The 72089-nt window shown below is 41.3% G+C and overlaps 2 protein-coding genes across 2 annotated transcripts; one reads left to right on the forward strand and one right to left on the reverse strand.

Annotated features, from left to right (window-relative positions):
* The first annotated feature begins 18117 nt into the window (after positions 1–18117).
* On the forward strand, positions 18118–21326 carry LOC121765865 (TGACG-sequence-specific DNA-binding protein TGA-1A-like). Its single transcript, XM_042162139.1, has 9 exons — positions 18118–18441; positions 19202–19354; positions 19452–19526; positions 19740–19799; positions 19914–19991; positions 20083–20146; positions 20298–20572; positions 20711–20935; positions 21015–21326. The coding sequence occupies exons 2-9, from the start codon at positions 19211–19213 to the stop codon at positions 21165–21167; spliced, it is 1074 nt and encodes a 357-aa protein (XP_042018073.1). The 5' UTR covers positions 18118–18441; positions 19202–19210; the 3' UTR covers positions 21168–21326.
* Positions 21327–23488: 2162 nt separating this feature from the next.
* Positions 23489–29899, reverse strand: LOC121765342 (protein ACTIVITY OF BC1 COMPLEX KINASE 8, chloroplastic-like). The gene is made up of 21 exons (XM_042161456.1): positions 29212–29899; positions 28793–28928; positions 27985–28151; positions 26971–27091; positions 26770–26870; positions 26518–26616; positions 26230–26340; positions 26066–26145; positions 25904–25973; positions 25754–25827; positions 25584–25653; positions 25383–25471; positions 25171–25295; positions 24959–25039; positions 24814–24874; positions 24660–24714; positions 24470–24568; positions 24303–24392; positions 24159–24218; positions 23883–24006; positions 23489–23757 (listed from the first exon to the last, which is right to left on the reverse strand). The coding sequence occupies exons 1-20, from the start codon at positions 29683–29685 to the stop codon at positions 23890–23892; spliced, it is 2280 nt and encodes a 759-aa protein (XP_042017390.1). The 5' UTR covers positions 29686–29899; the 3' UTR covers positions 23489–23757; positions 23883–23889.
* Positions 29900–72089: the final 42190 nt, after the last annotated feature.

The following is a 72089-nucleotide window of genomic DNA, read 5'->3' on the forward strand; positions in this document are numbered from 1 at the left end:
GAGTGACTAGCTCACCTATAAAAGTATGGATAACACTCTCACCTATAAAAGTACGGATAACACCCTCACCTATAAAAGTATGGATAACCCTAGTGACTAGCTCACCTATAAAAGTATGGATAGCACCATCACCTATAAAAGTATGGATAACCCTTCCCTTACAAGGTAAAGTATGGATAACCCTCCCCTTACTAGGCCTTTTAAGGGGTGAGTGGCTAGCTCACCTATAAAAGTATGGATAACTCTCTCCTTACAAGGCCTTTTGAGGGGTGAGTGACTCATTTCTAATAAGCCGTACGCCATTGAATTGATGGCCCATTTCTAATAAGATGTGCGCCATTGAATTGATTCACCAGTTTCATGCTTGAAAAATTCTCTCTTGTTCCATTTTATTTATTCTAAATCATCTTGTGCAATTCAATTCGATTACTCCACCTCCGTAAATCGAAGTTTTCTGACCAAATGTATCGGTGTTTTTTTTGGAATCTGCGGCCATACAGCTTTATTGGTGTTGCTGTTTTTGTCAATGCTGACGTCGAATGACAACCCATTAGCGGTGGCGGCGGGGGAGTGAGAGTAGTGCACCAACTCGGTGGCGGACTCAACCGGAGACTGAGTGATACGAGAATATCTCTACGAATATCCCCAAATCTCTCTTATTTAGTTTAATATTGATTTAGCATATATTTCCCATATATTATTAGGATCTTTATTTTCTTGTTCTCTAAGTCAGGATAGTCTTATAAATAGGAGGCATTGTATTCTTCCCATTCATTCAAGAAATATCAATTATCTTTCTATTTTATTTTCTCTTACTCTCTTTCCTTTCAAACGTGCAAAACGCACAAAATCATAATTTTGACGCCGGATTGATCGACGGGCAAAAGCTCCCGCGACTTTCGACGCAAAATCTACGAGTTAAGGAACTTCATCCTTAACAATTGGTGCTTTCATCGTGATCTCTTCCTCCGAATCACTGTCTACATGTCGTACAGCTACACCGGATATCAACTCCGGCAGGCGGATTACCACCCATGGCAGCCCGTCGTATCTCAACCTCTGCTCCATCCGTGCAGAGCGTTAGATCAACAACCACCATATCCATATCCACAGGATGGGAGACTCCACCCACAACACCATCCCTACCATGCCCGTCAACCCACTTCCTGGGACCCGCCATGGCTGCGCCAGGAAACTGCGTATCGGCAACCATCGTCCTACGAGCCAAATTCGTACTCGCCACCACCGCCCTCTTGTTGGGACCCGCCAAGGTTGTGCACGCAGCAGGGATACTCTCAGCCTTATCAACCGCCTCAGCAGCCACACCACACCACGCTCAGACAGCCCACTTGCTGGGACACGCCATGGGTGCGCACGCAGCAGAGTTCTTCGACCTATGATCAACTGTCGTTGTTATATCCGCAACCTCCCGATCAACCGGATTGGCAATGTCTCCCAACGACTAATGATGTCGGCCATATGGAGCCTCTCGACATGCCACGTGATCCAGTGACGGCGGAGTCTGAACCGAGCCTAACAGTGGCTGACTTGGCTTCACAGCTCGAGCATTTGACTGCTATTGTCAGGGAATTGGGGTCTCAGATGGATTCACGTGAACGTTTCCTGGGTGATCCACACGCCGCGATACGACCTCCACTAGACCTTACACCCAGCGTCATGGACACGGAGCCAGTATCGTGTCCCCTACCACAGATGACGACCGCCGCCCCAGCCGATCTCCATCACGTTCCATCTAGAAGCTCGCTGCCTGTTGTCGTTGCTAGCCCGCCTCCACCAGCCTCAATATCTCTATCGTGCGACTCCAATTTCGGGTATGCCTCAATGGAATTAATTGCCGTTAATAATGATGAAGCAGTAGAATCTTGTCCAAATACTACAATTGATCGACTACCTAAATGTGATCAAGTTGGAGTGGAAGGGGTTTTGTTAGACCATGAGGAAACGAATGGATTTCTAAAAGCTTCATCACAGGGTATGACTATACAGGAGTTTTGTTTCCAAGCTCAACGTGAAGCACTAGAGTGCATTTCGGTGGGATTGGATTTCTGTGAGACGTTCTGTAGTTATGGCGTTAAGGCAATGGTGATGTATTGTCCACGACGACCGAGAATGCGTGTGATCGTAGGTATTCACGGAGTTGATGAAGGTGCTATCAATGCTTTAGCGGTGCATCATCATATTTGGATTGATATTGGGTTTGTTGAATGCCGAAAGGTGGGCGAGACTTCCCTAGGAATTATTGCTTCGCTTTCTCCTAGTCGAGTAAGTGCAAAGCAACGGTCGTGTACGTTTGATCCAGGAGGGAGTATTTCGCGACACTTTGCTCGTGATTGTAAAAAGATTGAAGCATTTGATGGCTGGGAAACAACAACAATTCAGATGTGTTATCATCCACAAAAGTATGTTCTTAAGCTCGGGACTTCTGTGGGTGTCCTTGCACTTCATCAACTTTGTGCAATTCTTGAGGATTTGCATACATTTGATCCGGGTGGGGATACCTCGCCAAAGCTTCTAGTCGCGACACTCTTCGTTTTGTCGTGGTTTCCACCTTGAGGACAAGGTGGATTTTAACAGAGGGGGAGTTGATACGAGAATATCTCTACGAATATCCCCAAATCTCTCTTATTTAGTTTAATATTGATTTAGCATATATTTCCCATATATTATTAGGATCTTTATTTTCTTGTTCTCTAAGTCAGGATAGTCTTATAAATAGGAGGCATTGTATTCTTCCCATTCATTCAAGAAATATCAATTATCTTTCTATTTTATTTTCTCGTACTCTCTTTCCTTTCAAACGTGCAAAACGCACAAAATCATAATTTTGACGCCGGATTGATCGACGGGCAAAAGCTCCCGCGACGTTCGACGCAAAATCTACGAGTTAAGGAACTTCATCCTTAACACTGAGTCTTCGCGGCAAAGGGCGAGTCGTCGATATTGGAGGTCGAGTTGGCGGAGAAGGCCTGGAACCCATAATGCTCTTCAGATCTTGCTGCTCGACTCCGTCGAAGTAGGCGGCGCCGTGGTGGTGGTCGCAGATGTGGGTTAGGGAGGAATCTTGAGTTTCCATCGAGTCGTCGACGGCGACGAAGAAATCCTATGTAAATTCAATTCAATAGTCGAGTCACTAGGTGTCAGTCGTCACTTGTGCAATTCAATTCAATTCAATGTCGGGACGAAACGTGGGGATAATCCCAAATCGCGTTTTAATTCATTTCATATACGATCGAGGGAACATCTTTTTTAGTATATCAACTATCCTAAATGAGCAAATTTGGTCCATAATATTTCATAATATCTTTCGAGGTCCATTAAACTGTAAGTTAATATCAATTCAACTACTTTTTTGCTATTTCCAATACTATCATGACCAAAATACCCATCAATCTATTTATTCATCCACTTTTTTATTGCTTCTAATTTATTTGGGATTAAGTTTAATAGATCTTATACTGCTATTATTAATATATATCATACCTTATTTGAATATTATGATATTACTTTCTAGTGCTAGTTAATACTTTTATATGGTTACTGTAACACCCTGACTTTTCCTACCAATTTGTCGGCTTTGTTTTGTTTATCGAAGGAAAAAAAAATATCATTTTGGGCCTATGACAAATATTCTTTTCCTCTTCCAATTTATTTATTCCCAAGCCCAATTCTTTTTGGAACTATTTCAGCCCAAACAAGTTAATTAAGGTTGTGGGAGATGTTTTTTAGCCCAATTTCTTCATGCAAGCCCAAGAACCCTTCTTTCTTCCCACGCCAACTCTTGATCTCCCAAGCTTCCAATGTGATTTTCCACCTTCCATCTTCCATCTTCAATGCTACAACCAAAGGTCACCCATTACTTCTTCATGTAACCTCTTCCCTAACTCCTCACAATACACACTTCAGCATTTTCAAGCAAAAGTCACACAGAGGGAGAGGGAGAGAAAGAGAAATCGAGAGATAGAGTGATGGCAACCTTCCCACCAATTCATGAACTCCAATGGTGAAACTCAATCCCCCCCCCCCCAAATCGGATATCACTGGGAGACGGAGAATGGAGAGACGGAAGGCGAAAGCAGCGCGGCGCTGACTCCGTGTTAGCGGCGGCGCTGGATGATCAGCGACGTCGGTGGATGGCTGGACGGCGACGACTCCTGGCCAACAGCAGCAGCGGTGCCGGCGTCGGGTGCGAACAGCAGCGCTGCGTTCTGACTGAGGGAGCAGCGGCGCTGTCATTCGGGGGGACGAGCAGCAGCGGCTGTTCGGTGGCGAACGACGACGAGCCGGTGGGGAGAGCAGCAACAGCAGCGGCTGCTCGGCAGCGACTGAGCGGACAGCAGCTGCGTGGACGTCGGAGCAGCGGCGCGACAGTAGCATCCTCTTCCGGCGGACACCCGGCGGCGGAGAATTGAAGTCGAAGATGGTGGAGATGGAGAGGCAGCGGATGCCGGGATCGATGGGAGTGAGTTCCTTCGATTTGGCCGAAGAGAGAGAGATGAATTGGGGAAGAAGATAATGAAGTGGCTCGTTGTTTATCACTATACAAAATGAGTTCACTCATGTTGCTTTTGGGCTGCTGTACCATTTCTTTGATTGGGCTACTGTATTAATTTTTATTTGGGCCTGGAGTAATTATATTTGTGGGCTGCAACTTAATTATTTGGTGTTGAGGGAATTCAATGGGAATGAAAAGAAAGGGGTCGAGACTCGAGAGGATGTCAAAGAAAGCGCGAATGGCCGACCGACGTCGCCGCGACGCCTTGGGCGGCCTCGGAAATAAATGAAAAAGAAGAGAAGCATGGACTCAAAGAAGGGATTTTTTTTTTCGCGAACAAATTTGAAGTCGAAGTAAGGAATTCAAATTCAGAAAAAAATAAACGAACGAGGTGGGCTTTCGAACTAAATTATTTTCAAGAGCTTGCGATATTTTATATCCGGTTGAGCATCTTTTTAATTGATGAATTGCTTTCTAAGTGTGATTGCCAAGTATTATTTCATTCCATGACGATGTGATATATGTGGTTAAAGTATGAAAGTGATTGTCATATGTTGTGAATGGGTTGTGAAAGTGATAGCTTTTGAGTGGTTGTGAATTGCTCGACTTTGTGGATGTGATATGATGATACTCGATCTTGACAGAAAAATGATTTATGCTTTAAATATGTTTTTGAGGAAAAAAATAAAGTTTACAAAGGGTATATCATGCCATGTTTTTTTTATTTATTTGAGAAATGCCTATCTGTTTGTTTAGCAAGGGAGTTGTCCCTACTAGACCTATTGAAATCGAATTCGGGTCTGACTAGGGAGTGAGTCCCTAATCAGGCTAGTGTACACCAATGGGGACCGTGAGCCGTCTTTTGGGTCGGCCGGTCTAGTGATCGAGTGTGCGGCCACATTCTCGTTCACAGGATGTTGATGTTGATGAGATTGATGATTATGAGGTTGATGTTGATGATTGCTTAGTAGGGAGTGAGTCCCTACTATGAGTTTAAGCGAATTCGGGTCCTAGCAAGGGCGCGTCCCTACTCGGACTAGTGTACACGATGAGGACTGTGAGTCATCGAACGGGTTGGCCGGTTTTCGTGCTCGTGGAAAGTGGCCCCCTTACACTGCACCCTAAAGAACAGATATGGCAGTTTCTTAAATAAATCAAGGAGAAATGGTTGTGTTTTGAAATGATGAGGAAAAATGATTGGAGGATGAGTTGAAAGGTTGTGATTGAGATATTTTTAGTGTCTCGGGCCTTTTCAAGTTAAAACCCCGAGGTCACACAATGGTGGCATGATATAACTGTTTTGGCATTTGTCCACTGAGTGCATCAAGTACTCAGCCCTGCATATGTTTTCCCTATGTGCAGGTTGAGCGTGGACGGGGGACGGAGGATGTTGAGCATTGGACAGAGACAGTATTCAATAAATGATCCGGTTGCTATTGTGTCTTCATACATAATAGTAGCTAACTCTCAAAATGCTTCCGCTACGTCAAGTTTTAAGAATTTCTTTTATTTCCTTTGAATTGTCAAACTATGTCATTCACGTTATGTACCTTCGGGATTTGAAACCTTGTTGATAAACGAAATTTCGTATTTTGATCGATAAGTCGTACTCCTCTTGATCGTTTCCCCTTCTTCCCCGCTTCTTAATTCCCCCACTAGTCACGATTTCCCGTGCTTCCTATCCTTAGGAAGGGCGGTCGTGACAGTTACATTCTCAATTATTTAGATAAAACTAAGATAAATATTTTATTTTAATGACCCTCGTAATTTTATTAAACTGAAAATTTAAGTTAATCATAATATATAATATATACTACATTGAAACAAAAATTTAATAAAGTAGAAAAAATATGATTCACGAATATATATGAGAACTATGAATGGTTTTCATGATGTTGTAAATGGCATAATGATAATATTAAGACGCGACATTGTAATATTAAACAATTGATAGCAACTATTGATTTTTTATTTAATTAAACAATCATAGATTTAAATTAATCATATATTCAACTAAGAAGGTCATTGTCTTTTTTATTAAATTGATTACTGATAATTTCAACTAATTATTTTAGACTATAATTACTACATAAGAGTAGATAAAATAAAACTTAGCTCTTTGAATCATTTAAGATTCTATGTATGTTAATAAATTTTAATTTATTTTTAATCATCAATTTTGTATTGCACTTAAAAATAACATATTGTATGTATAGCTTTAAGATTGAAAAATTAATATTCCATCTAATAAATTAAACTACTATTATATACAAATATTGTGCAAGTATAATGTGTACATATATTTATATCTAAGTTATTTCACTATTAATATTAAATATTGTACAATGATTTAATATCATTAAGATATTTTTATTTTGAAATTAAAATTAGAGGGAAGATATTTTTTGGTAATCAACTATCCCAAATTACATACTTTAATGAAAATGGGAGGGTAAATAGATTGAATTGCCCTCATTCGCCTTAAGGGTACTTTGGTCATGAAAATATTGGAAATAGTCAAAAAGTAGTTGAATCGATATTAATTTATAGTTGATGGACCTTAAAAGATATTATGAAATGTTACGGACCAAATTTGCTCATTTGAAATAGTTGATGTACTAAAAAAGATGTTCCATCTTTAGAATATAAGATTTCAATTTCAAAATAATAATATATCATAATTAACAGCTTAATTTGGTCAAAATCGAGAATAAACCCGTTGACCGTTAAAAACTAACAGAAAAGATAGTGTAAGACCAATTGTGATCCAAGTTGAAATGTTCGGAATGCAAAAATTCAAAAGATAAAGTATAGGATCAAAATCGCAAAATGAGCATATGTTCAAGACCAATTTTGGCATTTACTCTATTTCCTTCATTCTTTGTATATTTTAATTTAACTAGAATAAAAATTATCAGATTATAATAATTATAAAAAAATGCTTAGTTTAATTAAAAATATATTATAACCAAATCTTCGTTGTATTATAGAAAGGGGGAAATTATACAACGAAAATTTTATAAAAACACTAAAAAAACACCGACACCGCCTACTCGGTGGCTTTATCAGAATCCGCCGCTTCATCACCAGCTTCGTCGCCGTCTCCGCCGCCGCTGCCGCGTTGAAACCCAACTTCGACCTCAGCCTCCGTATGAGCTCGTACAACACCCCCCCTTGGTGACCGGGTCGGTCGTGGCCGCGTACAAGACACTGTTCTCCTGAAGTTGCTTCATCATCTGCACCTCCAGGTTACTGCTCAATGCGAAGGCAGGTGATGGTAATGGGCCCGATGCAGACGCGCCCGCAGCAAAGAGTTGGGAGGTGGCTCTAGTGTCTCGGATTGCGGGTTGCTGGCCCTGTGGACGTGGGCGTTTGGAGAGTATCGAAGGGGGCTCCTCCGAAACCTCGTCGTTGAGGTCGAAGGTACGTGAGCCGCTACTACTGCTGTAGTTCCCGGCGACGCCGAGTCTTGTCCGCTTCGCACCAGGAGCACGAGCACGCTCTTCCCTTCCCAGAATATCGGGCAATCCCGCAAAATGAGGAATTCCTCCTAGTAGCCGAACTTGGGGAACCCTTCTGTATTGTACAAGTGAAGCGACAATGCTTTTATGTCGGCTTCGCTGCTACCACTCTCAGCAGTGTGGAGTTAGTTCTCGTATATGCCCGTGAACCTCTTAACGGCTCTAGTGATCCTGTAGAACTTTTTCCGGATCTGGTCGTGTGTACACGGGACGTAGCCTTGCGGCTTGAATTCGCTGTATACCGCCAAGATGCGCTTCCAGAAGCATATGTCGGTCTGATCCGTACGAACTACGGGATCGTTGGTGACCCATCCCAAGCCCTGGAAATAGCAACGAACTCTGCCGTTTTGTAGTACGACGCAAACCGTCGACCGCAGCCACCGCCACTGCCTTACTGCTCGCCGCCGGCGCCTCGCCCCCAGCCGCTGCTTCGCCGCAGCCGCCTCCTCTCCCCGTCTCCACACGTCCGGACATCGGGGTCTCTGGTGTGTCCATCAACTGCTCCCATGTGAATCTATCAGTTTCAGACAGAGGAGATTAGAGCATCCACAACCGGGCTCTTGCCAGCGAGCACGGTTGTGGGCCTGACGCTACTATTCCTGCCTGCTCTCTGGCAAGAGCACAACACCCACAGTTGTGCTCTTCCGCAAGGACGAGCACAATTCAATTTAAAATTCAATTAAACAAAAACATTTTCATAATATTAAAATTCATTAAAAAACCACAATAAATATTACAAATTACAAATAAAATAAAAAAGACATAATTAAAATCCTAAAAATTAAAAATTACATAATTAAACTCCTAAAAATAAAAAATTATATAATTAAAAGCTAAAAATACTCCCGTGGACGACTACTCATCCGGCGGCACTATCCCCAATTGTCTTTGGAGGCCCAATATCATGGCCTCGTGCTATCGAAGTTGCGAGGGGGTCATAGTGGACCTATCGGCCATATTGAGTTGGGCCAAAAGCTGCCACAACGAGTTGGTGGGGGGTGGAGGTGGCTCATATGGAACGGGAGCGGGAACTGGAGCATCGGCGGTTGCAGCCGTGGCTCGACGGCGGTTGGCCGCCGCCTTCTTCCTTCCTTGCGATCGGCGTTGGGAACCGCTCAGGCCGGCATCGGGGCTACTCAAGTTAGCTCCGGCGAGTTGGCTAGCCACTTCTTCGGAGCCGGCTTCAGATAGGGATACCGACCTCGACCGTTTGGAGGAGCCGCTATAGGAGGATGTTACGCCTCCCATATACTTCGGGTGCGTCCTTGTCTCCTGCCAAACGTTGGGGTACTTGAACGACTTGTAGTTCATGGATTGGTAGGTGCTCATCGCGGCGGTGATGATGTCGACCTCACTCCGGCCGCTCCCGCATTTCGCTCTTCCTGGAGGAAATAGCCATTGAACTTGCCAATTTCATCGTTAGCTCGGAAGATGGCGTTGCGCACCATACTCTCGTTGCGCTCGACTGTTCCCGGTGGTCGGTTTTCATTGTACCGGTGAGCGATGCGCCACCAATAGTGATCGCCGGATTGGTTCGTGCCAACCACCGGATCTTCGGAGATTTCCATGTACGCCTTGAATAATTTATCCATCTCAGCCGGAGTGTACGGTGTGCGGACACCGCAAGTAGGAGGAGTCGGAGTTTGGGAGGGGGCGGTCGGCCTAGGCTCCGGTGTCCACCCGTATCGCCCTTCGGGGGCACCTTGGTCGTCAATTGGGTATGGCCGGTAGCCACCCGGAATGCCCGAACCTTGGGTTTGAGGAGGGGCCGAGTATTCCGTTTCCGGACTAGGAAACGGTGGTGAACCGAACCATTCGGGGTTCCAACCGGAGCCCGGGGGTTATCTCCGTGGCCGGACATTGTTATGGAGTAGGAGTGGAAGAAAGATTGAGAATGGATATGGGAGAATGAAGATGGGAGAATGAAGATGAGAATTGTGTAGTTTGGTGTGAATTTTTTGGTGTGAAAGTGGATGTATTTATAGATGAAAATGTGTATTTTTGGAGGAAAAAAATAAAAAAAAATTTAAAAGTGGTAAAAAGCGGTAATAAACATATATATTTTTTTTGGGAAGTGAAATTTTTATTTTCTTTTTTTTATCAGTTTTTTTAATTAAAAACTAATTTTTAATAAAAAAAAATTCAAAGGCAACGGCATAGCGTGCCGCCACGTCGCCTGCTCACTGGCACGGACGTGCACGACGTCCGTCCACCGCTACGCATGCTCTTAGGTGGATTGGAAGTGCTGAGAAGGGGTGTCAGGACGCAGATAGTTGATCGCGTCCATGTTGGGCCGGTAGTCACCGAACCCCTATTGGGGACGACCCACATTCCTCTGCTAATGAGAGGAAGACTGACCACGATATTGGGGTGTTTGTTGCCACTGCGGCGGCGATTAGGGTGTAAAATGTGTGATGTGAAATTGTTTAGAATGAGGTATTTATAGAAAATTATTTAAATATTAAAGGAATTTTTTTTTAAACTTCGGCATGCGCCGCGGCTCTCGGTCGCTGCAATAGGGCGCCGCGCCCTCACCCAAGAGCCTCGGCCAGGCCGACTCCGCGGCGCTCCCATGGGCTCCCTCGCGGCCCTCCTTGTCCCTAGTTATAGGGAGCCGCAGCCCAGCCACACCCTGCCCGGGAGCTGCGGCTCCTATTGTGGTTACTCTAATGACTTTTTACCTTCCTAGAAAAAGTATTTGTTCCATGATATACAGTAACATGTCCTAGTAATTTAGTATTCCCTCTATGTAAATTAAAAAAATGCGTGTAATGTATTAAATAAAAATATACTCTCTCCGTCCGACATTAGGAGTCCCGGTTGAGTTGGGTGCGGGTTTTAAGAAAAGTTTGAGTGTGTAATAATTGGAGTGTGTGATAATGAAATGTGGGACCCATTTGCATTATTATTTGCTTTATTATTTGTTTTATTCTTTGGATGTGTTTTTACTTGTGTTTTTTAGTGTTTTATTTTATAATATTTTTATATCACTTTTTATAGAAATGTCTAACCGGGACTCCTAACGCCGGACGGATGAAAATGGTCAACTGGGACTCCTAATGACGGACGGAGGGAGTAATAGAGTAGGAGAGAGGAAGTAAGAGAGAGAAAAAGTTAAAGTGAGAAAATGTGAAATATTTTTTACTAAAAAAGAAATGACTCTATTACCATGGAACGTTCAAAATAATAAAAAAAAACTCTACTACTATCGACCGGAGGGAGTAGTTAGAAAAATCTTACTGTAATTGTCCGAGGTTTATCTAAAGTCTAACTAATGATTCATATGAAAGAGATCGAGTTCACGATTTTTTCAGTATTCCATCTATTTTCTCATAGCTGAGTCGCTTCTTTTTGCACTCGTTTTGAAAAAATCATAATAAATCGTTTAAGTGGAGAAAAAGTAAAAGTAAGAAGAGAATAATGTAGAGAAAATTTCTAATGCCCAAACCGCTCTAATTATTTGGTATTCATGGATTACTAAAACCTAACCACAATTTACTAATGGTTTTTTGTCAATATTATATCTCGGGATTAAATATGTAGTGTGTGTGTTTGGTTTATAGGATTGAATTTTTCAATTTAATTTTAGATGGATAATTATATGATAATTAGTCATAACCTCCTCCAACTAAAATAATCTCACAACTCAATCTTATACTACATCTCATGATTATTTTGTCTAACAAAATGAACAACCGCTAAATAGATGGTAAATACCATCTCTTGATTATAATCGGCAACTTAATTCGTACTCAAATAATTACCATTTAATAAGTAATTATTTTAACAACACATAATTATTGTATTAAAATGGTGTACTAAATTTATAAAATTAATCTCAACTAACTAAAACTATAGATGGGCGCACCGCACGTGCGCAAATTAAATTTATCATGTCAAAATTAATAAGAAGGCATTAGGGTGATATTATGTTTAGAGCATCCACAATGGTTTTCGCCCAGCCATAGTCCAGCCATAGCCTAGCCACAAACTCCTCCTGCCACATCATCAGCACTAAAAATCCTCCTGCCACATCATCAAAACAAGCAAATAGCACAGCCATAGCCCAGCCACATCACTCAAAATTATATAAAACAAATAATGAACAATCACACAAAATACGAAATTAAATTTACGCCACAGATACGGGAAAATGCAATAATTTTATTTAAGTTTTAAATAAATTCCATTTTAAAAAATTACATAAATTTAAATAAAAACTAACGTCTTGCAATCCTCCGCGCCCACAACTCTTCAATTAAATCATTTTGGAGTCGAATATGAGCATCCGTCTGACGCATGTCGGCATGTGCTTGGAGGAGGGCTTCTTCATCGTGAGGTACTCCACCTCGTACGTTGGCGGCGGCGACGCCGTGGCTTGGACCGGCTTCATTATCGTCGTTGGCCCAATCAGTTAGTTGTACACCTTCATCTTCGACAATCATGTTGTGCATGATAATACAAGCGTACATTATATCAGCAATGCAGTCGACATGCCACAAACGCGTTGGACCCCTAACCGCCGCCCATCGAGACTGGAGCACACCAAATGCGCGCTCCACGTCCTTGCGCGCCGACTCTTGCCGTGCCGCAAAGTAGGCCTTCCTCTCATCTGATGCGCATCGGATCGTCTTCACAAATACGGGCCACCTAGGGTATAACCCATCGGCCAAGTAGTAGCCCATATCATGCCGGTTGCCGTTGGCGACAAAACTGATGGCCGGCCCGACGCCCTGGCACTTATCGCTGAAAAGGGGCGACGAGTTGAGGACGTTGAGGTCGTTGTTCGACCCGGCTATCCCAAAATACGCATGCTAAATTCACAGCCGGTAATCAGCTACGGCCTCGAGGATCATCGTGGGATTCTTTCCCTTATAGCCGGTCGTGTAGAACCCCTTCCAGGAAGTGGGACAGTTCTTCCACTCCCAATGCATACAATCTATGCTGCCTAACATTCCCGGGAACCCATGCTTCTCCCCGTGCATCTGCATCAGATCCTGACAGTCTTGGGGGGTAGGGCTTCGAAGGTACTGATCACTAAATATCTCAATCACGCCCTCACAGAAATACTTCATACATTCCAGGGAAGTCGTCTCACCGATGTGGAGGTACTCGTCCCACATGTCTGCCGCGCCTCCGTAGGCCAACTGCCAGATTGCCGCAGTGCACTTTTGAATAGGTGTGTGGCCGGGTCTGCCAGCCGCATCGTGCCTGAAGCGGAAATACATATATCGCTGCTCCAAGGCGTTAACAATACGCATAATCAGGGCTCTGCTCATCCTAAAACGTCGCCTGAAAAGGTTGGCGTTGAACCGCGGCTCCTCTGCGAAGTAGTCTTCGTATAGGCGCTGATGTGCAGCTACGTGATCACGATCAATCGCTTGTCGGCGATGGACAACTGGCCGAGGTCGAGGTACCGCCGGCTGCAAGGCGCTTTGCATCCATTGGTCTATCCCGCGGTTGGTATATGCCTCAAGCGCTTCGGCCATTCGACGTTCATACTCCTCAGCGTCCCCCCACTACCTCCACTACTACCACCCGCGTTACTCATTTTTCGGTGTTGATCTTGTACAGAAATTAAGATAGAGAGAGTACTAATGGTTTACTAAAACCTAACCACAATTTACTAATGGTTTTTTGTCAATATTATATCTCAGGATTAAATATGTAGTGTGTTTGGTTTATAGGATTGAATTTTTCAATTTAATTTTAGATGGATAATTATATGATAATTAGTCATAACCTCCTCCAACTAAAATAATCTCACAACTCAATCTTATACTACATCTCATGATTATTTTGTCTAACAAAATGAACAACCGCTAAATAGATGGTAAATACCATCTCTTGATTATAATCGGCAACTTAATTCGTACTCAAATAATTACCATTTAATAAGTAATTATTTTAACAACACATAATTATTGTATTAAAATGGTGTACTAAATTTATAAAATTAATCTCAACTAACTAAAACTATAGATGGGCGCACCGCACGAGCGCAAATTAAATTTATCATGTCAAAATTAATAAGAAGGCATTAGGGTGATATCATGTTTAGAGTGACACCATACGATTGAATTGATTAAATAGAGTTCGGATTGCAGTCTTATGTGTTGGATATTGCATGAGCGGGTATTTTAGTCAATTCCCAAAAATTAAAATCAGAAACAAATTTGGTAAAATGTAAACTGAAAATACTACTTGGTAATACTGAAATATTCATTGAGTAACATTGCAATCTGGTAACATAAAAAACTATTATGAATGATGCAGGCATGTAACACTGCAATATTCATAGAGTAGTAGCACTGCAATCTGGTAACATATACTGAAATAGAAATTACCTATTTTGCCCTTCAACGTTTTTTTATGTTCCAATTTAATTAACATAGGCTGCCACATGGAAGCTTGAGAATCACATAATATTCATATTTAAAGGCCTAAAATGGTGGTATGGTGTTATAATAAAGAGGGTTGTCATATTAATACATCCCACGATTAATATGTACATATTGCAACTTGCAAGGGTGAATTGAAAAAATTGATATATTTATTGTTCTATAATTATTTTGTAATTGATAAGAATTTGTATGATAGAACTATGATACTACTTCTTACGTCTCACTTTAGGAGTCTCAATTGAATTTGACACGAGTTTTAAGAAATAAAAAGAAAAGTTGGTGAAAAAAAGTGGAATGTGAATCCAATTGTATCGTACTATTAGCGGTCCTCGGTAGGACTGGAAACTTTCGATACGACACGGACACGGACATGCACAAAGTTATCGGTTTGGGTCGAAACCTTATTGAGTTTGGATCCTTATCATTTCGACCTAATAAGAACCTAATGATATCGGTTTGAATTTGAAATTTTGAATTAAGCCTTTTTGGATTTGATCGTTATCACTTTTGCACGATTTGTTAGCCACGTCGCTTAATTTAGATTGTCTAGTCAATTTTGATTACCATGATTGAGTGGAGAGATGCATTTTTGAGAGCCTCTCTTGTGAGCTCTCTAGGTCTTGCAAGCCAACAAAAATAAATTAATTAATCACCCTAATTAAAACTAAATTACCTTAATTAAAATTTAATCAGCATGATTAATTTAAAAATTCATGTAACTAATGGCAGCTACAAAGTTTTTGCACCGAGTTATCCAGATAATTCTTCTTCTATTCCACTTTATTATTGCGCTTCTATAAATGAGACGTTTTTTAAGCTTCTTAGAAAGTAAGAGACGCATGACCCTCATGCATGCATCTTTCAATTTAATAAAAAGCACGAGTTTCATGTGTCTTTCATGGAAACACATGAGATTTATGCATCGTTCAATTGAATACAAGCTTGAGTTCTGAAAAATCGCATGAAGCTCGTGCATTTTATTAATTTGAAAAATGCAAGGGCTCATGTGTCTCTTAGAGAAGTGTAAATAAAAAAAAACGCTTAGTTTATGGAAGCGCAATGAGTGGAGTGGAATAGATGTAGAATTATCCACTAATTATTTGCTTTTAAATTATATGGCGGGGCTTTCAAAGGTCATTGCATGCAAGTTGAGTGAATTATTTTTTAGTCGACTAGTCGAGATGTAATTATTAAAAGAGCGAACGTCATTTTTGTCCACCAACTTTGCCAAAATATCATTTTAAGTCCGTGAACTTTGAAAATATCATTTTAGGTCCGTGAACTTTGAGTTAGTATCATTTGATGTACTTTTTACTATTTCTAAGTTTTTTTGGATGCAAATACCCTCAATACCTTAAAGGGTATATATTTTTAATAAATTTATCATATATTCATATTTTTTTTATAAATATCTTTACAATATATTTTTGACAAATTTTCTAAATATAATTTGACCTTAAATATTATCACTTAATTTTGTGACATGCAAGTAAAATTGCTTCTTCAATTTTTTATATTAATTTTTTTAAAAAATTGAATAAAGAACTTTCTTTAATAATAAAAAATTGAATAAAGATCTTTTTATAAATATCTTTACAATATATTTTTGACAAATTTTCTAAATATAATTTGACCTTCAATATTATCATTTAATTTTGTGACATACAAGAAAAGATCTTTATTCAATTTTTATTATTAAAGAAAAGTTCTTTATTCAATTTTAAAAAAATTAATATAAAAAATTAAAGAAGCAATTTTACTTGCATGTCACAAAATTAAGTGATAATATTTAAGGTCAAATTATATTTAGAAAATTTGTCAAAAATATATTGTAAAGATATTTACAAAAAATTATGAGTATATGATAAATTTATTAAAAATATATACACTTTAAGGTATTGTGGGTATTTTCGTCTAAAAAAACTTGGAAATAGTAAAAAGTACCTCAAATGATATTTTCAAAGTTCACGGACCTAAAATGATACCTTGGCAAAGTTCATGGACCAAAAATGATGTTCTATCTTATTAAAAAGAGTGTTGTAAATAGAGAAGCAATTAAATTAGTATTAAGTGAAGATGTAAATTAGTATTAAGCGAAGATGTAAATTAGGATTTTGTAGGATGGAATGGTAAGCAATTAAATTAGTATTAAGTGAAGATGTAAATTAGGATTTTGTAGGATGGAATGGTAAGCTTTGTATTGTCTGATATACTCTCATGTATTCCGTTCCCTCGTAGTTGAGTTATTTTTTCATTACAAAAAGTTCTCATATAGTTTAGTTATTTTCATATATTAGTTAACATTTTTTCTTCTTCTATTTTATTCACTTTTTACTCTATTCTTTATTTTTTTTCCTATCTTATTTTTTTATCTATCAATTTAACACCTAAACTGCTAAACATCTATTTCTCAAGTTCTGTGCCGAAAAACTCTGCCTCAATTGTGAGGGACCGGAGGGAGGAATTAGGTTTTGGTGTAGGAAGAAGCGGTCCGGACTCCGGACCAATTTGATGGCATCACTTCACTACAAGCTAAATGGATTCCAATCATTTGATATTCAAGAATTAGTATACGCACTTCTGTAGCCGGTGCTACCCACTCTCCTTCACTTATTTCCAATTCCATAGTTTTTATAAGCTTGTTTTTCTACATTAATTTAAACGCATGAAGTTTATCTTTCATTTAGATAATAACACAATCATTTTGTAGAAATGCTTTTCTTGGTTTTTTATTTTTATTTATGGTATTTGAATTGATGGTATGTTATCTATAGTCCTTAATATCACTTGTTTAGTTTATTATTTAAAGTCACACTATAGTAGAAAATTCCAAAACTATCTTCTTACTTTTTCTACTTCCAAGGCTGAGGGTTATGTTAGTAAATTTCATGTAATTTAAGATTGATAGAGTGTTGCACATATTATTATCACTCAATTTTCCATGATAATAAAACACAATTTTTTCAGCCTTAATTCAACAGGCACTTGCCCATTAAACGGGCCACATAGAAAATTTAACCGACATATTAAACGCTAGATTGGACCATTAAATGCATTTTAAATGTGCCTATCTACCAAATGAAACACACCTAAAGTAAAAACCATATTATTATCTTACCAAGATTTTTGATATAGCCAATTTCAACCGTATGACTTTTGCGATACGTATTGAAGAAATTCTGTGTATCAGAATTTTACGGCACACCCAATTTCGATCATTCATTAGAAACCGCACATCCATGGGAAAATAAAAGGGAGAAATTCAAGTGAAATATTCTCTTTAATTTATAAAGCAAACCAAATCCCTTTTTTCTAAAATCGAATTTTCATAGTGACACAACGCTTCAGGATACCCGATACCATATCCGAGTTAAAAATAATAGGGGTTTAAGACCTTCAAAACCTAATTTTATCATATAAAGAAAAAGACAACATGGACCTCAAATAAATCCAAATTTCTACAAAATTATTCACCTAAATTAAAACAGAAGCAATTAAAATAGGAGTATTAATTTGTTGTTGGAGGATGATGAGAGTAAGAATTGTAAGTGAGAGTTACCTGGTGCGCATATTCAAAGTGTAAGGCATAAAACTACAAATATACTCACTGTTGCTTAGTTGCTTGCTTGTTTCTTTCTTAGTGGAAATCTCACCAATAAATATTTCACACACACACACACACACACTTGCTTCAAATTACTAATATTCACAATCACATTTATACCTTATAATGGTAGTGATAATATACTCTATTTGCCACTATTGTCTCAAGTCTTTTTTCTTCAAATAGCATAGTTTATTTCCATTTAAATATAATTATAATTTGAAAAATTAAAAGGTATTGCGTTCACAATCATATTCATATTCGCCTCTCTTCTTCAGCATTAAAAAAAATGGAGTCTTGAATAGTGTAATTTAGTCCCACTTTGAAGAGAGCTGCTGCTGCTTGATGTTGAGCAGAAGCTTATTCTAATAGTGGCCTCTTTCTCCTCTCCAATAAAAGGTCAATCTTTTCTCAATTATTTGTTTTTTCTTTCATTTTCAAGAATATAAAATTTGATAAATGGGCTGTGAGGAATATAGGCAGGAACATGTTTAATAGTTTATCCTATTGCTTGAAGCTTTCAATACCAGATAATTCTTGAAGCTTATTCTCTATTTATTTGATTCCCTTTTCTCATGATAGAGAGGATTTTAAGCTAAGGTTTTAATCAAGATCAAGAATTTCTCCTATTGTTGACAGAAATTTCTCCTATTTGCTGTTTGTTACTTGCTCTATATATGTATATTGAGCTTTGTAATTATACAAGTTTCCATTGCCTTTTCTTGCCTTGATTTTGATCTATAATTACCAATATTAGAGTGGCTTTTGCTTGGTTGGAAATTAAGATACTGAATTTAACTATATGAATGAGGATCAGATGCTGTTTCTGATTTTGTGAATGAGGTTATTGAGATCATTAATGGCTTAGAATAGATTTGATATGTGAAACCTATAATTTCTACCTTGTGAATTTTGATGAAGTAGTTGCTGGTTCTCTTCCATTGTATATTAACCTCTTTAGCAAGTTCATGTGAAACTATTGAACTGATTGCATGTTTTGTGCTGATGAAAAAGTTCAACTGTTTTATGCTGTTCAATTGATCATTTAATCTCGAGATTTTGTTTGAAAAGTCGTCTTTTTATTTGATAACAGTCATAATAGTTGGACTAATGGCATCTATTGTTCGACTCTTGTGGTTGATTCCGTTCTGTTAAACAGCCTACAGTGATGAATTCTACATCCACGCATTTTGTTCCCTCGAGACGGATGGGTATATATGAGCCGATCCATCAAATGGGTATGTGGGGAGATTTCAAAGCTAACGATTGTCTGGATGCATCTCCTCTGATGATCCTAGAGGTTGAAAATCAGGTACAATTAACCGTTTTGTGCATTCACGTCTCTGAGCTCGTTTTCAGGAGTTATCTATGTCCAACTTGTTGGCTGACTTGGTTTCGTATGTGTCTAGTCAGAGGATACTTCACATGGAACGGTAGGATCTTCAAATAAATACGACCAAGAAGCGAGTAAACTGCCTGATAAGGTATATATCCACTGGCCTCATAACTCGAATTGGGCATTTATGTATCGATCATCAAAAGAAGTTAGATGTGTTGTCACTAAGTATGTTGTAGATTGCAAATGAACGAAATAGTGGAAGACGATGGCCTAATGCCTTCGATAAATAGCACGTTTCTTGTGCATCTTCAGTTCCAAAATCTCAATATCCCTGTTAAATGTGGTGACAAAACCTTAGGTATTAAGGCGTCTAGCACAAAACCGTGAGGCTGCTCGTAAAAGTCGTCTCAGGAAAAAGGTACAACGAGTCTATGCCAAATCGTACACAGTATCTATCACATCTACTAAACTGTTAATTATCCAAATGTCGTGTCTGTACATCGTTAGGAGCTAACCACAGTTTCGGTTCCAGGCGTATGTTCAGCAATTAGAAAGCAGTAAACTAAGACTTATTCAGTTAGAGCAAGAGCTTGGCCGTTCCCGGCAACAGGTAAAATTCAGTACCTAATCTTTACTAAGTTGGACTGCACTTTTCAACTTCCATTGCCTCTTTGTTTGAAGACGCGTACTTATCGTTGCAGGGGCTGTACGAGGGAAGTGCTTTAGATGCTAGTCCACTGGATTATGCTGCGAGTACGAACCCAGGTTCGTATACTCAAGATCCGATTCATCCAACTTTTAATCATCTACTCATTATACAAAATTTAAAGAGGGCATGTTATAACTTCATCACTTGTGTGATTGTTTTCTCTTTTTTTTGTGATATTCGTCTTAATAACAACATTGCACTTTTCAGGTATTGCTACGTTCGAACTGGAATACGGACAGTGGGTGGAAGAACAAGATAGAGACCTATCCGATCTGAGGGATGCTTTGCATTCATCAGAAACTAGAGACTCAGAGCTGCAAATATTCGTTGACGGAGGACTTGGGCGTTATTTTGATCTTTTCAGAATGAAAGCTATAGCAGCGAAGACCGATGTTTTTTATCTCATGTCTGGCATGTGGAAAACTTCGGCTGAGCGCTTTTTCTTCTGGATTGGTGGATTCCGGCCTTCTGAACTTCTAAAGGTACGTAATCCACCGCTGATGGTTCAGTAGCCAACCTTCTCGGCTAATGCATTCGTTTATTGAGACACAATACATGTCGCGTTGAGACTTTAACACGTCTCTTGTTGTTCTGAGGCTTTAATGTTTATCTGGAAACAGGTTCTCTTACCACATCTTGAGCCATTGTCCGAACAACAACGTTTGGAACTTGGAAATCTGGCGCAGTCGTGTCAGCAAGCAGAAGACGCGTTATCACAGGGAATGGAGCAACTCCACCGAATAGTGGGGGAAGCGATAGCCAAAGAGCTCGGGGAAGGGAACTCTCTCCCAATGGTTGGTGCTGCCATTGAGAAGTTGGATGATCTGGTGAGGTTCGTGGGCCAGGTAAGGTGTAGGACTCGTTTTTTCGATTTGAGAAATTGATGATGAAAGATTGGTATTGAATTCTTGATGATGGAAACAGGCAGACCATCTGAGGCTGGAAATTCTGCAGCAGATTTTGCGGATACTCACCACCCGGCAGGCAGCTCGAGGCCTGCTTGCTTTGGGTGAGTACTTTCAGCATCTCCGGGCATTGAGCTCGCTTTGGTCATCGCGGCCTCGTGAATCGTCATAGTTCGTGGAGCCTCTCTCATCACCTATGTGTTGGTGTGTATAGTTAGTTAGCCAGCTACCAAATCTCAGTTGTGTCTGTTTGCACATTTTTTATCTGCTTCCTGTCATTCAACAGTTGTAAATATAATTTACATGGTCTATGATTAATTGCATTGCTTTTTGCGGCCGCCCTCTCCCGGCTGTCCGTAGAGCCCAAACGTCCCCTAGAGTCGAGTCGAAAATAGCATGATCACTCCCTATACATGTAGAAATATATTTGTTTTGAATACATATTAATTAACATTAGAGCATCCACAACCGTGCTCTTGCCAGCGGCACGGTTGTGGGCCCGACCCCACTTTTTCTGCCTGCTCTCTGGCAAGAGCACAACACCCACAGCTGTGCTCTTCCGCAAGGACGAGCACAATTAATTTAAAATTCAATTACACAAAAACATTTCCATAATACTAAAATTCATTAAAAAACCACAATAAATATTACAAATTACAAATAAAATAAAAAAGACATAATTAAAATCCTAAAATTTAAAAATTACATAATTAAACTCCTAAAAATAAAAAATTACATGATTATTGGCTAATATTACCCGAGGAAGACTACGCATCCGGCGGCACCAACCCCAATTGTTTTTTGAGACCCAATATCATGTCATCGTGCGTTTGAAGTTGCGTGGGGGTCATAGTTGACCTATCGGCCATATTGAGTTGGGCCAAAAGGGCCCACAACGAGTTGTTCGGGGGTGGAGGTGGAACATAGGGTGCGGGTTCGGGGGCGGGGGGCGATGGAGTCGTGGAGCGCCGGCGGTCGGCCGCCGCCTTCTTCCTTCCTTGCGGTCGGCGTTGGGAACCACTTGGTCCGGCGTCGGGGCTACCCAAGTTAGTTCAGGCGAGTTGGCTAGCCACTTCTTCGGAGCCGGAGCCGGAGTCGGATAGGGATACCGACCTTGACCGTTTGGAGGAGCCGCTAGAGGAGGATGTTACCCCTCCCATATACCTCGGGTGGAACCGCGTTTCCTGCCAAACGTTGATGTACTTGAACGACTTACCGTTCAAGGATTGGTAGGTGCTCAGCGCGGCAGTGATGATGTCGACCTCGCTCCGGCCACTCCCGGCATTCCGCAACTCCAGGAGGAAATAGCCATTGAACTTGCCAATTTCTTCGTTGGCTCGGCCGATGCAGTTGCGCACCATACTACATCGGCACCATACTCTCGTTGCGCTCGATCGTTCCCGGCGGCCGGTTTGCATTGTACCGGTTAGAGACGCGCCACCAAAAGTGATCGCCGGATTGGTTTGTGCCAACCGCCGTATCTTCGGAGATTTCGAAGTACGCCTTGAACAATTTATCCATCTCCGCCGGAGTGTACGGTGTGCGGACACCGGCGCGAGTAGGAGGAGTCGGAGTTTGGGAAGGGGCGGTCGACCTAGGCTCCAGTGTCCTCCCGTATCGCCCTTCGGAGGCACCTTGGTCGTCGATTGGGTATAGCCGGTAGCCACCCGGAACGACCGAATCTTAGGTGAGAGGAGGGGCCGAATATTCCGTTTCCGGACTAGGAAACGGTTGTCCCCCGAACCATTGGGGGTTCCAACCGTGAGAGGGCGGGTTGTCATCGCCTTGGCCGGACATTGTTAGGGTATGAGAGAATGAAGATGAAAATGGATATGGGAGAATGAAGATGAGAATGGATATTGGAGAATGAAGATGAGAATTGTGTAGTTTGATGTGAATTTTTGGGTGTGAAAGTGAGGGTATTTATAGATGAAAGTGTGTATTTTTGGGGGGAAAAAATAAAAAATAAAAAAAAGAGTAAAAAACGGTAATAAACGGTTATAAATTTTTTTTATCGGTTTTTTTAATTAAAAACCGATTTTAAATAAAAAAAATTTTTTTTGAAGGCAACGGCTATGCCGTTGCCCAATCCCGTGCCGCCACGTCAGCTGCTCAGCGGCGGTGCTTCGCCTTGCCAGCGGCGGTGCTTCGCCTTGCCAGCGGCGCGGACGGCGGTGGCGACCGTTGCCACCGTTGCGGATGCTCTTAGTAGCCTAATGGTTAAGTAATTAGTCTTTTAATCTCTATTTCAACCTCAATGGCAACATATTTTTTCCTTTCTTTGTCTTTTCTTTATTTTATCAGTTAATACTAAACCTCTTATTATCGAAATAAACCCTTTAATATTAGTACTTTTACTAGTTTACATATACTATAAGTTCTATTTATTTCAAGAAGTCTAATCATTTACACTACTAGTGAGGATAATTGTAAAATGTTTGCAACAATTTTAGAAGTTTTATTTATTTCAAAAAGTCTAATCATTTACATTAGTGAAGAAAAAAGTTAAGGTATGAAATATTAAAGGCAATTCATCCCAACAATATGTTTTGTGCAATTTTCATATACATTCTTACATATACAGCAAGGAATGTTACAGCCACAAAAATCAATCCTCGCCCCACCCCAAACTTGCCACATTTCTACATTCTCAAATTTGGTAGTAATTTTTTTGGAATCATGTCTCAGCAAACCTATGATTTATCATGTCAGTCGAAACGTAATGAATCGCTTTACAAACCGTCATCTCAATTCCGCTCAACCTGCATAACAACAGTATATAATCAAGCACGCGCAACGCAAGCCCTCTTAACGAAATCAACAACGTAGAGCAATAGGAAGCCACAATTTTTCTTTATGGTAATGTGCCATTGTGAACATCACTTACCATTTACTTAAGTAGTACCAGTGATTAGCCTCTCTCTTTGGTCAAATTTCTTAACCTTCACAATGCCGATCAACACCTTCAACCCGAAAAACGCACAAAGGACGTATGCAATCGTAGCAGGCACCTGCAGACCAAAATTTTGTGTCTATCAAAAGATGTACAGCTTAAAACTGGAAGATTCGCAGCCGGTGGTGTTGAACAATATCAACTAACAGTAGCAGATATTGTCCCAGGCAGCATTAAATCTTCCATTGATAGGTAAATCTGATGACTTACATGGATGGAGTTCACATACAAAATTGTAGCCAAGTTTATCAGACTTCCAGCAGCAACAATCTGTCGGTTTACTCATAATGTTTAGCGAAATCGAGGAATACAAGGTCAAAAAAATATGTTACATTTTTGTATGCACAAACTTACATTCCCAATTGTCTCTTGAACAGTTGCAACGCGTTGGAAAGCTCTCTCAGATTCCAAAGCTCGTACGCGAAGCTTTAAATCGCCTTGCTCCTAACAAAGATGGATGATAAAAAATGATCAGAAAAATAATTCATGCTTTGTTAAATCTACAGATCAAGGAAGACTACCAATCGTTGTATAACTTCAGCCAGCTTTTCAACCCTATTAGCCTGCCTAAATAGATTGTAAAATGCACGAGCTTGTCGATCCCATCTTTTCCTGAAGTCCTGGGAACAGGCAAGATCGGATTTTTAGCAAGTTTTTCATTTTTGAGTCCTTGATTTATATAATGCCAAAAGAGCCTCTGCGCAAACTTGCCTTTATAATAACTTCAATGCCCGCTTCACGGAACTTTAACAATTCCAGAGCATAGCTGTGTAGAAAAACAAGTATACATTAGTCAAAATAAAGATAATCTAAGCTTATGGTTATTGATACTTTTGTTTAATTTCAGAAATCTCAAAATGCTTACGGTTTAGCAATCTCAGTGATGTCAAATCGAGGATCGAGTCCCTTCCCAATACCATCCAACACTATACAGATAAATGAACTTTAGTATCAAACAGCACTAAAATATGTCAGTAATGTACTATGAAGTACGAACTACCGTGAATTACCCGAAAAGGATCTAACAACAAAGGTAAAAGTGGCAGGAAAGCGGAAAGGTTGATCTGCTGCAATAGCCAACAAATCTTCACCTGTTAAAGCACAAACCATCAGATTTCATTTCCCTAATCAGCAAAAGTAGATAACTTCACATAGAATAATTAACCTGACTCATTAATGTATTACCAATTGTTTAACAAATTAATCCACAGTAACAACTTACCAATTGCAGCGAGACGTTGTTTCTTTTTCTCGATCTTTTCCTCTTTGGTCAATGGCTTCTTGAATCCAAGTTCCACCGTTGCCGTTTCTCTCTCTTTTCTTTGTGCTGCAAGGCGCTCCTCGAAGCTACAGTATTTCAATTTCACCTTAGTGTGTAGTTTTTTATTAGCATACTCTGGCCAAAGAAAGCGTTAGCTAGCCACAAATGAAAACCTGTTGAGGAAGAACTTTGCAGTTCGTCTAACAGCCGTTAAATCTCCAGTTGGTACCAGAACACCCATTTGAAACATTGCTTGAAGAACCTGCATTAAATTGAGGGTTATCGCAAGTGAATCAAACATAACATATTGAATTAAAATTCAGACGTATCAATTATGTTCATAAGCAGGAGATAATTAAATTTTGAGAAATGACCTTATCGGCATCTTTCTCATAAACTCCATAAAACACTTCTAGCAAGCCCTCTCTGATGTTAGGACTTATGCTGCGAATGTTTACATCAAGACGTCATGTTGCAATAAAGATAATCAAACTATAATCAAGGAAACAAATATTTTCTACAGGACTGCAGATAGAAAATACACCTTCCCATCATTCCAAAGTCATAGAAGATCAATCTTCCACCATTAACATCATCCACGGCTATATTTCCAGGATGCTGCAGAAGAAATTAAAGTACGCATGTTAGTCAACGAGCAAACAGTTCCCGAACAACAAGAGTGAGGAGCACTCACCGGGTCCGCATGGAAGAAGCCATGAGATAATATCTGCTCCAGGTAAGACTCAACAGCGTATCGACCTAATCTAATGTGAATTAACAAATAACAATAAGTGTTCCAGATAAGTGAAGATTAAAAAGACAATGTGTAATAAAGTTAGTGAGCTTAGAATTATACCTCTTGCGGTCAACACCCAACTGATCAAGAGCTTTTATCCTGTTTATTTTGATCCCCGGAACATATTCCATAACAAGAACCTATCAGCCATGGAACTCGTCAATAAACTACATAAAATATCTAAGACATAAAATTTCCATCTTTGACAATTCCTAAGTTCGAACCTGTGGAGTTGTGTACTCCCAATATATAGATGGAACTTTCACATAATCCATGTTTTTAAAATTATCTGCAAACTTCTCTGCATTAGCAGCTTCTTTAGTGTAGTCAATCTCCTGAAAATTGTTGCATCATAAATATTTTAGATACAAATTATGTTAATATATCGAGAAAATCACAACAGAATGTTGGATTGAATAAATAAATAAATATTATGTGTGTGCCTAAGTGTATGTGTTGCCATATCCCACATATAAGTTAGCCCACCTAAATTTTCGAACGAAACTTCTTACCTGGTATAAGACACTTGCACATTCATCGTATATGGCGACCCAGTCCCTTTTAGCACCATCTGATTTTGGATCTATTTTCTGGAGATATTCAGCTATCACCTGAGGAAGTAAGAAAATCAGAGCAATACACACCTCCTATGTTATTGTTTCAGAAGAACGAGATTCTTGTGCTCGGCAGCTCATGAAAAGCTGATTTAAGCCAAGAACTAGCATAAGGAACTGAGCACAATGAACAATCACAATCAAACTTACCCTCAAATTCTTAAGGTCTATGTCAAAAAGATCCTTCAATCCAGGTCTCTGTACTTTAATAACAACTTCCTGTCCCTTCAATTTTGCTCGGTGAACCTGACCTACAAATTGGAAACATTATTAGTGTGATAAATAAAACCTTCTCAGTTAATAGAATATTTACTAGCCTATCACATTGCGTCAAGGGTGAATTTGATATACCAAGACTTGCGGCAGCAATTGGCTCTCGGTCAAATCTGTCAAATATATCATCCACGGGAGATCCAAGCTCTTCCTCCACTATGGCTACAGCAGTTTCTGATGGAAAAGGAGGAACTTGATCCTGCATGAAGTAGCTAAGTAGATTACTTTCACTGACCTAATTTTATAATAGGCTAACTACTTCTCAAAAATAACTTCTTGATAACAAAAATGCAGAGGTAGTTGTGAAGGAAGAAGGCAGATAGATAGAGCCAAAAAGAGTGTTCAAATATGGTCTAATAGCAATGATGCTATAATTGTATTTTCTTTTACCTTCATTGCTAAGTGAAATTCAGTAATTTAAGTTTAACTAAAACGAATTATGAGAAATTTCTTTGGCAAGCATGAAGTTTCACAAAAGTTATCTCTTATTGTAACACTAGAGGCAAATCTGTTGCAAATATGTTATAGTAGCTCCAACCTACAGACTTCAGTCGGATAGATGATTATAACAAGCATGACAGAATGTATATCTCAATTTAATATCTTTAGGGATATTGGTCACTCCCTAAAACCACAATCTTTAAAACTGGTCTAAAATATCACAAACTTTACATTTTGTTTGTTATTTCCCACGGCGGATAATCACCATATCTGACTAACTTACGTGGCTTGTTATCCTATTTGGCACTACTAAATCAACGTGACTTTCTGCGTGGTTTTTTATTCTACTTGCAACAAACTTAAAAACTGGTCTAATATATCTTATATATTTCACGGTTAAACACGTAGAATAAGTTTTCGCCGAAAATATCACATTTGGGTTGGGTTGGGAAATAACACACGAAATGTAATGTTCATGATATTTTAGACCAAATTTAAAGTTCTTATTTCGAAATACCAGAATTTGGCCAAAGTTCATGGTATTAGGAACCAATATCCTATTTCTTTAATAAGAAAGCACTAAGTATTCAAGGGATAAAATCCCAAGAAGTTGGAGTGGAGCATTACAAATTTCAGATAAATGAGTTTTACCTGGAGCTCTGACAATTGATCAACATATTCTTGAGGAAGTATGTCTACTCTTGTAGAGAACTGCTGACCAATTTTGATGAAAGTAGGACCCAGTCTCAAAATATTTTCCTTCAACCACTTGGCCAATACCTTCCGCCTCTGAGATTTCTTTTCCTCGGTCATTCCTCCTGCACATGGATGGGGCATCCCTTATGTAACATATAAGACAAGTTGGGGAGGGGGGGAGGGGGAGGGTCATCCTGTCCAAATTGTAGGTGAGCTTATTAACCAAAAACCACATCATAAGTAAAATGACAAACCATCCCACAGAAGAAGCATCCTGATTTGAACCAATGGTTCTTAAGGAATAGAAAATAGTAGCAAAAGCACATAAGTCCAAGAAACATTGCTTGCAGCAGCATATTGAGAAAGCTTGTCAACATTTTGGCATCTTTCTTTTGGTGGAAAAACACATTCACCACATACAAGTCTATTTTTGAATTCTCTATATAAAGTAAAAGAAATAGCAATTGGTGAGATAGTAAGTTGGTAAATAAACAGAAACGAGACTCCACATACAGAGAAGAGAAATGTCTTACTAGAAGATTTATGATCAAACAAAAGAAAGAGAGAAAAGTATAAGCAAAGTGACAGACACATTGTATAATGTGAAATGTTGGTAAGAGAGGTTCTAGATATAATAATCAGCAAACTATAGTTACCCCTTCAGTCTCTTCGGCTTCCAAGTAATCCGCATACTCATACAACACAACTATATATTTTTCTCTAACAAATTTGCGTCAAAACTACATTAGCTGAGGAAGCTAACCTCTGTATGAGAACTTCTGATTGCTTAACCAAGCCTTGAATACAAAACTGAGAACAAACCCCCATATTTCCAAAGTCCTCTGAATCGTCGAATAAGTTTTAAATCTGTTCCATCGGCCACCAGGGGCAACAGATACCTATACAAAACCATGTATAGTTATGTACCAATAAATTCGTGTCACGCTTACAGCCAGATTTTCAAATTCCTACTACATATGCATCCAATAAACATAAACTCAAAACAAGCCCAGCATTCTCGAATTCTTTTACCCATTATGAAGTCATCAGGCATCCAACTTCATAGGAAAATAACATAAAACCCAAATCACTTAAACTTAAAGAGCTACCAAAATTTGCCTAGGTTTGAGCATTACATCAAAAAACATTACACCTTTGATTATCGCAAAACTAACAATATACCTCAACTTGATCTTGTTCTTTTCTCTTGAACCAAGCATCCTCTTGCCCTATCTCTTCAACAGTTTTTTTCTTTCCACTAATCACCTTATCTATTTTCACTACTTCCACTCCACTTTTAGCAGCCACATTCCCATTTACATATTTTACCAAATTTTCATTTTCTTCCTCAACTCTCGCACTTCCATTAGCATAACTCCGAGCTGAGCCATTGCCATAGGCAGAGCTCCCACTACCATTCCCATTCACACTACGATTTAACCTAATCTCCAATTCTGCATCTCTCTCATCAAGAAGAGTACTTTCCTCTCTCCTCACAGCCCTAATTCTAGTTCCTGAAATTCTGATAGTACCTCGAGGCTTAAAGCTGTGGATTCTAGAAGGAGAAAGCTTGAGAATTTTGGAGGGGTTTTGAAGAGAAAGAAAGACAGGCACGGGGTCAGGCAAAAGTGTGAGATTTCTTGATAAAGTAGCCATCTTTTTTCAATTCTTGAACCTCAATAAGCAGAAAGATCCTTCCTTTATTAGATTGCAGAAACTGAGAAGTGAAGAGGGGGAATGGTGGTGGAGAACTGGAGTTGGTATTTTCTTTTTGGTTTATTTTAATTTAGAGAAATGGACATTTTAGAGAATGTGAGGCTGAGGATGAAGAAGTGCCCGTGGTCGAAATTGTCTGGCAGCTGAGATGAGTGTTGGGGCTGCATCGGTCATTACAGTTACTCCCACCGTCCGTTATAATCAATGTGAGCCAGTAATTTTGTGACGGGCCCAAGAAAAAGAAATATTTTTGCTATATCACCGTTAATAGTTGCATGTATCTCTTGATATTTTTGTCATCAAAATTAATAGTAGGAAGAGACTTTTATGTTTTGTCTTGACGATCTTAAAAATAACGGATTGTTTTTAGATATATACTACTATCTCCGTCCCATTGAAGATGACTCACTTTCCTTTTTGATTTGTCCCAACTAAGATGACTCATTACTAAAAATGGAAACATCTTTCTTTCTACTTTATTCTCTCTTACTTTACTCTCTTCATTTCACACACAAAATAAACTTGCATAAATTCTCGTGCCATCCAAGGAAGAGGTCATCTTCCTTGGGATGGAGGGAGTAGTACTCAAGAATTAAATGCATATCAAACAAATTTAATCTAATCGAGAATTATTGATATAAACACTTTGTGATGACATTAAAAAAGAAGAGTGAACTACATCAAAAGTCCCTAACGTTTCCATTTGTGTCACTGCAGACCCCTAACAAAAAAATCGCCATATAACCCTAACCTTAAACATAATCACATATCGTGTTTTTTGTGACTATATTGCCCTTAAGCCCTAAAAGGGTATTTCGGTCATTTCAGTGAACATTCTGACATCGGCGGCCTGGCCTGCATGCTGCTACTTTACTGTTCCTGACACAAGTGATGGTTGGCGGGCGATTGGACATATTGTGCAGCCATTTCGTATTCTTCACATATACGCTTGGAGCGAGAATTTTAAAACATTTTCAAACTATTCACAATTTGACTCTGCACTTCCCTCCACACCACTTCACTCCCACACCCCTACTCAGTATCTGTTGTAACCTCCCTTCGTCATTGAAATCTCTTGCATGAATGGCGCCAAAACGGAAGCGAGTTGGGTCCTCTTGTGCTTCCTCCTCGCGAAATGGGTCTCGGCGTAAAAAAACATCCCGCACCATCGCCATCGCCGTCGCCACCACGACCACCTAGACATGTGGATACAGAAACCTGAGATGTCCGAGATCCTGAACTAGATTTTTTCTATCCCGAAGAAGAATACAGTAAGTTAGGCTTTAAAATCGCAATTTACAATTTCACTGATACATAGTCCCAGTTTGTGATTTAGGGCTCCGAAATTTCTAAATTTTGGTAATTTAGATCCATGTCTTGGTTCGATTTATTTCCATTTCTCAGTTTGTCAGAAGTTAGGTTATTTAATTTGTCTGATTTTGAATAATTTTAACAGAGGACGCTCCTGGGAAGTTTTCCGTTGCTTTCCATCATGGTGGTTCGTTCTTCGAAACCAAAGAAGAGAAGAAGTATGTTGGGGGTTATTTGACTTTCTTCGACGACTGCGACATTAACCACTTCGAGCTGATAGACTTGTCTAGTATGTTATTTAAGTTGAGGTATGACAGGAAGACAATTTGCGAGTTTTATTACTGTCATCCAAAGTATAGTCCTGGCTGTGAGGCGAAAGTAATAGGAGGCCCTTTGATGCCCATTGTTGAGGATGCACACCTAATTGAATTCCTCAAGGTTGCTGCTACTAGCATAAAGCTAGTTCATATATACGTTTTGGAGATAACCCGGGCGGCCGCTATACTAAAAAGATGACAGGTGAAGGGCAAGAGGTTCTCAAATTCTGGCCGCCGAAATCCGCAGGAGTGATTATTGAAGAGATTGAAGAAGCTCAACCAACTGTCCCAAAGCGTCCACCGGGAAGGAAGAGAATGCAGAAGCAGGAGGTGGTGCAAAAGAATCAGCCTTTGATGATTGGGTGGTATGATAAGGATGTTGAGTTCGATGAATTTCTTATAAAAAGTCTAGAAAATGACCGTGCTAAGAGGAAAAAGGGACGACGAGGTAGCACGTCAAAATTTGGTGAAAGCCTTTGAAGAGGTATCATCCGAAGCAGCACCGTTCGAAGCCCCAGTCTCTGAGGTTGAAGCTATGAAAAAAGTAGCAGATGCTATACCAGCAGTGTCTGAGGTCGAACTTATGCCACAAGTTGAAGTAGAGCCAGAAGTTGTTGAAGGTATACTACAAGCAGTACCAGATGTTGTTGAAGCTATGGCAGATGTTGGAGAAGTTGGAGGAGAAAACTTCCATGCACACGTGCAAGAGGTAATTGGTTGTGATTTGCAATAAATGATTATGATATAGTACCCCCGTTTGTGAGTTGTGATTTACATGATTGATTTTAGTACCCCGTTTGTCAGTTGTGATTTACATGATTGATTTTAGTACCCCGTTTGTTAGTTGTGATTTCCATAAATGATTTAGTACCTATTTGTGATTTAGTTCATTTGTGTTTGTGTTCTGTTTTGTTGTGTTGAACATTCCACACTAACTGGTCTCAGTGTCTCTTCCAACTGGTCCCAATGAATTTAGTACATTTGTGTTTACTTTTGTCTGTGTGTTGATTCAGTTTTGTTTTGCGTAGGATGTAATTGGTTCGTCATGGTTTGAAGATGCAACTGTGGGTGTCAATGTACTAGAAGGATGGTGGGTGTCAACCACAAGCGTGCATACGGGTTGACAATTCATTCTTCCCGATTCTTGAGGACATTACCCATGAACAGTTCATGTCCGAAGTTGACACCCTTGTGCAAGAGTCAGCTCCAACTGTTGTAGTTACAGAAGAAGCTGAACCAACTGCAGGAGAAGTACCCCAACAAGTTGCCCAAGATGATGCTTATTGTCCTTCTTTCGAGTATGTTACGGACGGATGCCATCTTCATAATGAGGGATCTCTGAAGAGGTTACGAGGTGCGTAGGTGTCGTTCAAGTGAGGATATATCCTACTGGCAGGATGAAGATCCTAACTAAGCCTAGACCTCGTCTTCAAAGATTCCTCAACCCACTTCTACTGATCAGTATAGTGGAGGTAAGGGTCGAATCCCACAGAGATGGTGCGTTTAAACTACTGCGGTGATGTTTTGGAGGGTTGGTTAGCTACCACGCTCGGGTTGAGTTTCTACCTAGGCGAGTAATTAAAGGGTGGCGTCCTACTGACTAGGATGAGGGAGCAGATCATGGAATGCAACTGTGTACGTGGAAATGAGGGGACATGGTGTAACAGAAATTGTTTGGAAAGGACGATATTTCTATTTTTGGCTAAACAGAATATTCAGAGTGTAGTGGAGGTAGTGGTGACTAGGCTGACAGATCTGCAGGTACAACCAGAGGTGAAGGACAAAAGAAAGCAAAAGTAAATAAAAGTAAGGTGGTCCCCAATCTGGATGTAGACATCGTCTTCTCCAACAACACAACTTAAACTCAGATAACAATTCCAGATCCAACCCGGCAAACGCAGATTAACAACTCGCGAACACAGATCTAAAACTAAGAAATCAAATCTGAAATCAAACGCTGAAACTGGACTTCTGCATGCTGGTCAACATGAAAGATCGATTCAGAAAATAAAACGAAGCCTTGCATGCAACGATCTACTTCCAGATCAAATAGTACATGTTTACCTATCCTAAAGAAATTTGTTACGTAACAGAATTTAGAGATTTAGCACTTAAAACACCGAGAAATCTTAGATCTAAGCTAACTAGACAAGGAAAGAAAAGAACACTACAATGAACGAAACGGAAATCAACTTCATAGCATTAACACGTTCGGATATCCAAAGCAAGCATTTCAAAACAACAAAATCCCAAAATGTAACAGAAATCCAACGTAAAGACGGAGAACTAATTAAACTACGAAAGCAATTTAAAGATTGTTTGCCACTCCGGGCGATAAAATCTCTGACTGGAACTACGATCTAGCTAACTGGAACGGACGATGACTGGAACTCGGGAACATTCTGAACGTCAGGTGATCATGGCTCGGCGAGGCAAGAAGTGGACACGGCTGAAAGACTGAAATTACCGAGAGAACTCTCTACCTAAAGATGATGGTGAATTGAAGTCTATCCCCCCGGCTTCTCCTTCTCTCTCCAACTTGGCTACCTTTTATAGGGAGGCTACCCTTGATTTTAGGGTAAATCCTCGCTGCAATTTGACTTCTTTGCCCTTAATTGTGGGTAATCCGTCCCAGCTATCCGTCTTCTTCATCTCAAGCCGTTTTAGCACGTATACGGATCAGTATGAGACCATGCTGGCGCTTTTTCTACCCGAACACTCCGGAACTTCCCTACTGGCCAGAACACTTATCCTGCACACTTTGAGCAACTGCTTTGCAAATATAATCATTTAAACCTGTCATACTGACCAGTAACCGAGGCCTAGAATACGACTTATCAAACTGCTCACACTTACCACATGCTTGCCCTCAAGCGTGAAGAACAAACAAAAAGCAATAAGTCGCATTCTAGCCTGGTTACTTCCCTGCCCGACTCTACCTAAAACTGGACTCTAGACTACAACGACGAAGAAGAAAGAAAACACAAACACAAACACAGAAATACATAAAACACTAACAGATTGGGCTACATTTTCAACCATCCCTCCCCTCGGGATCAGGTGCAATCCGGCCTTAGACAGCCTTGAACTTCTGCCGCCCCCCTCTTTCTCTCCCAGTCAGTACATCTGCTTGTCAAGATCGCCCACACTCTCGGTCAACCACTAGGTTCACTCAGTCACTCGCACCTCACCAGGAACGTTAGGACTGAATTCTCACATCATGCTCAACCACAATTGCTTTGGACTTAGATCTCACGTGCAGCTACTGAAGGACTTTAAGGCTTGTAACGGGGCTGTTGGGTTGTAGTGTTTTGGGTAGATGTTCCTAAGGCTCTAAGGTTCAAAAACTTCTATTTAATTTATGAAGGGGGATTGTGTGCATCAGGCTTCTGATCAGTTGCTTTTCTTAGCTGGTGCTTCTGGCTTGAGTTTCCAACTGGTAGTAGGCTTCTTGTGGCTTCGCCACCCTTATTCCTTCATTTTTTTGTGTGGTCAAATCTCTGACCATTTTCTTCTTTTCTTTCTTTCTTCCTCTCTTTTTTTTTTCGTGGCTTTGCCACCCTTATCCCTTCCTTTTTTTGGACCTGGAATGTCTCCCTGGTCGATTTTCTTCTAACTTTCCTGCCCAGCTGGTTTCTGCTTTTTTCACACTTCTTCCTAGCCAGTAAGCTCCATTTGTTTCATGCCTTACACACAGTCCCAGGGGCTAGGGGTGTTTATCTGGGTATAAAAGGTTAAGAAAAAAGGGTTCTAAAGGTGGTGGTTTTTTTTTTTTTTTTTTTTTTTTTTTTTTTTTTTTTTATGGGGGGGTTCCTACTGCCTTCAGTATTTGCTACCCGTGATCACTTCACCCTAGGCAAATTGTGGCAGCCTCTCTTTTCTTTAAGTGTATGTGGAAAGTGGTTCCACTTTAAGGCTTATAACTCACATTTTAGAGGGCTTTCGTGTTTGGCTCTAAGTGTGGGCTTTTCTCTCATACTCACATCATCCATACTGGTCAGGAGGTACTAAGGAGAGTGGTTTCGGTTTTCCAGCTTGTCTTATCTCCCTCAATTCCCCTCACCTCCAGCTCAGGACGGTTGAGTTTTAAGCCCAAATCAGCACACAACATAAAAAAACTAGACCTAAAAAACACAAAACGAGCACAAACACAGAACACACATATATACATCATACTGGCCATTACGTCCCCCCTCCTACTTCACAAGTGTCTGCCCCAGATAAGGCTGTGAAGTGAAAAAAAAGTACTGGCCAGTATGGTAGACACACAGACAACAAAATAACAAACAAAAATAACAACTCAAACAGAAACTTCTCACACTTAGGCTATGGAATAGGCTAAGTGGGAGAGGTTTGAACACCGGACAAAATCCACTAAACAAAGAAACACGTATATACAAAAGAAACACAGAAAACATGCTACCAAGAAACAAACCCTAACTTCTCACACTTAGACTATGGAATAGGCTAAGTGTTATGAAGTGGGGTTTGCTCGCAAACACAGATTATACTACCTAACCGAATACCACAACATAACAAAAATACGAAAAGTTAAAAAAACTTAAAAAAAAACTAACTTGGTCAGTAGGGGGGGGTCTATCGAAGTCGCCTGCTCCTTCGTGGGGCAGGTGGTGCAGGTTGTTCCTTCGGGTTGTCCTCTTCCGTTCCAGTTTCATTTTCCTTCGCCGGCTCCTCGGCTCTTGCCGGCACCTCGGCGTCCGCTGTCTCTTGCTCATCTGCTACTCCGGTCTCTTGGATATGTGGTTCATCAGTCCGGCCACCATGGCCACTCGGTCCTGCAGCTTGCTCCTTCCTCAGGTAGGTCATTTCTTCTAAGATGTTATCCATACTGGCTAACATTCTGTTCATTGCTTTTTGCATCTTGGAGTTTTCCTCCCCGAGATCTGATACGATAGCTTCCATGGCCGCCTGCCTCTGATGCATCATATCCTGCTCTGCAGAGCCCTTCAACATCCTTTCCACAACTCCTGCCAGCTTGATCACCTCTGCCTTCAATTGCTGATTCTCCTCTGCCATTTCAGTGACTGTCCTTTCTAGAGCGGCTTGCTTCTGAGTCAGTATTCTCTGCTCCGCAGACTCCTTCAATACCTGTTCCATTGCTGACGCTAAACGAATCATCTCTTCCCTCATCTGTCTATTTTCCTCAGCCATCTTTTCCACAGATTGTTCAATTCTGTCTCGCCTCTGGTCATGTCCTGGTGCTTCCTGAGCTGTTGCTATCCGAGCAGTGGGTATTGCCTCTTCTCCCATCGCATAAAAGTAGGGCACGCCCTGCCTCATGTACACCGTGTTCGTTCGGACGAACAGAGGGATGTCGAACAATCCTGGGGCGCTCACCATCGTTAGTGGGGTTAGGTCTTCGTCCTCCGAAACGGTGATGTTGTTCCTCATGAAGATTCCCAATATATGGCAGAGGGAAATATTCCGTGCTGGGTGAGTTGCGACGAGGTGACATGTGTATGCAGTCCAGAACCCTAAGTGCAGCTTCTTGCCCTTTTTTGCACACCATATAAGGTACAACTCCGTCATTGATGTCCGGACTGCCGAATTAGACTGCCCCAAAAGATTGTAGTCTAAAAAAAGTTGAACCAGGCGTAAAACGGGGTCGCTAAGGTGGATCGATCGGGAGATCGTGGATTGGAACTGCCCTGCTCCGGGGTGAGTAAGTTCCTCCCAAGCCGACTGGGGCTCAAATTCCACATGCCGGCGGGGAATCCCCCGCTCCCTGTTTCTCCATTCAAGTCCTATTGCCTCCTCCAAACTGCATATACCCAACCTCACAGTCCACTCAATCAGATTCATCCTAATTTCTCCTCCAAATACCCTGAAGCTAACACACTCTATATCCAAATCAGTTGTGACTTCGAATCGAAAAGTTGCGAAAAACTCCTTGGCCAAATCGACCGGGACACTTAACTTCTCATTCCTCAACAACCATTCAAAACCCAACTCATGCAAAAGGGCTAGAAACGATTCACTAATTTGCATCTCATCTAAGGATGGGAGATGAATTACCTTTCCACACTTAACCTTCTTGCCTTTTGCGTCCTTTGTGCGGTAAACTGACTGGAGCTTCTTGTCGTCAAACAACTTCATCTCTTCCACAACGTCATCCGTGAGTTCCACCGTCCAACGCTTATACCGGAGTGGTTCGGCAGGTGCATGCAACAGTTCTCGATGATCGTTGGGGAGTTCCCGCTCCTTGTATTCCTCCTCTTCCATGGTTGTGTCGCTATCTGATTCAGATTCTTCACTGGCCTCGTACTCACTATCGCTCTGTGTCTGCCGGTTTGATGGGGTCCTTCGGGCAGTCTCAGTGATCACTATGCCTGTGTTCGGGGTACGCATTCTTTTGGTTTTTGATTTTTTCTCCACAACGGTCTTGCCCTTTCTTTTCCTTTCTACTTGGTATCTAGCTTCCTCTTCCGCCTCGGTTGGTGGCGTCTCCTGGGTAGTGGAGCTACACTCTTTCTTGGCATCTTCCTTCTCCAATTGTTCGGGGCTCACTGACTCGGGTGCGAGGTCCAGTCCCTCAGCCACCCGCTCGGCTTCCACACCCTGATCCTCTTGCGCCGGACAGGGTTCGTCGTCACTCACGATCTCTAGGGGATCCTCCGCCGTGTTCGGTTTCGCCCTGTTGGGTGTCCACTTACCCAAACAACGTTGCGATTTCCTCTGCGGTTTGGGTGGCTCTGCCTTGGAGCCTGTTGTCACTACCAGTTTCCTTCTGACGGGGATCGGTTTAACTACCGGAGGTGCCCCTGGGGTGGATGCCTCTACCTCTGGTTCTGTTGTCTCTGTTCCTGCTTCCTTGGCTTCACTCTGCTTTTCCCTCTCCTCTTCTCCTTCTGACTGGGATGTCTTATCCTTCGGTATGGGTTCTCTAAGAGCTTGTTCATTCTCTCCTACTGATCTTGGTGCGAGGTCCAGACCCTCAGCCACCAAGTCAGTTGTCTCCTCTCTTTGGTTTACCCTGTTCATTATCGAGTCAAACTCCTCGTCCGTCATGAGGCCCTGTTTCCTGGCTGATTCGTTCAGATCTATCTCTGGCCGTCGTACTTCTTGAAATACTGGGTCCTTCTCGGGCGTCATTTTTGCTCCGCCACTCTCTCCCTGGGTTTCCCTTACTTGGCTGGACCTTTTCTTTCGCTCCTCAGAGTCGGAGCTGTAAAACGCGGCGATAGCTTCCAGGTCTGCCGAATCTGGTGCCGAGGGTTCCGATGCCGCGGTGGCTGAGGGAGATCCTTCCTCCGACTGTAGTTCTGCGTGTCTGACCTGTGCATGAGGAATTTCACTGGGTGCGGTTCCTATGCCCCCCGTGTGGCCGAAATTGGTCAATGCCGCCGTCCAGTCCCTAGTCGGGTCTTGTTGGCGAAGGAATACCATTACGGCATCCAAAGAAATAGTGGCCGGCGGTTGAGCAGTCGGTGCGGGTGGTTGGTTCGACTGTGGTTGGGCCTCCGGGGTATCTTCTCGCAGCGGCTGCGTATCTTGGGTGTTCGCACGACGGGGCTTGATTTTCCTCGCGATAGCTTTCTTACCCATGACTGTAATTTGTGATTTGACGGTAGAAATTAGGGTTTGGTTTGAGAACGATGGTTCTGTGAGAGGGATAGAGGAGAATTTCTTGAAAGGTATTTTGGAAATGAGGGTTTTTGAGGGAGAAAGGGAGGGTCGGTTGGTTTAGTTCGGATTAGAAATGGCAGTTGCAGGTGGTTTCAACCGGCTATCAGTGGTTACCGGTCATGCCGCTTCATGTGAAAAGTGGTTGGGCGACAGGCGTTGGTTCCTGATTGGCTAGCGTGTGTACTCTCTCTGCTCCACACCATTCCAGCACTGCCACCCTGCAAAAGCTGCACACGCTTAATTCAAATTTACGTCCTATCCACAATTTCCCTCTATACTTACCTATTACGGAAAATAATTCAAAATGGCACTTAAATACAAATTGGAGTGACACTAAATAGGTAATCTCTTGGTCAAAGTGTACCCCAACCTAAATTTAAGGCCCGAAAATATATTTTTGGATTTTTAGAAAATTTTCAAGCATGCAAAAAATAATTACGTATATACAGTATTTACATTCTCCTTAGGTAATTTGGAATCCTACCTGGCCAGTATATGCAGAATATTATCAAAATGAAACTAGCCACGTGGAATTCCAAATTCCTATCTTACTAATCAGTATGTGACCTTAGTATGTGGTAGTAGTGGAATTTCATCCACTACCCCCACCTCACTATTATCCCTAAAGATTTTTAACCTATGTCCATTCACAACAAAAGGCTCAGAGTTAGAAAGACTCCCTGAAATCTCCACCGCTCCATTAGCTCGGAGGGCTGTTACGATGTACGGTCCTGTCCACTTAGATTTGAGTTTCCCGGGCATTAACTTCAATCTCGACTGGAAGAGTAGTACTTTCTGGCCAACATGGAGCTCCTTGGTTCTCAGATTTCTATCATGCCATAATTTCGTTCGCTCCTTGTACCACATGGCCGAGTCGAAAGATTCCAATCTAAGTTCTTCAAGCTCCTGTAATTGCAGCTTCCTTTCCTCCTCACAGGCTGTAGCATCCATATTCACTTTCTGTACTGCCCAGTATGCTCGGTGCTCGATCCCTACAGGTAAGTGGCACATTTTTCCAAAAACTATTCGGTAAGGGGACATACCAATGGGGGTCTTGTAGGCTGTTCGATATGCCCAGAGAGCATCCTCTAATCTCACGCTCCAATCCTTCCGAGAAGGATTTACAGTTTTCTCCAAAATCTTCTTTATCTCTCGATTAGAGATCTCGGCTTGGCCGTTAGCTTGCGGGTGGTAGGGGCTTGAAAGTCTATGGTGCACACCGTACTTTTTCATTAAAGCTTCAATTGTACGATTACAAAAGTGTGTACCTTGATCAGAGATGATCGCCCTTGGGACTCCGAAACGGCTGAAAATGTGACTCTTTAAGAATTTGGCCACCTCCTTTGCTTCACACGTACTTGTGGCCGTCGCTTCTACCCATTTGGAGACGTAATCCACCGCGACTAGGATATACAGATTGCCATAGGACGAGGGAAAAGGCCCCATGAAATCCATTCCCCATATGTCGAATAATTCACAAACAATAATCGGTACTTGCGGCATCTCATCTTGGGCAGATATTCCACCGGTCAGTTGGCAACGCTCACAGCTCCGGCAGAACTCGTATGCATCTTTGTTGAGAGTTGGCCAGTAAAAGCCGCTATCCAGAATCTTCCTTGCCGTCTTCTTGGATCCGAAGTGCCCTCCACATGCTAACGAATGGCAGTGGGTCAACACATCCCGCTGTTCCCAGTCAGGAATGCACCTTCTTATCACTTGATCGGATCCTACCCTCCATAGGTAAGGGTCGTCCCAAAAATAATACTTTGCCTCACTCTTGATCTTCATTCGTTGGGCTTTGGTAACACTTGGTACCTCTGGAAGTTCTCCAGTTACTAGGTAGTTGGCCAGGTCCGCATACCATGGCTCCTGCCCTACCTTCTCTTTTCCTTTTGCTGCATCATTCTGACCAGTAAGTTTGTACACTTCTTCCCAATCAATTTTTCTGGGTGCAAAAATCACCTCACATAAGTGTTCCTCTGGAAACTGGTCGTGCACCTCCTCGCTGTTTCCTTCTTGCACTATTCTGCTCAAATGGTCTGCCACCTTGTTTTCGACTCCTCTCTTATCTTCCACCTCCCAATCAAATTCTTGCAACAAGAGTACCCATCGGATCAAGCGTGGTTTTGATTCTCTCTTGGTAACTAGATACTTAAGGGCTGCATGGTCAGTGTATACTACGACCTTAGATCCCAGCAAATATGGCCGGAACTTCTCGAAAGAAAACACCACTGCCAGCATCTCCTTTTCGGTGGTATCGTAATTCCGCTGGGCTTGATTTAGAGTCTTGGACGCATAAAAAATTACGTGCCTCCTCCCATCGATCTTCTGACCCAGCACGGCCCCTACCGCAAAGTCGCTGGCGTCGCACATTACTTCGAAAGGATGGTTCCAATCAGGAGCTCGTATGATAGGTGCGGATACTAATTTTTCTTTGAGAAGATCGAAAGCTGCCTTGCATTGCTCATCAAAAACGAACTCCACATCATTTTGAAGCAGTCTGGTAAGGGGTTGGGCGATTTTGGAGAAATCCTTTATAAATCTTCGATAAAATCCAGCATGTCCCAGGAAACCCCTTATTCCCTTCTGATCAGTAGGGAATGGTAATTTGGATATGACATCCACCTTGGCTCGATCCACCTGGATACCTCTTTCTGAGACTACGTGTCCTAGGACTATCCCTTCGGTGACCATAAAATGGCACTTCTCGAAGTTCAAAACCAGACTCTTTGCTTGACACCTTTCCAAAACTATGTCCAAATGATGAAGGCAAGAGTCGAACGAGTCTCCGTAAACCGTGAAGTCATCCATAAATATTTCTATGCACTCCTCAATCAAATCGGAAAATATGCTCATCATGCATCGTTGAAACGTACCTGGAGCGTTGCATAAACCGAAAGGCATGCGACGGTATGCATAGGTTCCAAACGGGCAAGTAAAAGTGGTTTTGTCCTGGTCCTCAGGATCCACGTGAATTTGGAAGTACCCGCTGTACCCATCTAGGAAGCAGAAAAATTTTTTCCCAGCTAATCTCTCTAATATCTGGTCGATGAAAGGCAAAGGAAAATGGTCCTTCCTTGTTGCGTTGTTCAGCTTCCGGTAGTCGATGCACATTCGCCAACCCGTGACCAGCCTTGTTGGAATCAGCTCGTTCCTCTCATTCTTGACAACTTGGATCCCGGATTTCTTTGGAACCATGTGGATCGGGCTGACCCACTCACTGTCCGGCACTGAATAGATAATCCCTAGCGACAACAACTTCAAGATTTCCTTTAAAATTTCCTCTCGCATGTTAGGGTTTACCTTCCTTTGAGCATCTCGATGAGCCTTCGCTCCCTCTTCTAGCCTGATGTGGTGCATGCAAACGTCGGGGCTTATCCCTACTAGATCTGTAAGGCTCCATCCGATTGCCTTCTTATTCCTATTCAACACAGTCAGTAGCCGCGCTTCTTGTTCTTTTGTGAGACTGCTGTTGATGATTACGGGATATGAGTTCTCCTCCCCGAGGTAGGCATACTTCAAGTTCGATGGTAACTTTTTTAGCTCGACTTGGGGTGGAAGTGTGTCTTCGGGTAGAGGGTTTTTCTGGGCCTCCCCGTCTTTCTTTAAGTCTTCCCCTGAAGGTTCTTCCGTACTGACTGGAAGCTTGGCCCCTGCGGCTCCAATGAACGCCGACTTTTGACAGAATTCCTTGATCGCTCCTTCTATTTCTTCGTCGGTCAACCCCTGGCTACTGATCAACTCACACCACGCAGCAGCTTCTTCGTCGGCCTGATCACAAGCATCTAAAGCCTGGAGTTTTTCCTGTAATAGTTCGGTCTCAAGAAAATCTTGGACTAGAGGGTCAATCACATCAACAAAGCATAGATTTTCAGAATCAATGGGTTTCTTCATGGCATCATTTATATCAAAAGTAAACTTCTCACCATTAAAATCAATGCAAATAGTCCCCTCGGCCATATCCACTATTGTCTTAGCCGTTCTCAAAAAAGGTCTCCCTAACAAGACTCCACTAGACTCTCTCGCTTCATGCTCACTCATTTTGATCACATAAAAATCAGCAGGGTATGTGAACTCCTGTACTCTAACCAACACGTTCTCTAAAACTCCCTCAGGGCTTATGCACGACCTATCAGCCAGCTGGATCAACACCCTAGTGTTTGACAGCCTCACTCCTTTCAGTCGGTTATAGATTGATAATGGCATGACATTAATGGAAGCTCCAAGATCACACATCGCATGTTCAACCTTCACATCCCCTATAGTTATGGGTAAAGTGAACATACCTGGATCGGCCCTTTTGGGCGGCAGTTTCTCTTGCACAATTGCGGATGCGATCCCTTCCACCATGATTTGTCCATCTTTTTGAGCTTTCCCGGCTATGAAATCCTTAATGAATTTTCCGAGCGGGGGTAGTTTCACGGCTTGGAGGAATGGTATGGTGACGTCCAACCTTCCAAAAATCGACAAGTAGTCGACCGGGTTCTCTTTCTTCCTCTTTGTAACAAATCGGAATGGGAATGGTTTCTCCCCTTTTTTTTCTTCTACGGGTTCCTCAGCAACTTTCCTCGGTAGCTCTTGGGTCCGAGCCTCCATTCTGGGTTTTTTCTCTTGAGGAGGTTCCTTCCTGGTCAGTAAGGCATCGGGTTCACCTCTTATACTTGGTGTATCATCCAGGAAGAATGGATCCTGCATTCGAGGCATGAAATTCCCTATTTCCTCAGCTGAAATTGTCTCGCCTCCTATCTTCGTTCCATTCGATCCTTCACTCGGCTGTTTCGGTTGAGGTGCATCATAAGTAGTTCCTGACCTCAACGTGACCTTACTCACATTTGCCTTCTCGGGCATTTGGACTGTAGATGGGAGTTTTCCTACATTTCCCTTCAAATCACCCATCGAACTGGCCAGTTGAGCTAACTGCCTATTCATCATATCCATGTTCGCCTTATGTTCTTTCTGGGCATTTTGCATCCCCTGCACGACCTCATTATGGGCTTGCAATTCCCCTTTGATGTTCTGTTGTGATGCTAGCATTTCACTCATCATGTCCTCAACGGATCTCCTCGGCCTGTTCGAGTTTTGGAAATGACCCGGCCCTTGGTGTTGATAGTTCTGGAAGGTTTGCTGTCCTTGATTAGGCGGGTATTGGTTATATTGGGCAGGAGGAGTGTACTGATCTTGAGGATATTGATTCTGGTGCTGGACTTGGAATTGATTCTGGTTCTGATGGTGTTGGGATGCTTGGTTTGGTTGATTTTGGTAGTTTTGGAAGTTTCTCTGATGGGGTGGCACGTAAACAGGGTTCGAGTTTGAGCTTTGTGGGTTATAGTGTTGGGCTTGTTGGTTTCTTCCTGACCAGTTGGGCTGGAAGTCTGGGTTTGCTGGTCCACGGTTAGGGTTTTGGTTCGGGTAAGGGTTATATTGGTTCTGGCCTTGACCTTGGTTCTGGTTTTGGTTCCCTTCTCCCCATCGAAAATTCGGGTGGTCCCTCCATGGTGCGTCCCGTTGTCTCCCCTGGATCCAATTCCCATTCTGGTTAAAATACCCAGCAGCATTAGCTTGCTCCGTACTGATCAAGTCATTCGGATGCTCGTATTGGGCCCCTTGATTCCCCTGCTCTGCACCCTTGTAGTTCCCAGTTGGGAGAGGTGGTGGAGTGCTCTTCTCGATGGCACTCAAAAGTGACTTCTTCAGTTCATCCATCTTCAAGTCCATTTTCTGCTCCAGCTTGTTCTCCTGATCAGTAGTCGATGCAACAGCAGCCCGCTCTCGGTTGTATCCTTCCCTTGAATGGTCATACTCTTTCTTTGCATTCAGTAGCTTCCTTAGGACTCTCTTTGCTTCGCTGACCCGTAATTGCGTGAAGCTTCCTCCCGAAGATGAATTGGCCAGGTCTTTGGTTACCGCGTTCATGCCCTCGTAGAAAGTATGATGTACTTCAATGTCCGCCATGCGATGGTTGGGACACGATTCCAAAAGACCCATGTATCTTGCCCAATAGTCGCTCAAGGGCTCGTCATATCCTTGCTTCACATTCGTTATTTCTCTCTTCAGTGCGCTTGTCTTAGATGACGGAAAAAACTCGCCCAGGAATGCTGACTTGAAGTCGGCCCAAGTCTCAATAGAGTCAGGGGGCAAGCGCATGAACCAGGTGTTCGCTTCCCCCTAGAGCACAAATGGCAGAGCTTTCAGCCTATAATCATCTTCAGTCGCTCCTGCTGGTCTTCTCTGCGCTCTACAAATCTTACAAAATTCGTGAAGGAACTCATACGGCCCTTCATAGCTTTTCCCGCAGTATGTAGGTAGAATCGCTATGACATGAGGCTTCACGTCACAAGCAGTCTGTCCCGGGGTGACCACGATAGCTTGCGGTGGTTCTCCTTCGGTATGCGCATTCAGCGTACCGATCTCTGGATCTTCGTCCATGTTGGCAGCCATTCCTGGATTGCCTTCCAACAGTGGTAACTCCACGGGAATTGGTCCTTCTATGGTGTACTGTTCTTCGTCGCTACTCGTGTCTAGGTCAGACAGAGTTGTTGACAGGCCAGAACGAGTGGTCACAAGTATGGATCCTCGCTGAAGTATCTTCGGTTTCCACGGATTAGGATCCGAACTGCTTCTCATAAACTGAAACAAAAGAAAAAGAGAAAAAATTATACACAATATTTACGCCAAAGTATCACACACAATAGTATATAAAACGCCATCCATCCCCGGCAACGGCGCCATTTGAAGAGGTTACGAGGTGCGTAGGTGTCGTTCAAGTGAGGATATATCCTACTGGCAGGATGAAGATCCTAACTAAGCCTAGACCTCGTCTTCAAAGATTCCTCAACCCACTTCTACTGATCAGTATAGTGGAGGTAAGGGTCGAATCCCACAGAGATGGTGCGTTTAAACTACTGCGGTGATGTTTTGGAGGGTTGGTTAGCTACCACGCTCGGGTTGAGTTTCTACCTAGGCGAGTAATTAAAGGGTGGCGTCCTACTGACTAGGATGAGGGAGCAGATCATGGAATGCAACTGTGTACGTGGAAATGAGGGGACATGGTGTAACAGAAATTGTTTGGAAAGGACGATATTTCTATTTTTGGCTAAACAGAATATTCAGAGTGTAGTGGAGGTAGTGGTGACTAGGCTGACAGATCTGCAGGTACAACCAGAGGTGAAGGACAAAAGAAAGCAAAAGTAAATAAAAGTAAGGTGGTCCCCAATCTGGATGTAGACATCGTCTTCTCCAACAACACAACTTAAACTCAGATAACTATTCCAGATCCAACCCGGCAAACGCAGATTAACAACTCGCGAACACAGATCTAAAACTAAGAAATCAAATCTGAAATCAAACGCTGAAACTGGACTTCTGCATGCTGGTCAACATGAAAGATCGATTCAGAAAATAAAACGAAGCCTTGCATGCAACGATCTACTTCCAGATCAAATAGTACATGTTTACCTATCCTAAAGAAATTTGTTACGTAACAGAATTTAGAGATTTAGCACTTAAAACACCGAGAAATCTTAGATCTAAGCTAACTAGACAAGGAAAGAAAAGAACACTACAATGAACGAAACGGAAATCAACTTCATAGCATTAACACGTTCGGATATCCAAAGCAAGCATTTCAAAACAACAAAATCCCAAAATGTAACAGAAATCCAACGTAAAGACGGAGAACTAATTAAACTACGAAAGCAATTTAAAGATTGTTTGCCACTCCGGGCGATAAAATCTCTGACTGGAACTACGATCTAGCTAACTGGAACGGACGATGACTGGAACTCGGGAACATTCTGAACGTCAGGTGATCATGGCTCGGCGAGGCAAGAAGTGGACACGGCTGAAAGACTGAAATTACCGAGAGAACTCTCTACCTAAAGATGATGGTGAATTGAAGTCTATCCCCCCGGCTTCTCCTTCTCTCTCCAACTTGGCTACCTTTTATAGGGAGGCTACCCTTGATTTTAGGGTAAATCCTCGCTGCAATTTGACTTCTTTGCCCTTAATTGTGGGTAATCCGTCCCAGCTATCCGTCTTCTTCATCTCAAGCCGTTTTAGCACGTATACGGATCAGTATGAGACCATGCTGGCGCTTTTTCTACCCGAACACTCCGGAACTTCCCTACTGGCCAGAACACTTATCCTGCACACTTTGAGCAACTGCTTTGCAAATATAATCATTTAAACCTGTCATACTGACCAGTAACCGAGGCCTAGAATACGACTTATCAATCTCCGAGTGATGATGATGAGGATGTGGTCGGCCATTTTATCTCCTCGGCAAACATGTGTCGAGATGAGCAGCTATTTACATCCTATTACCAATCCCTATGTCAGCAACAACCAGAACAACAAGAGGAACATCAGCGGAATGCAGATGCGGAGACCGAACAACAGGGGTCTGGACAGCAGAATGGTGAGGGCAGTGGAGGGTCCAAGAACCGGCGAAAGTATTCCCCTGTTGAGGAACAAAGGAACTCGACGAATACAAACCCACTACGCGAGCAAGAAATAGTGGATGAGCTACAAGATCTACAAGATCTTGAAGATTTGGAGGGGTTAAAGAATAAGGGTATAAAGTACACCCCATTCAAGCTGACCAATGAGCTTCCAGTTTGGAAGCCTGGTGATATTTTTAAGGATCGAGATTTCTTCTATCATGTCATTCGCCAGTACGCGATAATGACCAGACGACTTGTACATGTATCCAAAAATGATGGGAAGAGACTTCGTGCCATTTGTAAAGGCAAGGTATGTATGCAGAGAGATCATGCTCACACGTGCTCGCAAGTGTTGGATCAGAGATGGCTCACGTCCAAGTGGCTGGCTGAGCGTTACATGGAGAAAATCAAAGTGAATCCCTACATTCCATTAGAAGGTATCTTTGGCAAGGCGGGACTCCAATATCGGAGACTGTTCTACTACAAATCTGAATTGGAACGGACACACCTTGATTCGAGTGTGCATATACACTATGAAAACTTCAGGGATCCTGAAGCTGTAGGCCCGAGATTCTTGAGGTTTTATTGTTGCCTCGGGCCTATGAAAAATGGTTGGATGCGTTTTTGCCGTCAAATTATCTTCTTGGATGCCTGTTTCTTGAGAGGTATGTACAGAGGGCAACTTATGACGGCCATGGGAATTGATCCAAACAACAGTTGGTGGCCTATTACGTGGGCGGTGACTGAGGCAGAGAGCTATGATCAGTGGAAATGGTTTCTCGCCTACCTATCAGAGGACCTTCACATACATGAGAATGCCCCAAGATACGTCTTCATGTCTGATCAGCAAAAGGTACGAGTAATCTGATTTCAGTAAAAAGTGTATACTGTAATTGTGATTTTTTAAATAATAATACTTTAGTTGTGATTTGACCTATAGATTAATAGTTCGATTGTGATTATAGATTTTGTGTTGTGGCTTATACATGTGCTAATGAGTGTTGTATTACATGAATTTGGTAGGGTCTTGCAAAAGCCATCTTTGAGGATTTCCCACAGAGCGAGCATCACTTCTGTGTTCAGCACATATACAACAACTTCAAGAAGAGATTCATCGGGGAGAATTTTAAGGAAATATTGTGGGAGCTTGCGTCGAGTACAACCCACGAACAGTATGTGGAGCGGATGGATGCGTTGCGGATTATATATCCCCAAGCACATCAATACCTACTCGGTATTGCTCCAAAAGAAAAATGGGTAAAGGCATATTTCTCTTCACATGTTTGTTGTGATGTTATCCTCAACAATATCTGCGAGACCTTTAATTCGAAGATAGCAATTGCTCGCGAGTTGGCCATTATCACCATATTAGAGGAGATCCGGACGAGTCAAGACATACGATCATGCACTGCCGCCCGTTATCAAAGAGATTGTGGATAAGTTGTGCGTGAGGGCTTCTTCTTGGAGATCAACATGGAACGGGGAGGATCTGTATCAAGTGTCGGGATCGGCAGACCAGTTTGTAGTGAACATGCGTGAATTTACTTGCTCGTGCAGATCATGGCAGCTGACTGGGATCCCGTGCACTCATGCCATCGCTACAATCAACAAGAATTGGAAGGATGTATCAGACTATGTCTCCCGCTATTATTTACGGTCCACAATGTTGATTATGTACGAGAATGTCTTGTACCCAATCAATGGAATGGATAATTGGCCCAAGACTTCTGACGTTGGATTTGAACTGGCACTCCCGAGGACAAAGCGACAGCGTGGACGACCAAAGAAACTGAGGTGTGAAGAGCCACAGGTTCGTCATCATGAGAATGGATCTGATTCACTACGACGAACCTTTATACTCAGATGTCGTCGGGGCGGATAAGATGGTCATAACAGGAGAACATGCAACAATGATCCCCGTGTAGATGCTCCAACCGAAGTTGGACAGAGTTCACAGCCCAGTGAGCCACCCACGACGGATGGCAGTGACAGGGCTGAGTCGTCTAACATGTTTCAAAATCAAGAGGTACTCTTCAGTACGATTATATGAATTCCCTACCCGTTGGCCTGTATTTTAATGGTTTGTTTGTTACAGACCAATCTACCTCGTCGGGGATGACCTAACACACGTCGGTCTACACGGCCAAACCAAGAGGTAGTATTCGGTATCAATTTTTCACTTTTCATTTCCTAACCAATGCCAGTCAATTTGACTGGTTTGTTGTTTGTTGTAGACCAATCCCACTGGTCCAAGGGCTAGCACACGTCGGACCAGGACTCAGCCGCAATGTTGTGTCCATCGCGGGGATCAGGATTGAATAATCGCGGTGATCAAGTTTGGGAACCTGAAAAGTCTAAACAATGTGTTGGTTTTTGTTAGTGTCTTGAAGCCTTTTTTTGGTCAAACATTATGCTGATATTATATTATGACTATGCTTGTTAGGGATCATCATGGGAAGGCCCTTGTATGTAGTTAACTGCCTTTTGACAAACATTATGCCTATGTTTTTGTCTATGCTTTATGGGAAGGCTCTTGCATGTATTTGTAGTTAACTGCATTTTTTGTCTGTATTTTATGACTATACTTTTGTGTATCCTTTATGGGAAGGCCCTTCTTGTTTGTTGATAACTACCTATACGTATATTATTAATTGAGTACTGCATATTTTAACTTTGTACGTAGGATGTTATTTCACAAAAAGTCTTGTACTTCAGGTGTTATTAATTGAGTATTGCCTATTTTAACTTTGTACGTAGGGTGTTATTTTACAAAAAGTTTTGTACGTAGGGTGGTATTTCACCAAAAGTTGGGTACTTCATTCGTTATTATAAAACTTCATTCGGGAACTTCATTCGTGTACAATAATTAAAGTGTCACTTATTTACCCCTTATAATTACAGTGAAACTTCAAAGGTTTAGTACTAAAAAATCTCCTCTTATTGATTGAAGAAGAAAAGTGTTACCATTACATTAGGAAAATAATTACAACGCATAATAACAATATTACAATCTTCATATTTTGAGACATTTTGGTGGTTTTAACAATTTCTAAATTAAGACGTACACACTCCTCAATCTTCATGCTCAATTTTAACTTCAGCTCTTCACATTCGTCACTTTTCATGCGCAATTTATCTTCAAGAACACCTTTCACAATATTCTTGCATCGGAGTTGTTCTTCAAACTTGCCTGAATTGAAAATTAAAACCAAAAATGTTTTCATAACTTATACGCTATTATTTGTCAAACGAATCCCCAAAAATTGGAATGACACAGCCCAAAAATTAGAACGACACACATAAACCCTAAATTAAACACAACCAAAATCAGCTGCATGAACACACAAAAAGCATCCTACATTTTACCGGTCAAAGTGGAACTTACGTAAATTGCTATGTCAAACTCAGCGATAGGGATGAATGAACCCTAAATTGAACACAACCAAAATCAGCCGCAGGAACTCACAAAAAACATCCTACATTTTACCGGTCACAGTGGAACTTACCTAATTTGCGATGTCAAACTCAGCGATAGGGATGAATGAGTGAGTAAACGACGGTAGGTGCAGGAATGAAAATGAGGAAATGAAAATGTGAGAAATTGTGACTTACAATATGTATATATCGTGGGGAAATTTGAAGTGTGAGAAATGAAAATGAAACATACCCCTAAACCCCTTACAATATTTATATATCGTGGGAACTTTCAAATATGACATGACATTATAGAGGGTAGGTCTGCAACGCAGTGGAGGCCTGCAGTGTAGGTGTACAGGTTTTTGGTAAGTTGACTAAAATGCCCCTGAAGGCATTTGGGCATTTTGGTCTGAAAAATGGCTACAAATATACGATATGTGATTATGTTTAATGTTAGGGTTGTCTGACGATATTTTTTTTTGTTAGGGGTCTGCAGTGACACAAATGAAAACGTTAGGGACTTTTGATGTAGTTCACTCAAAAAAAGAATTCTACCTATTAATAAAATTAAGTTTTTCATAACTAAAGCAAAATTGTTTAATTATACATACTAGAAAATTTTGATAAAACTATTAATTATATTACAATATCAATAAAAAATAATTTAAAATGCAATATTGTATATATTACAAAATTTATAAGTCATTGAACAAATAACATCCTTTGAAACTATAACCTTTAAAAGTCATTGATTAAATATAACACATCTCTTAAAAGTGATTTGAAAGTAAAAGTTATTTGAGTAAATATAGCCCATCTCTAAAATATAATTTGACAATAAATAAATTAGAATAACATTGGTAAATATTTTAAGATAATTTTTTGAAAGACCTTGGGCAAATATTGCGCATCTATAATGACGATTTGACAAGAAATAAAGAAATAAGGAGTACTAACTATACTAGCAATGTGCAAATATTTAAATAATAAAGGCATAGCTGATAATTGACTCAGCACCTCCGCCAGAGCATGATTTTAAGTTGAGGCCGCTTGCCAACTACGCTATAAACGATTTTTAATAATATATATATATATATATATATATATATATATATATATATAGGGATGTATTCATTTTTTTTGTATCTTTTGTTTTTTGTTCTTTTAATCTCAGCCCCACGATTTTATATATATATGCAAAACTCCAATGGCCGGGGCCAAGGACTCCCCATGCCCTAAGAAATATTAATAAAAATGGGTTAGAAAATTTAATTATATGTGTTTTTATTTTTATATATTAATTTTATAATAAAATGTGAGTGAGAATAAGTTAGTGAAAAATATGAAATTCTTTATCAAAAATGATAAAAATGAAAGGTGATAAAATTTTAAAGCGGACGAAAATGGAAATAAGTGACAAATTTTCAAGAAGAAGAGAGATATTATTATGTCTACATTTTTTCTTTAGAATTTATGTCCACTATACTTTCTGTCCAAGAGTTTAGGCCATATGATCATTAAATAATTAGGTTTAAGTTTATTGTGATTTGATTTTAAATTTCCGTTTATTTATAAAAAAATATTACTCCCTTCTGCTCTAAAAATGATGAATATTTAATTCGACATGATTTTAATATATTGGTAAGTGAGAGAGAAACAGAGAGATGGTAGTATAAATGGTGTTAGTGGAGAGTTGGCTCCACATTAGGATTAGTTTAGTGTAATGGTATAAATTGTAAATAAAATAATATGCAATGGTAATGTGTCATGACCGCACTTCCTAAAGATAGAAAGCACGGTGGGTCGCGACAAATGGGGGGAATAAGAAGCGGGGAAGAAAGGGGAAACAATCAAGGGGTACGACATGTAGATCAAAAGATGAAACTTTATTTCCAAATCATAGTCTGAAATCACGAAGCAACAAAGTTTGTATGAAAATAGTCCAACAGACTAAGGAAACATAAGAGTTTTAAAACTTGGCGTAGCAGAAGCATTTGAGAGTTTGCTACTACTATGTATGAAGACACAATAGCAACCGGAGCATTTATTGAATACGGCCTTTGTCCAAATGCTCAACATCCTCCGTCCTCGTCAACGCTCAACCTGCACATAGGTAAAACACATGCAGGGCTGAGTACTTGATGCACTCAGTGAACTCATGCCAAAATATATTTTTCTTTTTATAAAGTTATGTCAAGCCATCGCTGAGTGAAACTCGGGTTTTTCTTTAAAATACCGAGAAACACTAAAATTATTTCCATAAATTAAAAGGTGTCTGTGCAGACAAATATCATCATCATCCTCCATCATTTACCATATCTGAACCATCATTTGAAACGAGAATGTGGCCAAAAACTCGATCACTGGACCGGCCGACCCAAAGGACGGCTCATGATCCCCATCAGTGCACTAGCCTAAGTAGGGCTTAGACCCTAGTTAGACCCGAATTCGTTAACCATCAAAGTCTAGTAGGACATTATCCTAGTAATCAGATAGGAAATTCAAAATAGAAACAAAAATACGGCCTGACATAACATTTAAACCACCCTTATCTCACCATATACATATCATTGCAAATAAATGAGTTTAAGTAATAGAGCCCACCTCAAAAGCTTAGTAATTTCCATAAACAAACTTCTCGATCCGAATTTAACAAACGTGCGAACAACCTGGATCGTTGGGTGACGAAAAACCCGCACCTTTGGTAAGTCAAAGTAGTAGATACTCAATATCGTATGCTCAATGCTAACGTACATTGATTAAGAAATTAATTATCAAGACCTCGCCTTTCAGTAGATACCATAATGACTCGTCTTGCTGTTAGATCCATTCAGTGCTATACCACACCAACGTCATCTTATTTCAATAAGGCTTAGAAATAATCGGACTGACATTGCAACCTTTTGCGATAGGTAGTCTAGGCCTATCTAGGTTGTGAAATTCTTATTTTTTGATTAGAACTGACCGTGTTACCTTAAATTGGACGACGCCCACAACCGGTCTATTAAAACAAAGACTTAGGCTTTGTTACGTTAGCTTATACATTTAAATATGCAATAAACAACCACTAAATGTAAAACATAACAACATTATGACAAAAAATAATCTGTTGCATTTATTGGAAATAACAATTAGAGTTTTACAGTATCCAATCACTCGAAAGGTGATTTCTAGTATACAAAACCCTAACAATCTCCCACTTATACTCAAAATAGCTTTCGAGTATACAAAATGGTAATGCACGCGTGTAAAATTTCTCCCACTTATACTGAAAGCGAGTTGAGGTCTTGAATGAGTCGAACTCCCATCCCTTCAACGTGGCAGTCGAACGGTTTCACCGCCAAAGCCTTTGTAAAAGGATCTGCCAGGTTGTTCTCTGACGCAATCTTGACCACTTGTATGTCTCCTCTCTGCACTATATCCCTGATGATATGATACTTCCGCTCTATGTGTTTGCTCGCTTTGTGAGCTCTTGGTTCTTTCGAGTTGCTACAACACCAGAATTATCACAATAAATGGTGATGTTCTTGGGCAGATTCGAAACCACACATAAATCCATAAGAAAGTTCTTGAACCACGCAGCCTCTTTTGCAGCCTCCAAAGCGGCCACATACTCGGCTTCCATGGTAGAGTCCGCGATGCATTTCTGCTTCACACTCTTCCAAATTACGGCTCCACCTCCTAAGGTGAACACATATCCTGAAGTAGATTTTCTTGAGTCATGACCAGCTTGAAAGTCTGAGTCAGTATATCCCAAAGGACAGAGATCGACTGCATTGTAAACTAGAGCATAGTCCTTAGTCCGTTTAAGGTACTTGAGTATGTTCTTTACGGCAGTCCAATGTCCTTGGCCCGGATTCGACTGATATCTTGCCACCATGCCAACAACAAAGCAAATATCAGGTCTAGTACAAAGCATAGCATACATGAGACTTCCAACTGCCGAAGCATATGGAATCATTCTCATTGCTTGTATCTCAGACGGCGTTTTAGGGCACATCTCTTGAGATAAATGGATGCCGTGTCTAAAAGGTAAGAAACCTTTCTTGGCGTCCTGCATGCTAAAACGACTAAGTACTTTGTTGATGTAAGGTTCTTGAGATAAGCACAACATCTTCTTTTCTCGATTCCGAATAACATTGATCCCGAGGATGTGTCCCGCGTCTCCCATATCCTTCAACTCGAACTGGTTCGACAACTATGTTCGTACTGATGACAACATCTTTTTATTGTTTCCAATTAGAAGAATGTCATCTACATATAAAACTAAGAACACCACATTCACATTATCAACTTTCTTATACACGCAGCTTTCACTTGGGCACTTTTCGAATCCAAACTTGCGAACAGTTTGATCGAAACATTGGTTCCACGATCTAGATGCTTGCTTGAGGCCATAAATGGCCTTCTTAAGCTTCCAAACCATGTGTTCTTTGCCCTTTATGGCATATCCTTCGGGTTGTTCCATGTAGATGGTCTCCTCAAGACCGCCGTTTAGAAACGCAGTCTTAACGTCTATCTGTCATACATCCCAATCCATATAAGCTGCAATAGACAATAGTATCCGGATCAATTCGAGCATGGCCACTGGGGAGAAGGTCTTGTCATAATCGACGCCTTCCTTTTGGGTTTACCCCTTGGCCACTAGTCTTGCCTTAAAGACTTTAACTCGTCCATCGGGTCCACGTTTATGTTTATATATCCACTTGTTCCCAATGGCAGTACAGCCTTCGGGTAGGACGGACAAATCGTAGATGTCTTTGTCTATCATAGATTGTAGTTCTGAATCCATTGCTTTCACCCATTCGCAATGATCGACATCTGCCTACGCCTCCGCAAAGTTCCAGTGATCTAATACATTGCTGTCCGAGGAGTGATCCATAGATTCTCCCAAACCAATGTATCTGTTGGGCTCATGCGAGACCCTCCCACTGCGGCGCGGCACTACAATATTTTGAGTAGAAGTTGAAGTTTCGGGAATTGTTTGTACACTTGGTACTCGTTCTTGGTTAATGGAACTTGTGACAGAAGTTAGCTCATCAAGAGCCACTTCACTGCTGGGTTTATGATTCATTACATAGTCTTCCTCTAAGAATGTCGCGTGAGTACTAACAATGACTTTCTTATCTCGGAGACTAAAGAATTCATAACCTTTCCCCTTTTCAACCTTCTTATACACGCAGCTTTCATTTGGGCATTTTTCGAATCCAAACGTGCGAACAGTTTGATCGAAACACTGGTTCCACGATCTAGATGCTTGCTTAAGTCCATAAATGGCCTTCTTAAGCTTCCAAACCATGTGTTCTTTTCCATCTATGGCATATCCTTCGGGTTGTTCCATGTATATGGTCTCCTCAAGACTGCCATTTAGAAACGCAGTCTTAATGTCCATCTGCCATACATCCCAATCCATGTAAGTTGCTATAGACAACAATATCCGGATCGATTTGAGCATGGCCACTAGGGAGAAAGTCTCGTCGTAATCGACACCTTCCTTTTGGGTATACCCCTTAGCCACTAGTCTTGCCTTGAAGACTTTAACTCGTCCATCGGGTCCACGTTTACGTTTATATATCCACTTGCTCCCAATGGCAGTACAGCCTTCGGGTAGGACGGACAAATCGTAGACGTCTTTGTCTATCACAGATTGTAGTTCTGAATCCATTGCTTTCACCCATTCGCAATGATCGACATCTGCCAGCGCCTCCGCAAAGTTCCAGGGATCTAATACATTGCTGTCCGAGGAGTGATCCATGGATTCCCCCAAACCAATGTATCTGTCAGGCTCATGCGAGACCCTGCCACTGCGGCGCGGCTATACAATTCTTGGTGTAGAAGTTGAAGTTTAGGGAATTATTTGTACACTTGGTACTTGTTCTTGGTTAACGGAACTTGTGACAGAAGTTAGCTCTTCAAGAGCCACTTCACTGCTGGGTTTATGATTCATTACATAGTCTTCCTCTAAGAACGTGGCGTGAGTGCTCACAATAACTTTCTTATCTCGGAAACTAAAGAATTCATAACCTTTCGTCCCTTTGGGTATCCTATAAACATACATACTTCCATCCTAGATCGTAGCTTAGTTGGATCCTTTTCCAATACATGAGCCGGGCAACCCCAAATCTTGAGATGTGCTAGATTGGGCTTGCGCCCAGTCCACAACTCATAAGGAGTAGTAGGTACGGATTTTGATGGTAAATTGTCTAAAATATGGCTTGCAGAAAGCAAGGCATGTCCTCAAAATGAAATAGGCAGACGTGCATAACTCATTATCGATCTTACCATATTTAACAAGGTCTTGTTCCTTCTTTCAGCCACGCCGTTCTGCTGGGGCGTGCCCGGCGCAGTCAGTTGGAATTCAATTCCCGACTCCGATAAGTAGTCCAAAAGTTCCGCACTGAGGTATTCGCCTCCATGATCAGATCGTAGGCTTTTGATATTCTTTCCATGATACTTCTCCACAAGAGTCTTAAAGTCTTTAAACTTGTCAAAAGACTCTGACTTGTGACGCATCAAATAGACATATCCAGTTTTCGAGAAGTCATCAATAAATGTGATGAAGTATCGAAAACCACCCCTTGCCTCCGTAGACATTGGTCCACATACATCGGAATGAACGAGCTCAAGTACTTCCTTGGCCTTATTGCACTTAGCCTTAAAAGGCCTCTTGGTCATCTTACCTTCTAAGCATGACTCACACTTATGAAAAGGTTCCTCCTCTAGACCTTTGATAAGATCTTGTTGAACAAGAGAATGGATCCTCCTTTCATTTGCATGACCAAGTCTAAGGTGCCATAAGTACGTTTCGTTCATTGAACTTGAAGGTTCCTTTCGTTTCTTTGAAATTTTCGATGTTGTATTGAGTTCTGATTTGCGATTATTAAATTGTGTAGAAATGATTGTGTACAGATTTTTTTCCATGATACCACGACAGATATAAGAACCATCTTTCTTAATAACGCAGTTGTCATTAAAAGAAATCGAATATCCATCATAAACCAATTTAGAAACTGAAATTAAATTTCTTCTAAAAGAAGGTATCAACAAAACATTCTTCAAAATCAAAAATCTATCACTACTAAAACGCAAATATATCCCACTGCAACGGCCGCCACTTTGGTAGCGTCGCCCAGCGGGACTTCGATCTCACGATCATGTAGCCGTCTTGTCACTTGCATTAAGTCAGGATCAAAACAAATATGATCAGTGGCTCCTGTGTCAATAACCCAAGTACAAGTAGATGTCAAAGTCAAACATGACTCAACTACTAAAGCTTGGTGCATACCTGTAGCCTTGCCCCTTTTAGGACAGTCTGGCTTCCAATGCCCCTTTTCTCCGCACTTGAAACACTTCCCCGAGGGCTTCTTTTTTGCCCTTTTCTTCTTCTTTCTCTTAGCCACTTTGCCCGATTCTGAGTTCGGTGCCTTCCTTTTTCCTTTGCTAGGCTTGAAGCCAGAGGAACGAGGTGCCGAAGTCATCATGGCAGCCTTAGCCTGGACCATAAGGTCCTCTGCTGACTGAAGTTCCGTCAATAGTTCTGCCCAGGTGTAATTCCTTTTGTTCATCTCAAAGTTGAGCTTGAACTGGTGGAAGCTAGGGGGAAGACTTTGAAGGATGATTGTTACCTGGGACTCGGGATCGATCGTCCCTCCCAACACCTCAATCTGGTTGAGGTGGCCCATCATCTCGAGGACATGGTCCCTCACAGACGAGCCCTCTTTCATTGTCTTCGACATGATACTCCGAAAGGCTTGAGACTTAGCAGTTTGATTCTGAGTACCAAAAAGATTCTTGAGATTCTGCATAATTTCAGTGGCAGTTTCCATGGCAGAATGCTGATGCTTGAGTACTGAAGACATAGATGCCAACATGTAGCACTTAGCCATCTCATTCGCCTTATGCCACTTTGTATGTGCATCTCTGAGTCCTACCACAGCGTTAGCCGCCGGTACTGGAGGTCGCGGGGTTGTGAGCACAAAGTTGTACACTTCAGCTGTAAGAACGATGTCCAAATTTTGTTTCCATTCTATGTAATTTTGGCCCTCGAGTTTGTTTTCTTTGAGAATTGCAGAATGAGGATTGAACGACATTGTGACGATTTGAATTGCACTACAAAACAGAGTATTTTACTATTTGTCATAAACTTATGTAAGAAATTTGATTAGATTAACCATAAAACTTTTCAAAATCTTACAACTGTAAAATTAAAATTTTGTACCCTCCTGAGGAAGTCAATACGCATTAAAATCTTACAATATTACTGGTCACAACACCGACGAATAGTCCAGAGACCACAGAGTGGCATGCCCGACTAATGTTGCCTAAGCAAGACCACCGAATTTAGCATTACAGAATCTCATTTCTACAACACACTCCCATAACAATGCTTATGTGCTGCTAACAAGATCAAGCTATCTCATAAATACTGTGTGAACTTCTAAAACTTGTAGTTTCTTAGGATTATTGTCCCCACAGAGCAGGTGGCGATAATATTGGAAACCACATTCGAGTTCATACCATTTATATTTGAGAAGTCCGTCATATGAACTTGTTATTTCTTAGGATTATTGTCCCCACAGTGCAGGTGGCGACAATATTAGAAAAAGGCTTCATAAATTGCAGACCAATTGGTGGAGACCATATACAAACGTTGAGTTCGTAATTATAGCTTAGATATTTGGGTTATGGTTTTTCTTTAATTATCCTTAGCCTTAGGGCAGAGAAAGGCTTGATTAAATTTTGTTGGTATTTAATTTGCTGGATAATTAAATCTTTAGTTTAATGTTGTTAACTTCCTTTAGGAAACTGTTATTCTAGAATTTAATTCTTATTCATGTCTACTATAAGGTATATCTAAAATAAACAATTATTTAATCCTTAATAAGACATGAAAAATAAATTCAAATTATTTCCTTGTTCAAGATTAGGAAGAGATATTTCATTATTTAATGTATTCATACGTATCTATCCTTTTTAGGATCTTTGATAAATAAATATTAGGAAACTATAAATTATTCTACTCTATATCATCTAGGAATCAAAATAATATTATTTATTTCCATAGATATAGAAAATAATAAAAATATTCCTTATGTCTAGATAAATATTAGGAAACTATTAAATTATTCTCATCTATATCATCTAGGAATAAAATAATATTATTTATTTCCATAGATATAGAAAATAATAAAAATATTCCTAAAATCTAGACAAATCTTCCAAAAAGATTTTATTTCCATTAAATAATAATATTTTAATGATATCTTTTAATAAAATAATTAAATAATCATTAAAATAATCCTTCATCGTTATCTCATCGTATGAGGTTCGCACGAACGATGAACGACGAAGATCCGACGAGTTCGTCGTCCAATCACGACGCACGCAGCGTCTCGGCCACCGGCGTGCTGGTGGCGCGCCAGCGTCTCGGCCCGTCGAGTCATCGGGTGTCGCCGCGTCTCGGCCAGCGGTGAGCGCCCGTCTCGATCTTGTCGACCGTCGGGTGCCGACGCGTCTCGGCCAGCTGCGAGCGCCCGTTGCCTATGCTTCTCGGCCGTCTCAGCACATCGGGTGACGCGGTCCTCGGCCAGCAGCGCGCACGACGGTGGCGCTGCTCTCGGCTAGTTATTGTCGCCCGTCTCAGCCTATCCGAGCGACGATGCTCCCATCCCAGCGGCACACAGCGCGCGACTCGACGTGTCCATCTCGTCCAGTGGCTCGGGACTCCGTCTCGGACCTTCCGCTACGGTTGGAGTTCCCTCGCATCTCGGTGTCTCGGTCGGTTCTCGGTCGAACCGCCGCACCACGCCAGCATCTATGTCGGTCTTGACGCGGGTGCGTCTGGGGCGTGCGATCTCGGCCTGCGACGCGCACGAGCCCTCACTCGTGCGCGCGTTGCCACATCATCGTGGCTCCCTGGCTCCCATTGTCTCGACATCCCTACCTCGATCGCGCGTGGTGCGATCTGTCTCGGTGCGAGCGCCGACGGATTGCACGTCTCATACGATCGAGCAATTCAAGTTCTTTGATTCGATAGTTCTTGAGTTCATCATGCATATTAAGTTAAACAAAACACCAAGAACATGCTTCGCAATCAAATTGGACATGCATACATGAATTTCACGAAATTTAAATCCAAATAATCAGAGCCAAAGACTGTCTCTGATACCAATTGAAGGGGTTGGCAGCGATATAGTGCAGGAATTTACCGATCACATAAATTTGATCTATTTAGCAGATTATTTAGACAAATTCTATTCGCGTAATTATCACATGTATCATGCTCATAACTTGAATTAAAACAAGCTTTAGCATATAAAATCCCTACAACATGCTTACTACGGAATTAGCCAATTTACCTTGTTGATTCAGTCAAGAATCGATGATGGCTTGCGTCTTCTCCACGTGAAAATCTTCAGTACTCGACCTCGAACCTTCAGACTGGTGTCCCGGACTATACGGTGATATTTGTGTGGGCAAATCTCACCAACATACTAGGACTTGAATAACGAAGACAGAACTCAGCTCACGGGGGAGGTAAAATTTCGAACTCTCTCTTTCTTTGAGGGGGACGAAAATTCTCAACAATAATTATTGTGTTTTCTGCCTCCTTTATTCTCCTATTTATATTAAGTCACATATTGGGCCCAGTTAGGGATCTAAGGAAGAATTTGGAACATGCATCACCCAATTAGTTTTTTACTAATTAAATTGAACCCACAATTTAATATAAGCTTATTGGAATATTACAAGCAGCCACTACAGAAGTAATATTGCACTGCTTTCCAAATCCGAAATTACAAGTATTTCGGGTTTCCTTTAATTGCATTTAATTTATTTCCCGCACTTAAGATAGAAGCATCCATTAATTAATTATTGTCTGCTATGGACTTAATTAATTAAAATATTTTAATCTCCAAGAGTGGACTTAGCAAGAAACTCTTATTTATTATTCATAGAGTAATTAAACTCCAACTAGCTAGGTTCCGAATAATAAAACCTTGTTTGGAGCTCCTCTTGTGGATGTTATCAAACGAGACCCTCCTCACGCACGATTCAACGCAATAGCAATCCTTGCACCGCTAGATAATGATCGCCACTACCCAATATACCTGGATCGTTGGGTGACGAAAAACCCGCACCTTTGGTAAGTCAAAGTAGTAGATACTCAATATCGTATGTTCAATGCTAACATACATTGATTAAGAAATTAATTATCAAGACCTCGTCTTTCAGTAGATAGCATAAAGACTCGTCTTGCTGTTAGATCCATTCAGTGCTATACCACACCAACGTCATCTTATTTCAATAAGGCTTAGAAATAATCGGACTGACATTGCAACCTTTCGCGATAGGTAGTCTAGGCCTATCTAGGTTGTGAAATTCTTATTTTTCTTTGTTTAGAACTGACCATGTTACCTTAAATTGGACGCCCACAACCGGTCTACTAAAACAAAGATTTAGACTTTGTTGCGTTTGCTTATACATTTAAATATGCAATAAACAACCACTAAATGTAAAACATAACAACATTAAGACAAAAAATAATATGTTGCATTTATTGGAAAATAACAATTAGAGTTTTACAATATCCAATCACTCGAAAGGTGATTTCTAGTATATAAAACCCTAACACCTTGAACTTGGCAGGTCCGTTTCTGTCACAGATTGTGCATATGTTTGAAACTGGAATGGAATTGAGTAGCTTGGGCTATGAGTTGGTGAAAAGAATTTACCTTGGCTCGTATGAAACTAAAACAAAAAAGGCAGCAATTTCTTCTACTCTTTCTCTCTCGGCTCTCTCCTTGTTTTTGCTACAGATTGTAGATTGTGAAAGTGTATGTTGTGAGGAGAGAAGTGAAGAAACTAATGTATTTAACTTGTGTGACCTTTGGTTGTAGAATGGAAGATGAAAGATCACGGCAGATTGGGAGTCGCATGATTTGGCTCTCCATTTCTGAGAGGAAAGAGCTCGGGCTTGCAAAAAGAAATTCTATGGAGAAATTGGGCTCAACATGTTATTTGTAGAGTTTAGCTCAAGTTGGTTAAAGAAGAAGAAAATTTGGATAGTCCAACACTCTTAAAATTAATAAGGACATTTGGACTTTGATTTATTTTTACTTAGGTCGGCCCAAGTTCCTATATTTTATTTTTGTTCGTTTTCTTTCGTTTAGACAAATTATTATTTGTTTCGTAGTAACTTGGTGTTATTCCAAGTACTATAAAATCCATCTCAACCATCTCACTCAATCATGCCAAGTATAGCAGCATCAACGTCATTACTTCAATAAGACTTTCAAACACGTCCCCTAGCAAACTCTATTATTTAAAGAAAAAAGGACGTCTCTCTTCACACCAAGCACATAAATACTATACTCAATTACAACAAAAAAATAACGAGAAGCATAGTATGATGACATAATTTCACTTTAACTAATTCACGACATATTTTAATTAGTACTTAAAAAGTACGGGCGTTACATTCAACCCCCTTAACAGAAATTTTGTCCCGAAATTTGCTCATCTCTAACGAACAACTCCGGGTACTTCTCTTTCATTTTATCCTCGAGTTCCCATGTAGCCTCCTCATGACCATCATGTTTCCAAAGCACTTTCACAGATGCAATTGATTTATTTCTCAATTCTTGCACTTTCCTGTCCAGAATAGCTTCGGGCTTCTCCTCATAACTCAAGTCGGGATTCAAAATCATTTCCTCTTGGTGGACCACATGTTTGGGATCGAACACGTACTTTCTCAATTGCGATACATGAAAAACATTATGCACATTCCCAAAACTCGGCGGTAGCGCTAATCTATACGCTACGGGTCCCACATTCTCAAGAATTTCATAAGGCCCTACGTAACGCGGTTTCAACTTACCCTTCACACCAAACCTCATTATCCCCTTCGACGGAGATACTTTCAAAAAAACTTTATCTCCAGCGTTAAACTGTAAATCGGTACGCCTGACATCGGCATATGACTTCTGTCTGTCTTGAGCTTCTTTGATCATTTGACGAATTCGTCGAACAATCTCAATCATTTCTTCTACTGAATCTGGCCCAAGTATTCTTCTTTCACCAACCTCATCCCAGTAGAGTGGTGATCTACACTTTCTCCCATACAATGCTTCATACGGGGCCATATTTATCGTTGCTTGGAAGCTGTTGTTGTAGGCGAACTCGATTAATGGCAGTACGACTTCCCAATTTTCTCCTCTGTCAAGAAATATGGCACTCAACATATCCTCGAGAGTTTGAATCGTTCTCTCGGACTGTCCATCGGTTTGTGGGTGAAAAGCAGTACTAAAATTTAATCGAGTACCAAGCTCTCGTTGCAGGCTTATCCAAAATCTCGAAGTGAATCTTGTGCCTCGGTCTGACGTGATTGTCACTGGCACTCCATGTAGCCGAATGATTTCTTTCACATAAATTCGAGCCAACTTATCAGATCCATGAGTTATAGGAATATGTATAAGATGTGCACTTTTAGTGAGACGGTCTATAATTACCCAGATGGCAGTATTTCCTTGTTGAGTTTTTGGTAAACCCGTCACAAAATCCATGGCGATGTGTTCCCATTTCCATTCCGGAATCTCTAGCGGTTACAACTTCTCATAGGGTCGTTGATGCAGAGCTTTTACTTGCTGACAAGCTAAGCATTTCTCCACAAACGAAGCTATGTCCCTCTTCATTCCATTCCACCAGAATGACCCTTTCAGATCATGGTACATCTTTGTACTTCCAAGATGAGCGGTATATGGAGTCTCGTGTGCCTCAGTCAAAATTTCATTTCGGAGTCTTTCGTCATTCGGCGCACATAGCCTCCCCTCGTATGTGAGAGAATTATCAGCCTCCTCTCGGAACTTCTCTTGCTCACCTTCCCTCACCTTTAGTCGAACTTTCTCCAAATCTTTATCATTTCCTTGACCCTCTCTTATCCTCGTTTGCAGGTCGGGTGCAATCACCAAGGTGGCGATCTTTCCTTTTACGGTCTCAGGAGCTCACTACTTCCAATCGCATCTTGCTAAATTCACGAATCAGATTTTCTTCTTGGGTGAGAAAAGTAGCCAGTTGAGGTTGGGTTTTACGGCTCAGTGCATCCGCCACTACATTTGCTTTGCCAGGATGATGGTTAATGCCACAGTCATAATCCTTGACTAGCTCGAGCCATTTGTGTTGCCTCATATTCAAGTCTTCCTGCTCAAAGAAGTATTTCAGACTTTTGTAATCAGTAAAAATCTCACACCGAACTACGTAAAGATGGTGCCTCCAAATCTTCAGAGCATGCACAACAACTGTTAATTCCAAATCGTGAGTGGGGTAGTTTAGCTCGTGTGGCCTCAATTGACGTGAAGCATAGGCAATCACCTTACCGTTCTACATCAATACATATCCAAGTTCAACCTTAGACGCGTCAGTGTAAACCACATAGTCTATTCACGGCTCTGGCACGACCAGAATAGGTGCAGTGGTCAACTTCTCTTTCAACAACTGAAAACTAGCCTCACACTCCGGCGTCCAATTAACCTTTACCCCTTTCTTCAGTTGTTGGGTCATCAGCCTTGCAATTTTGGAGAATCCTTCGATGAATCTTTGATAGTAACCTGCCAGACCCAGGAAACTCCGAATCTCATTTGGGGTCATTGGCGTCTTCCACTGTTGTACAGCCTCAACCTTCGCAGGGTCAACTCGGATCCCTTCGGCCGTCACAATATATCCCAAAAAGTTCACTTCCTTCAACCAAAAATCACACTTACTAAATTTGGCGTATAACTTCTCAGTTCTTAGTGTCTCTAGAGTGATCCTTAGATGTTCCTCATGTTCTTTTTCATTTTTCGAGTAGACGAGCATATCATCTATGAACACCAAGACGAACTTGTCCAAGTATGGATGGAATACTCGATTCATTAAGTCCATGAACACCGCAGGTGCATTTTTCAGTCCGAACGACATTACTACAAACTCATAGTGCCCATATCTTGTTCGGAATGTCGTCTTAGGTATATCTTCCCTTCGTACCCTCAATTGGTGATATCCAGACCTTAAATCCATTTTCGAAAATACCCCCGCTCCTCTGAGTTCTCCCACCACAAATTCTATGTTCGAGCAAGATTGTGAAATGTCTATAAGGCCTCCTACTGGTGAGATCATATTCATCTTATGTTCAAGTTTATCAATAGGAAGTTTTAAAGCATCTATGCAGGAGTGGGATATAAAGGAGTGCGATGCACCCGTATCAAATAGAACAGCAATAGGCACGTCAAGTAGTGTTCCCATACCTGCCAGATTATCTTGTTTCGGATCTCCTTGTGCAGCTTTAGCTTAATTGCGCCCCAAAGCATAGGCTCTAGCCTGAGTGGGATATGGTTGGTGACGCTGTTGCGGCTGCTGAGGTGGGGTAGGGTTCCCTCGAGGCCCATTTGGTGTTCCCCCATTCCAGCATTGTTGTTGCTCGGGCACTCTTTGGCAAAGTGCCCAACTCCACCACATTTGTAGCACATACTAGTCCCAATTCTGCATTCACCCAAATGATTCTTTTGGCACTTGGCGCAGGGAGGCGCTCTCTGACGGTACTCTCCACCTTGGTAGGGAGTAGCTTGTTTTCCCTTGCCCCATGCAGAGTTTGGGGTACCTTGGAACCTTTTGTTGTCAAAGGATCCTAGGTTCTCATCCCACTTTCTCTTCTCACGGAAATTGTGTTGTGGCTTAGGTGTTGTTGGGGTAGTATGCGTTGTTGTCCTTTCTCGTGGCATTGCTTCCTCTACATCCAAAGCACGAGTCAGTGATTCGGCATATGAGAGCCTTCCACGGCATGCCGAAGCCATTCTTATTTCGTGCCTTAGACCAGCAGAAAATTTTTCCGCCATTTTTTCATCGCTTGTTCTGGTGCATAACGAGACATATTGAAGGGGCTGGCAGCGGAAGCGTGCGGACAAAATGGATCACATGAATTTGATCTATTTAGCAGATTATTTAGACAAAATCTATTCGAGTAATTATCACATGTATCATGCTCATAACTTGAATTAAAACATGCTTTAGCACATAAAATTCCTAAAACATGCTTCCTACGGAATTAGCCAATTTACCACGTTGATTCAATCAAGAATCGATGATGGCTTGCTCCGTCTCCATGTGAAGATCTTCAATACAAGACCTCGGATCTTCTGACTGGTGTCCCGGACTATACGCTGATATTTGTGTGGGCAAATCTCACCAACGTACTAGGACTCGAATAATGGAAGACAGAACTCAGCTCACGGAGGGAGCACAATTTTCGAAAACTCTCTCAAGAGGGGGGGACGAAAATTTTACAAATTAATTGTTGTGTTTTCTGTCTCCTTTATTTTCCTATTTATTTAAGTCACATATTGGGCCCAGTCAGGGATCTAAGGAAGAATCTGGAACAGGCCTCACCCAATTAGCTTTTTACTAATTAAATTGAACCCACAATTTAATATAAGCTTATATTGGAATATTACTAGCAGCCACTACAGAAGTAATATTGCACTGCCTTCCAAATCCGAAATTACAAGTATTCCGGGTTTCCTTTAATTGTATTTGATTTATTTCCCGCACTTAAGATGGAAACATCCATTAATTAATTATTGTCTGCTATAGACTTAATTAATTAACATATTTTGAATTCCAAGAGTGGACTTAGCAAGAAACTCTTATTTATTATTCATAGAGTAATCAAACTCCAACTAGCTAGGTTTCGAATAATAAAACCTCATTTCGAGCTCCTCTTGTGGATGTTATCAAACGTGACTCTTCTCGCGCACGTTTCAACATAATAGCAATCCTAGCACCTCTAGATAATGATCACCACTACCCAATATACCTGGTTCGTTGGGTTACGAAAAACCCGCACCTTTGGTAAGTCAAAGTAGTGGATACTCAATATCGTATGCTCAATACTAACGTACATTGATTAAGAAATTAATTCTCAAGACCTCGTCTTTCAGTAAATAGCATAAAGATTCGTCTTGCTGTTAGATCCATTCAGTGCTATCCCACACCAACATCATCTTATTTCAATAAGGTTTAGAAATAATCGGACTGACATTGCAGCCTTTCGCGATAGGTAGTCTAGGCCTATCTAGGTTGTGAAATTCTTATTTATCTTTGTTTAGAACTGACCGTGTTACCTTAAATTGGACGACGCCCACAACCGGTCTACTAAAACAAAGACTTAGACTTTGTTACGTTTGCTCATACATTTAAATATGCAATAAACAACCATTAAATGTAAAATCTAACAACATTATGACAAAAATAATCTGTTGCATTTATTGGAAAATAACCCTTAGAGTTTTACAGTATCCAATCACTCGAAAGGTGATTTCTAGTATACCAAACCCTAACAATCTCCCACTTGTACTCAAAACAGCTTTCGAGTATACAAAATAGTAGTGCACACGTCTAAATTTCTCCCACTTATACTGAAAGCGAGTTGAGGTCTTGAATGAGTCGAACTCACATCCCTTCAACGTGGCACTCGAACGGTTTTACCGCCAAAGCCTTTGTAAAAGGATCTGCCAGGTTGTTCTCTGACGCAATCTTGACCACTTTTATGTCTCCTCTCTGCACTATATCTCTAATGATATGATACTTCCGCTCTATGTGTTTGCTCGCTTTGTGAGCTCTTGGTTCTTTCGAGTTTGCCACAGCACCAGAATTGTCACAATAAATAGTGATGTTCTTGGGAAGATTCGAAACCACACCTAAATCCATAAAGAAGTTCTTGAACCATACAGCCTCTTTTGCAGCCTCTGATGCGGCCACATACTCGGCTTCCATGGTCGAGTCCGCGATGCATTTCTGCTTCACACTCTTCCAAATTACGGCTCCACCTCCTAAGATGAACACATATCCTGAAGTAGATTTTCTAGAGTCCTGATCAGCTTGAAAGTCTGAGTCAGTATATCCCAAATGACAGAGCTCGACTGCATTGTAAACTAGAGCATAGTCCTTAGTCCGTTTAAGGTACTTGAGTATGTTCTTTATGGCAGTCCAATGTCCTTGGCCCGGATGCGACTGATATCTTGCCACCATGCCAACAGCAAAGCAAATATCTGGTCTAGTACAAAGCATAGCATACATGAGACTTCCAACTGCCGAAGCATATGGAATCCTTCTCTTGAGATAAATGGATGCCATGTCTAAAAGGTAAGAAACCTTTCTTGGCGTCCTGCTTGCTAAAACGACTAAGTACTGTTTCGATGTAAGATTCTTGAGATAAGCACAACATCTTCTTCGCTCGATTCCGAAGAACCTTGATCCCGAGGATGTGTCTCGCGTCTCCCATATCCTTCATCTCGAACTGGTTTGATAACCATGTTCGAACTGATGACAACATCTTTTTATTGTTTCCAATTAGAAGAATGTCATCTACATATAAAACTAAGAACACCACATTCCCCTTATCAACTTTCTTATACACGCAGCTCTCACTTGGGCACTTTTCGAATCCAAACTTGCAAACAGTTTGATCGAAACATTGGTTCCACGATCTGGATGCTTGCTTGAGGCCATAAATGGCCTTCTTAAGCTTCCAAACCATGTGTTCTTTGCCCTTTATGGCATATCCTTCGGGTTGTTCCATGTAGATGGTCTCCTCAAGACTGCCGTTTAGAAATGCAGTCTTAACGTCCATCTGCCATACATCCCAATCCATATAAGCTGCAATAGACAACAGTATCCGGATCGATTTGAGCATGGCCACTGGGGAGAAGGTCTCATCATAATCGATGGCTTCCTTTTGGGTATACCCCTTGGCCACTAGTCTTGCTTTGAAGACTTTAACTCGTCCATCGGGTCCACGTTTACGTTTATATATCCACTTGCTCCCAATGGCAGTACAACCTTCGGGTAGGACGGACAAATCGTAGACGTCTTTGTCTATCATAGATTGTAGTTCCGAATCCATTGCTTTTACCCATTCGCAATGATCGATATCTGCCTGCGCCTCCGCAAAGTTCCAGGGATCTAATACATTGCTGTCCGAGGAGTGATCCATAGATTCTCCCAAACCAATGTATCTGTCGGGCTCATGTGAGACCCTCCCACTGCGGCGCGGCACTACAATATTTTGAGTAGAAGTTGAAGTTTCGGGAATTGTTTGCACACTTGGTACTTGTTCTTGGTTAATGGAACTTGTGACTGAAGTTAGCTCATCAAGAGCCACTTCACTGCTGGGTTTATGATTCATTACATAGTCTTTCTCTAAGAATGTCGCGTGAGTGCTCACAATGACTTTCTTATCTCGGAGACTAAAGAATTCATAACCTTTCGTTCCTTTGGGGTAACCTATAAACAAAAATACCTCCGTCCTAGATCCTAGCTTAGTTGGATCCTTTTCCAATACATGAGCCGGGCAACCCCAAACCTTGAGATGTGCTAGATTAGGCTTACGCCCAGTCCACAACTCATATGGAGTTTTAGGTACGGATTTTGATGGTAAATTGTCTAAAATGTGACTTGCGGAAAGCAAGGCATGTCCCCAAAATGAAATAGGCAGACGTGCATAACTCATTATCGATCGAACCATGTTTAATAAGGTCATGTTCCTTCTTTCAGCCACGCCGTTCTGCTGGGGCGTGCCCGGCGCAGTCAGTTGGGATTGAATTCCCACTTCCGATAAGTAGTCCAAAAATTCGGCACTGAGGTATTCGCCTCCACGATCAGATCGTAGGCATTTGATATTCTTCCCATGATACTTCTCCACAAGAGTCTTAAAGTCTTTAAACTTGTCAAAAGACTCTGACTTGTGACGCATCAAGTAGACATATCCAATTTTCGAGAAGTCATCAATAAATGTGATGAAGTATCGAAAACCACCTCTTGCCTCAGTTGACATTGGTCCACATACATCGGAATGAACGAGCTCAAGTACTTCCTTGGACCTATTGCCCTTAGCCTTAAAAGGCCTCTTGGTCATCTTGCCTTCTAAGCATGACTCACACTTATGAAAAGGTTCCTCCTCTAGACCTTTGATAAGATCTTGTTGAACAAGAGAATGGATCCTCCATTCATTGGCATGACCAAGTCTAAGGTGCCACAAGTATGTTTCGTTCATTGAATTTGAAGGTTCTTTTCGTTTCTTTGAAATTTTCGATGTTGTATTGAGTTCTGATTTGCGATTATTAAACTGTGTAGAAGTGATTGTGTACATATTGTTTTCCATGATACCACGACAGATATAAGAACCATCTTTCTTAATAACGCAGTTGTCATTAAAAGAAATCGAATATCCATCATAAACCAATATAGAAACTAAAATTAAATTTCTTCTAAAAGAAGGTATCAACAAAACATTCTTCAAAATCAAAAATCTATCACTACTAAAACGCAAATAAATGTCTCCCACTGCAACGGCCGCCACTTTGGTAGCGTCGCCCAGCTGGACTTCGATCTCACGATCATGTAGCCATCTTGTCACCTGCATTAACTCAGGATCAAAACAAATATGATCAGTGGCTCCTGTGTTAATAACCCAAGTGCAAATTGATGTCGAAGTCAAACAAGACTCGACAACTAGAGCTTGGTGCATACCTGTAGCCTTGCCCCGTTTAGGACAGTCTGGCTTCCAATGCCCCTTTTCTTCACACTTGAAACACTTCCCCGTGGGCTTCTTGTTAGCCCTCTTCTTCTTCTTTCCCTTAGCTATCTTGGCCGGTCCTGAGTTCGGTGCCTGCCTTTTTCCTTTGCTAGGCTTTAAGCCAGAGGAACGAGGCGCAGAAGTCATCATGGCCGCCTTAGCCTGGACCATAAGGTCCTCTGCCGACTGAAGTTCAGTCAACAACTCTGCCAAGGTGTAATTCCTTTTGTTCATCTCGAAGTTGAGCTTGAACTGTTGGAAGCTAGAGGGAAGACTTTGAAGGATGATAGTCACCTGGGACTCGGGATCGATCGTCCCTCCCAAGACCTCAATTTGGTTGAGGTGGCCCATCATCTCGAGGACATGGTCCCTCACAGACGAGCCTTCCTTCATTGTCTTCGACAAGATACTCCGAAAGGCTTGAGACTTCACCGTTCGATTCTGAGTACCAAAAAGATTTTTGAGATTCTGCATAATCTCGGCGGCTGTTTCCATGGCTGAATGTTGATGCTTGAGTACTGAAGACATAGATGCCAACATGTAGCACTTAGCCATCTCATTCGCCTTATGCCACCGTCTGTGTGCATCTCTGACTCCTACCGCAGC

This window comes from Salvia splendens, chromosome 14 (genome assembly GCF_004379255.2).
Source record: "Salvia splendens isolate huo1 chromosome 14, SspV2, whole genome shotgun sequence".
Classification (NCBI taxonomy): domain Eukaryota; kingdom Viridiplantae; phylum Streptophyta; class Magnoliopsida; order Lamiales; family Lamiaceae; genus Salvia; species Salvia splendens.

Coding starts and splice junctions, on each gene's coding strand:
- LOC121765865 (XM_042162139.1), top strand. CDS start 19,211: ATGAATTCTACATCCACGCATTTTGTTCCCTCGAGACGGATGGGTATA. Junction 19,355..19,451: donor TCCTAGAGGTTGAAAATCAG/GTACAATTAACC, acceptor GTATGTGTCTAG/TCAGAGGATACTTCACATGG. Junction 19,527..19,739: donor CGAGTAAACTGCCTGATAAG/GTATATATCCAC, acceptor ACAAAACCTTAG/GTATTAAGGCGTCTAGCACA.
- LOC121765342 (XM_042161456.1), bottom strand. CDS start 29,685: ATGGCTACTTTATCAAGAAATCTCACACTTTTGCCTGACCCCGTGCCT. Junction 28,152..28,792: donor TCAGAAGTTCTCATACAGAG/GTTAGCTTCCTC, acceptor ATCCATGTGCAG/GAGGAATGACCGAGGAAAAG. Junction 25,472..25,583: donor ATGAGAAAGATGCCGATAAG/GTCATTTCTCAA, acceptor AATTTAATGCAG/GTTCTTCAAGCAATGTTTCA.